Here is a 72,089-nt window from a genome sequence, read left to right as displayed (position 1 = left end):
GCATATTTTGTGTGGATATGATGAGAACAATAAATAGTAAGGAAGCCTGTTGTATCAGTCGAGCGTCAAATAGCAAACACCTCCATAAAATCCGTCTTGAGTTGAAACGCTTTTTCGTGTTTGTAGCCTTGATTATGTAACGATACTATTTAGTATACTAGTAATATATGTAATAACTATGATAGCGAATTGCGCACACCGCTGACACTAACGTTTGTGCCCCTTTCTCTGCTGTACACACTACACACGCACGCGCGCGCACACACACACACACACACACACACACACAATTTAGACACTCACCTTGACCCTCTCCTCTCTTCTTCATCATCCTCACACACCTGTTCCTATAAGTCTTACAGTGGTTCCGGTATCTATTGCCCACATTTCACTTGAAAGGAAACTGCGATAGACAAGCTGAACAATGACACACAATGATTGCCACAAAGCTGTTGATCAGTTGTGATTTTGTTTTTGTTTTTGTTTTGTCTTTTAATCTATGTCAGCACTGTTGAAAGTTGGTCTGTACAAAATTATTGATTGCGTTACAGGCTGTTGATAAAATATGTATAGACATGACCTAGTTCAAAAAAACAACAACAATACTTGATGAGCAAGAGTTTTCTATTAGAAAGGTATGGAATATCATTTTCTATACTATACGTCTTTAGAAATGAATTTGAAGAAATGACAATAGGTTGCATGTGTCCGGAATTTAACAGAAACCATACCGTACAAAATGTATCTAATACTTTGAGCATACAGGTAACGGATTGAAACAACGAAGAAAGAGAACCGGCCTAATTTAAAGATATTTTTAATGAGACCTATCAACCATCCTATGGTACGTCCCAATTTGAGGGAGATCAATACATATTGCTGTATTGGGCTTTAATTGATTCCTGTGAATATTGTCATGTTATAACTTCGGCCATCAGTATTTTAACACTGATACAGTATTGTATCATATCACAGTCATGCAATAATCTAAAAGAACGACTTTCAATGGTCTTGTTTGATACCTACATTATGTTTTCACTACAGTGAAATACTGAACACCCAAATAAAATATAACAACAAAACCGAGTGAAAACTGGCGTATAATAATAATGATCTAAAATTTGTGATGGTAGTTTGGTGTCCATTTTTGAGAATTTTTAGACCATATATTAAATCAAGTAATGCTACAGAAGGAATTTAAATACCCTACATGTAAAATGTCATTAGCAATCTACAACAGAATAGCAATGAAAGCTTTGAAATGAAGTGAAAAGTCAGAGAATCTTGCATATTAACCACACTACACGAACTGAATTTGAAGCGAAATCATTTAAGACGAAACGACAAAATTCTCAGTCTAGAAAGATCATGATCAGCAAAAAGAAATCCCTCGTTAAACTTCGTTGCATGCATCACTATACGTGCATGATTTTTAAATGCAACCTTCTCACAGCTATCAACTATACAAAGCAAAGTGAGAAAAGTGATATCTAACTTAATGTAACAATAGGTATGGAAAATGAAAAAAGAAAACACCAGAATTGTGAAAAAAAAATATGTAAAAGCGCCTCAGGCAAGTAATAGTGCATGGTTGAATTCATGTTTTCAGTCAACACATGATATTCTAATGATGAGTCGTGGCAAGTTTGGAGATTCAGTATACTGTATCGCAAACTCACGGTAATCATGATTTGTGTGTTTGTATGTGTGTGTGTGTGTGTGTGTGTGTATGTGTATGTGTGTGTGTGTGTGTGTGTGTGTGTGTTTTCGTGTGTGTTTACTGAAGCTGCTTCTCCTGGATTCCCACGATTGTTACTCTTCTTCTCACTTCGTTTATTTACCTTGTATATAAAGTACCCCCTCTTTCCCGATAATTGCGTGCTTTGTAGAATGTTTCAATATTTCAAACTGAAATGATGGTAAATTGAGAAGAAAAAAAAAAGATGAATACAACAGAAAAGAAGAAATGTAATATGAAACTTTGGTCATGTAAAATAATACCTATTACGGGGCGATGATAAATGATCAATCATAACCATGAAAGTACAGAGAAGAGGGCAGTATCGTGTATTGGAAAATGGACGCACAACGAACATAATACTTTCAGAGACTATTATGATATCTAATTCCTACTAGCATGACAGATTGAGCACCAGAGGAGACTCAAGGTCCGTCATATTTCGACGTCTCCTCGTGTCGTCTCCTCGATAACACGTATTCTAAATAGGTAAGATAGCCATCTTGATTGTAGTCGTCATCTGACATGACTTGGTCGATGATTCCTGAGGAAAATTAAGCACACATAAATACATAAACGAGTTGATCTTCCTAATTTGTTCATATTGAATAACTAAAAAAATTAGACATGTAACTGTATTATGTAATAAATTGTCATTTAACTCCATCCTTTGCGTCTTTACCCGTGTTTTTGACAAATGACAAATTAAAAAACATGACTTGAGCATACATGCATGCAGGCGAATATTTCCATGTACTGTAGCCCATGGTTTCAGAGTACGCTTTACCACTAAAAAATAATAATTAAAAAACAAACAAACAACGAAATTGTGTATTATTAGTATAATAGCACGAGCAATATACTAGTGACGCACAAGGAAACATAATAAAACACTCCGAAAAGACAGTTTTAATGCAGCGATTCTGAGTGGTATTTGTTTTGATCGAGCGATGTTATGGCCTCCATGTGCAACCCAAGAAATGTGGTGTATTGTCATGTTCTTATCGTGCTCTTTGCATGCATTCCACATTAAATGTGAGTTCTCATTACACTTGCTGGAACGCATCGATGGAGGCTGAAATATTAATAAAACAGTTACTTCGAGACGGAGACATAACCTCGCTTTTTTTTAAAGCAAACAAAATGGTACAAAATTCGAGTATTATTATGACGTTTTCTGATCTCGTCAGAACTATTTTCCTATACGACTGACTCCTGCTGACACAATATCATGCTCACCTGCAAAATAACTAGTCCTCGCATCAGCAATTTCCATGATGGTCATCTTTTCTTTGTTTGGAGGGTCGTATGGAACCACGTGACTTATAGCGGCCATGATCTCCAAACCATCCAGCTTTGTGTTGTTATCGAAATCGTGCAGTCTGTATCATGAGGGAGTTTGTATAATGAACATGATATCACAGGAAGATGGCAACGGCTGAAAATCTTATAACGAAATTTATAATTTTATCTTTGGCCCTTTTCGGTCAAGGTAGTGTTCCTTCACTTCCCACAACGATATCTTTCACCCACAAAAGGAGTGTGTTTGTCCAGGGAATGTTTGCGACTAGTCTTGATGATGATGATGATGGTTATTATTATTATCATTATTTTTTTTTGTTCATCTTTTTTTTTTCTTTATTTCATTTCTTTTTACGCAGACAGTCATCAAAAAAATACCACCTCCTCAGGAAATCATGAACACACCCCACATAACCGAATTATAAATTTGAAGTCCATGCAATAACTCCACAAAAGCGGGCTAAACTTTATACCTCGCGCAACACATCTTACTCGATTAGATTGTATGGGTGATGAAGGTCATTGAAGTCAGTAGTTTTTAAATGTCATACACCCATTCAATTAAACAGATATTTTCTTCTTTCTTCAATTCATATGATGAGTACCGGAAAGTGTTCTTTTTACATTTCATCTACCCATTATTTTTTGAATTATAATTCATTCTATATGAATTTATTTCATCAGAGTGACTTCCGTTATGTGAGCAGTTGCATAAAGCGGCATACTTACTTGAAATAATGAAACTCGAGTTCCTCGTCCGTCATTTCTTTTTCATCTGTGTCAACCTGTCCTTCTAGATGCTCTTTTACATGTCTGTTAGGCGAAGTTAACAACAAACTTCTTATTAACGGGATATACTATTCACCAGTATTATACTATTCATCAGTATTATCAGAAGACGTATAAGAAATACCCAAGTATAACATATTTATGACATATTATAGCACAACACAACAATTATTCGTTATGGTATAAGACATTGACGCATGTCTGAGACATTCTCCTTAAGTGATAAGCATAAAATGCATAACACGTGACAGCAATTATAACAAAATGTACGTAATAATTTATATGCAGATATATAGAGAGATTATAAGATACAATTGCAGATTAAGTAGGTATATATAGATGCATTTCAATGCCTTGAGAGTACACCATCACATCAATTATTATTGAATCATGCTTCTTTTAAAATTTCCTTTCCAGTATTCATATAAATGAAAGGCATAGGATACCAGTGGACAGTGACATTGGTGAAACTTGATTTAGATTCCATCCTCATCTCTCGATAACTTATTGGATAAGATTCATTTTTTTTTTTTTAATAAGATCGAAACTTAACGAAATGAAAAGAACACTCATTTAGTGCAGTGACTCACTCTTTATTTCTGACAAATTCTGGATCGCGAAATTTGTTTGACTTGTCTACTGGGTCATGGGGATTGATGTTCTTGCTCTCGGCATGTGCTGTTGTCATGGCAACTGCTTGGAGAAGAACGAAGACGGACAGGACGACCAACCAGAAGACGTTTTCCAGGTTGTGATGCTCCATGACAATTTGACGAGTGGTCCTAGGGAGTGTTGTTTGTCAAGGGTAGGTTAGTTTGTGGCCTCTTATAGTTTTTAAACTTCCAAATGATATTGGTTATTTTGACGCAGTTTAGAAATAAAAAGAAATCATGATAAAATTAAGTTAAAACAAACACATAAGTCATTATACAGAATATAAGGTGATTATGTCTAAACTATGATTATATATCATATGCCTTGTATGCTTTGGAAATTCGCAAACCTGTTATAACTGCACTCTTTGAAAGTTGTTAATTTCTTTTATAATAATGCCTTTTTTTCAATTCAAACTCACATTGTTTGTCTTCGAACTTTTGGATGGGTAAATAGGAATAATAAAAACCAAATTGAATGAGAGAATAAATGAATAAATGAAATATTGAGTGTTTACTATATGAAACGAGAATGACAAGGACACGAAAGGATAATCACGTTTTTCCTCTTGAGTGCCTTTTTATTTGTACGATTAGTGTTAATAAAAGCTCGCTCTGTTTAGGCCCTATTGCATTATGTATATAATAGTAAATATTGCTAAATAAACCAATTTAATCGGTTTATCATAGTAATAAATCTTGTCTGAGCCTTTCCTAACAATTGTCATTTTCATCCTCTGTTTTCTCTCTGTCTGTTTCGCCAATGAAAAGTTGATGCCCATATCATGAAGATGCTAGACGCGATAATAATTACCGCGTGCAAGGCAAGGAACAAAAGGAAAATGCACATTAAGTTGGCTCATGGTTGGAAAATGAACAGAGTGCGTGAGCTAATTGAAAGATAATAATCAAACAGGCAGTGTGTGCAGATATATTATAATAAGGTCCGGTTGTATTGACACCAGCCGCGAAGTAATCTAATCTCATGTGGAAACACCGAAGTGAAGCCATATGGAAGCATTCCCGTGGCGTCCATCAATGTCAAGATGAATAATAGCACACGTCTGCTATTCACAAGACGCTGGTAGCACGGGTATCGTGTTGACTCTTTAGTGTCGCATAAAATGTATATTTAGAAACTGAATGAAGATATTCACACAGAGATCAATTCTGCGTATTTCTTGCAATTGTCATACAGTTTGCATAAAATAACGTGTTATAATTCCACCTAATGCCCAAAAGGAATTTGATATAATATGCTTATTAGAATTTCGCTGTGTATAGCATTGCAAACACAGTGTTTCCTGAAATTCACAATGCTGGAAAGCTTTATCATGTTTATATCATATATAGACCTTATACTATGGACAGTATGAATTCTTGCCCAGTGTGGAAGTACACATGAACATTAGTATGTTCTACGCTTCTCTTCCTCTCTGTAGATGTCCATACAAAAATGATGAGCCCACCTCCAAAGTATAAGCTGTCATTTTCTAACGATTAAATGTGATAGGAACGGCGAACATACTAGTGTTGATCACATCTCGGTATAAATACTGGTGCTTCGATCACCCCCTATACTACAACAATGCTTTCATTCAAAGACTTTAGCTTTTAGCGTAAGCCATTGTTTCATGAGAAGAAAGGTTGTGAAGGGGAGTGGGAGATGCTGCAATATGTCATTTATCTCTTATACAGTGATGTGGACATCAGGATATTTTTGTAATGATTTAGAATTACAGCTCGTGAAATAAATTACTAAAATTATAAAGATTGCTATGGTTCCTTACCTTAATCAGATAATCGTTGTGGTCGTGTGGAGAGAGACTCGCTGCTCTCCCAGATGTTTCGCCTGTGCGTATGATGCTACTGTCTCTTGAAGGAAGGATGATACACGGTGGAAACAGCAACGTGAAATTCAGCCGCAACCGTGGATGAACCACCGTCAAGAGGACTGACTTTAATGAGGCATAGATTATGTGCAATGAACGCAGTACACCGTCTGCTAGATCTTGCATCGAAGAAGTGCACACGCGCGGTATGCATCATCGACAAAGGGTGACGGAACAAAAGCCTTCGTCGCGGAGAAAAAATGTATCGTCACGCTGTCTGGCCGTAGTATTTAGATTGAAAACACTTATTATGCATGGGCGTCACCAGGGGGGGTGCGTTGGGTGCGAACGCACCCCCCTTCAGATCCTTAAAAAAAAAAAAAAAAAAAAAAAATCAGTCTGCGAGCGACCTCAACGCCGGACGCTAAATAATTATTCTTTTCTATTTTTTTTTAAATATTTTGCACCAGGGGAAAAAAAAAATCGTCGGCAAAAACAATTCGCACCCCTGGTTCTGGCAGCACTGATTTTATACATATCTGCTAGTATTCTACAGTGTTTACTGTTTATTGACCGTACTGTACATCCGTACGATACGGAGCACTTATACACGTTTGCATGTACGTGTGCTACTTACAAGTATAGGGTCTATGAACGTTACTTCTGACCAATCCATATTGCCAGCCCAAGAGCGAGCCTTAGCCTCATTAAAAAAAAAGATGAAAAAAAAAAAAAGAAATGGAGGGGCAAGCATATCATTTTGCCCACCCCCCTCCATAATTCCAGAGAAGATTTTCTTATCTTTTTTTTTGACTGAAAACAAAAAGTTACCCCAATAAAAATATTGGAGGGGCAAGCATATTTTAATTTTGCCCCCCCCCCCATAATTAAATGAGAAGATTTTCTTGCTTTTTGTTAGAATTCAAGAAATCTGTCGATTATTTCACCCAAAAGCAGTGGCGTACTACGGAGAGGGGGGGGGGGTGCGCCACCTCCCAATCCGCTGGTAAAAAAAAAAAAAGACTTACCGAAATAGTAATTCAAGTCCTTATAGTAAACTGCTTTTGAATGAAAGGATGATCAAGAAATAAGATATTTTTCTATGATTTCTTTTAACCATAATTACATAGGTATATATATGTGTGAAACATTGTTCAAAAAGCCCGGACCCGACAAAAGATTGTGATTCAGCGTGATTCCTGGTTGGCATTCTGCATATTACTAAGCAGGATGTGCGCAGTGTACTCAGTATATATCCGAACGAAGAGTCGCTACAATGTTGCGCAATGTGATGCAGAATGTACACCACATTCCTTTGTACCTTACGCTTCGTTATAATACATCAAAGCTAGACCATTGATTTTGCAGTGTTGCTTTACATACTAGTCTATATAAAAATGTCTTGCATTGCCAATAAAAAGACTTGACTTGGGCTAATTCCTAACTTTTCCATGTATATAATACACACACACAAACAAACATGCACAATTAGTTTAGGGGATGCTCTAAAGTGCAGATTTTGGACATCCTTCCCCCGCTTGGTCACTTCGACGCCACCTAGCTGGTCATACCTCCCCCAGTCATGAACATAAACCCACACCCTTGACTACCAGTGGCGGATCCAGGGGGAGGGGCGCACCGGGCGTCCCCTCCCCCCCTTCAATGTCCAAAGCGAAAAAAAAATAATGTAGCTTCAAACGGCAGTTTTTGGACAGTAAAATGTCAAAATTTTCAAGCTCGCTCGCTCCGCTCGCTCGCATTTAGTCGTAATGCCATTTTCCTGAAGTTGCTGCCAGTAATATTGCCGGCAGTTGCGCCTGGTGCGCCCCCCTTGATTTCAAAAGCGAAAAAATAAGCTACAAACGGCAGTTTGGGGACTGTAAAATGTCAAATTTTTCAAGTTCGCTCGCATTCAAATTCTCCTGATAATGCTGCCAGTGTATTGCCAGCAGTTGCGCCCGGTGCGCCCCCTTAATTTCGAAAGCGAAAAAGCTATAGCTTTAAATGGCAGTTCTTGAACTGTAAAATGTCAAAATTTTCAAGCTCGCTCGCATTTAATATTTATGCCATTCTTCTGATGTTACTGCCAGTAATTGTCAGCAGTTGCGCTCGGTGCGCCCCCCCCCCCCTCCCCCTTAATTTCCAAACCGAAAAAATATAGCTACAAACGGTAGGGTTTTTTTTTACTGTAAGATGTCAACATTTTCAAGCTCGCTCTCTTCGCTCTCTCGCTTTTAATCGTTATCCAATTCACCTGATGTTGCTGCCAGTAATTGCCTGCAGTTGCGCCCGGTGCGCCCCCTTAATTTCCAAAGCGAAAAAATATGGCTAAGAACGGCAGTTTTTGGACTGTAAAATGTAAAATTTTCAAGCTCGCTCGTTCCGCTCGCTCGATATATGCTCTCCTGATATTGCTGCCAGTATTTGCCAGCAGTTGCGCCCGATGCACCCCTTAAATTCTACAGCGAAGAAATATAGCTACAAACGGCAGTTTGTTTGTTTTTTACTGTAAAATGTCAAAATTTTCAAGCTCGCTCGTTCGCTCGCTCGCATTTAATTGTTATGCAATTCTCCTGATGTTGCTGCCAGTAATTGCCGGCAGTTGCGTCCGGTGCGCACCCCTCCCTCCCCCTCACCCCCCCCCCCTCCTTTATTTCCAAAGCGAAAAAATATGGCTCCAAATGGCAGTTTTTTGACTGTAAAATGTCAAAATTTTCAAGCTCGCTCTCTTCGCTCGCTCGCCTTTCATTGTTATGCAATTCTCCTGATGTTGCTGCCAGTAATTGCCAGCAGTTGCGCCCGGTGCGCCGCCCCCCTTAATTTCCAAAGCAAAAAAAAAATATGGCTACAAACGGTAGTTTTTGGACTGTAAAAATAAAATGTCCAAATTTGCAAGCTCGCTCGTTCGCTCGCTCGCATTTAATTGTTATGTAGTTCTCCTGATGTTGCTGCCAGTAATTGCCAGCAGTTGCGCCCGGTGCGCCCCCCTTAATTTCCAAAGCAAAAAAAATATAGCTACAAACGGCAGTTTTGGGACTGTAAAAATAGAATGTCCAAATTTTCAAGCTCGCTCGCTCGCTCGCATTTAATTGCTATGCAATTCTCCTGATGTTGCTGCCAGTAATCACCGGCAGTTGTGCCCGTTGCGCCCCACCCCTCCTTTATTTCCAAAGCGAAAAATATATGGCTCCAAATGGCAGTTTTGGGACTGTAAAATGTCAAAATTTTCAAGCTCGCTCCCTTTGCTCGCTCGCATTTAATTACATGTATTATGCCATTCTCCTGATGTTGCTGCCAGTAATTGCCAGCAGTTGCGCCCGATGCGTCCCCCCTTAATTAAGAAAGCGAAAAAATATGGCTACAAACGGCAGTTTTTTGACTGTAAAATGTCAAAATTTTCAAGCTCGCTCGTTCCGCTCGCTCGAATGTAATCATTATGCTCTCCTGATATTGCTGCCAGTATTTGCCAGCAGTTGCGCCCGATGCACCCCCTTAAATTCTAAAGCGAAGAAATATACCCATAGCTACAAATGGCAGTTTGTTTGTTTTTGGCTGTAAAATGTGAAAATTTTCAAGCTCGCTCGTTCGCTCGCTCGCATTTAATTGTTATGCAATTTTCCTGATGTTGCTGCCAGTAATTACCGGCAGTTGCTCCCGTTGCGCCCCCACCCCTCCTTTATTTCCAAAGCGAAAAAATATGGCTCCAAATGGCAGTTTTGGGACTGTAAAATGTCAAAATTTTCAAGCTCGCTCTCTTTGCTCGCTCGCATTTAATTATTATGCCATTCTCCTGATGTTGCTGCCAGTAATTGCTAGCAGTTGCGCCCGGTGCGTCCCCCCCCCCCCCCCCTTAATTAACAAGGCAAAAAAATATGGCTACAAACGGCAGTTTTTGGACTGTAAAATATCAAAATTTTCAAGCTCGCTCGCATTTAATTGTTATGCAATTCTCCTGATGTTGCTGCCAGTAATTGCCAGCACTTGCGCCCGGTGCGTCCCCCCCCCCCCCCTTAATTAACAAAGCAAAAACATATGGCTACAAACGGCAGTTTTTGGGACTGTAAAATGTAAAATTTTCAAGCTCGCCCGCTTCGCTCGCTCGCCCGCTCCGTTCGCTCGCATGTAGTCGTTGTGCCATTCTCCTGATATCGCTGCCAGTAATTTGTCGTTTCACACCGTCATCCCATAATCCATTCATAGGGGTGATAACCCCCTCCGGCACTTCCACACCCTCCCCCCACCCTTGCTCGCTCCCTCGCATACTAACACCCCCCCCCCCCCCCCCCCCCCCAAGATGAAATCCAGCTACGCCGGTGCCCTTTCCCCGCTTGGTTTCCTCATAAAACAGTAAAAGTCTAGGGATTGAGAGCTTCCTATATTCCAAATGTCTGTCAAAAAAATCTCGTAAACATTTAGTGTCAAAACGCACCCCCCTTGAAAAAAAGCTGGTGACGCCCCTGTTATGTGAATATTCAAAACCATGACGGAAGAGGAACCCGTAATGTCAAGAAAAGGTTTCAATGTGATGCACAAAAGAAGCGCTTTTAGTGAACAAGTATCACTCAGCCTATATTATGTGAGCCATTTCTTGAACAAAGATTCCTGTGATTTATAGTGTCAGACCTAAAAATGTAGTGATTTTCTTCTTTGATTATCTTAAACTTCTTCTTCTTCTCCATCTCTTTCTCTCTCTCTCTCTTCTTCCTATATCCTGTGATCAATTATTCTTAATTGCTCAAACTTGCATTCTCATTCTAGATATTAGATCAAAATGTGGAACATGACTTTCGTTATAACGATTCATGAATCTATATTCTTATAGAGATACCAGTATCAGCCACTCTGTAAATTTCACGTAGACATTCGTGTGTGTGAGTATGTGTGTGTGTGTCTATGTGTCTCATATACATTATAATGTATTAGAGATATAGATGTATAGGCATACACATTTATATATACACATACAGATTCATGTTTATATTGTGTGTGTGTGCATGTGTATGTGTGTGTGTGTTAAATCCATCGTTTCATTTAAAAATCCTTATTTTGTAAGATTGGCAAGACTCAATGGCTCGAATTCACGAAGGTGGTACAAATGAAACTATGGTTTAAACCATGGACAAAACCATGGAGCGCCAAGTGTCGCATGGAATATTTCGTTACGAAGTCAGTCATTTCGTCTATGAAATGATTATTTTGCAACGAAATGACAACATTTTGTAACTAAATGAACATTTCGTCCACGAAATGATAATTTTGTTAACGAAACGGTCAATTTGTCGACGAAATGACCAATTTCGTAATGAAATATTCCGTGCGACACTTGGCGCTCCATAATTTTTGTCATGGTTTAAACCATGGTTTCATTTGTACCACCTTCGTGAATTCGGACCATAGAGCTGTCGAAAGTGATAATGTATATCTAAAGTGCCATGCTAATCCACGCCCAGGTGAATGTGACTTTGATGAGTCGTTTAAATCATCTTGGTAAGAGAATTGTCGCGATAATTTTCCATTAATAAAGAATATAGATTTTTTTTTTCAATATTTCACATATTTGAATCATGTAAAGGGCGTATTGAGCAGGCTACATAATTGTTATTTAAATGAGCCGCTGATCTTATCTCCTCAAAAGTGACTTTCACATTAGTTTACAGAGTAAGATTTTTAAAGAAATTAATCCATCACGTAAAACCATTATGTGCACGTGTCGGTATTTCTGGGAGCGATCGAGCGTGTAACGATATATAGTGCGTTAATGAGTGAGGCAAGACTAGCACTGTATAATATTGATTAGATTTTGTGGTACATACTGTTTTCATAACTCTTTCAGAGAAGATCGGGATCTCTTTATATTTAAAAAAAATGATTACGGTATATAAGTTACTCTAGGCCAGTTAGGCCTATTTATTATGACATGTGCATATTCATTAAAAAAATTGCCTTTCCCTTTCTCGTTCTCTCTCTCTATAATAATGTGTATTAAGCAATCTAAGATCAGCACAGAAATAAATCGTCCAAGCTTGTGATATCTATCATAAGATACCAGCAAATCAGAAGTTATAGCACATGCATTTGACATTCGTGTTTTGTCCTTGTCTTTTTGTGCCCAGGTATCTTGATGTGCAGATTGTTAGGGGAATAAATTCCTGTCAACAGTATCATTTGTACTCACGTGAAACATGCGCATGCGTGTCTGAATGTTTGTCTGTTGGTGTGTTCATGTTCGTGTACGTTTTGTGATCAAGATTTTGCCATTCTTCTGTGTCGTTATGACGTCTAGAAATTATCCGTGTATAGACCAATTACTACACCAATTGTAAAATACAGCCGACCTAGGTATTGATTACATAATAATATCCAGGAAAGAACAAAATATTAATTTTACCAAATCACATAACTGTAATCCTCATAGTGAAAAAAAACACATGATTATTTGCATCCTTCTATACTGACCCCTTGTTGCAATAAGCAATCTTCTAACAGTCAATCTTAAATTATATATAATGGACTGGAATATGTTTCAAATGAAACTTTGGGAATGGAACAGTCTTTCCCCCATTGTCATTGTAATGGAAAGACAAGAACCAATAATTTGAAAAGCGCCCATGTGGTTTCCTGATGTCGGTTGTCATGTGTGATTATGATATATTGCTATTCTGTTTATTTACGTTAACGCGTATACAGTCATGATTGTGATACCGATGTGTTGGCTCAGTGAGTAGAGCGGCTGCCCTCACAATCGGGAGGTCGTGGGGTCAAACCCCGGCCGCGTCATACAAAAAGACGTTAAAAGATGGGAGTTGCTGCTACCTTGTTTGCCGTTCAACAGTTGAAAAGGTTAGAGCAACGTCGATCTGGCGCTGCTCAGTGGCTGCCGGGCCCACGATCAATTGGGCAAAAAGAATTTCCATTCTTGGACAATAACATTTGGAGTTTATATCCAAAACAATTATTATTATTATTATGTGCTTTATGTTGTACGATAGGCTCTTTATATAGTTATTTTCAACTTAATTTTTGTAATTCATATCTTACATGTTTCATGTGTAGTTTTAGTTAGAATCATAATTGTTGATCCTGTTATGTACCGGTAAAACCCGCGCTATTTTGACTCATTCTATCGAATGGCAGGCTGGGGGGGGGGGGGGGGGGGGCTATAACTTCTTTATTATTTGAGGTATCAGGGTCATATTTGGCACATGAGTAGAGCAACTCATACTCTACAGGACCCAATATTTGAACTTCCTCAAGGTCACTCATTGAGGGCGCTATTCACAAAATGATTATAAAGAAATACATATAGAAAGTAATGCTAAATTCATGGTTTTTCTATATAATTTCTTTACTCTCAGTATATATATTTGTCTTTATTCTGGACCAATCATTTTCATATTTGCCACAAAAGAAAAGCAAGGCACACTACACATTTTGTAATGGTTGAAATTTCTCAAGGTCACCACATGGGGCACTATTTGTTGCAATTATAAAGAAATATTATTATGAGAAATATTGTATGTTGTGTTCTTTGGGATAGGTGCATATATGAGTATCACATTTCGTATTTCCATAATATTGACATTTCTAGTTTGCAGATTGATAATGATTGATAATGATTATAACTTGTAGTCAGTCTAAAGTAGATGCATTGATAAAGTTGCAGAAGAAGGCAGTTCGTATTTGCACTGGTAGTGATTATTTTGCTCATTCAGCCCCTTTATTTAAAAAGTTGAAGATTTTGAATTTCCATGATTTGTTTTTATATTATACAGCAATAATTGGATTTCTGCTTTTTCAGAATATATTACCTCTTAATATTTCTGAAATGTTCTTCGTAAATAACAGCATCCATCATTATGATACTGGTAACAGTAATTTATTTCATATTTTTAAGGTTAATACAACTTTTGTTAAAAAATCTGTCCGGTTTAATTTACCCGTTGTTTGGAATTCTTTGTCAAATGATATACGCTGTCAAAAATATTCAAAGATGTTCAAAAAATCTCTCAAAAAGTACTTTCTTGACAGATATTGAACCATTTTTTTTTCTGCACACTTTCATATGACTGTTACATCTATATGTTTTTGTTGTTTTTGTTCTGTTCTTGTCTCGAAACTGTAAAACACTCAATGTGCCTCCATAATCTAGTACTCGTACATACCTGAGGGAACTTATTTCATACAAGGCCGCAAGGCCTTTCTCTAGTTCTCTTTTTCATTTCCATGAATTGTTTGATTTTTGGCAAATATGTAAACTTGAACTTTGTTTGTCTGTATTATGTCATTTTTCGATTGATTATTGTTTTGTGTGTTTTGTAACCACGGATTTTTTTTATTTGGAATGAATAAACGAAATTGAATAATATGATAAACAAATGATCAATACAGACAAAACTTGTGTTAAAGATTCATATTGACACAAAATAGAAGGGTAGTCTTTGGAAAATACTGTATTTTCAATTTTCTCTACCATATCTATTGTTTATTGATTATGTGGCGTGAAAAAAAAAAGGAAATAAGACGACCATTTCAGGATCACTCACAACCATTATAACTTCATATTTTGACCAAGAAAACCCCGTTTCATCCACTGTTATATTGTTAACTGAGATTGGAACGGGAAAAAAAAAATCAAAATCTGACGGACGTGGTTGTTAGTTTATGGTAGCCATGGCAATCATGCAGCAGTATCAAACATAGCTAGATTATATATCAAAATATTTGCAATAAAATATTAGGAAAAGTGACCAAATTTGGTTGAAATTGAGTAAAGGGCGTAGGAGTAGCAAATGAAAATATGGTAGGGCATATTGTGCCCCCTCCCTTGGACTTTATAGGGTTAAAGTACAGGGGAAAACCTTGGAAAGCAGTTTCCTACACCTGACTAAACCAACCGTGCAGGGTGAAATGAAAGAAGAAAACAATCAAACAATCAAATAGATAACTAAATAGATAGATAGATAGATAGATAGATAGATAGATAGATAGATAGATAGATAGATAGATAAATGAATAGAAAGATATTAAGTAAACAAATAAAAAATGAATAAACAAATAAATAAATACATATATATAATGAACACATAAATACACTACAAATGAACTCTTTGGAAACGGTAGGAAACATCATCCACCTGGGGCTACATGGTGAAACATTTGACTTAGTTTCTCTGGACCACCACCTCATATTGTCATTAACAGTCTACTGTAAACATATACATTGGTACTGAGAGTTAAGCAGATGTAAGCCCTCTTTGTTGACTCATGTGCCTTGTAAATATGTTATTCAATGCACATGCATTAACCTGTTAGCAGTGTATTGGCCTTTAGAATTTCAAGAAAGAACGTTCATCAGTTCACACATTTTCACCTGTATTAACCGTTTTTCGTGATAATATCGGATCATATGCATTTATTGCATTATAAGGGTTCTGTATCACGGTTTTCACTACGACAGGCAGCGATATTCTTCATGGAAGAGGGGGTTGCCTTTAATTTAAGGTTGCTTAGTAACAGGACGCTGCCATTGCCAACTACCGTACGTGCCGAAGAGATTATTAAAGCCCCCAATCTGAGTGCAATAGTTTTTGTAGTTTGTAACGGCAGTTGAGACACTGATATAAACACGTAATAATTATGTTTTTTGTCATGTTGAATAATAACAATATGAAGTAATTGATTCTTTGTTAGTACTTTCACATTTTTGTAAAATTACATAAGATGACACCCCCTTTTATGGAGTGGATTCCTCTCTACCAGTACCAACCATGAAAGAAAATATCGATTGGCTTCACCTGCGTTGATCCGTTCTTCCTGCACGGCGCATGGGCCATCGGTTTCGTGCGATGGCCGCTACTTCTCCATCGCCAGTTCGTGTATGTACGTTCCCGCGGCCCCCGCCCGGCGCGTCTCGATCCGAGAAGGAATGCGTTGTGTGTGGTATCTAGATCAGTGTTGCCAGATGGTGATTTCGGGAACCAAAAAGGGTGAAATTTGGTGATTTTTGAAGTTGTTTGGTGACAAAATTTTAGCCTGGTAACCAAATCAAAATTTGGTGATTTTTGGTAACTTTTTGGTGATTTTTAGACCCATAAAAAATAATCACTCTAATTGAAAACGAAAATGCATTTTGCCCAAAGTTTTCCCCTTATTTCCTGCACAAACATAACATGTGCCCCCCCCCCTTTTTCTTTTTTTTTTTGGTCACAACGACACACACAAACACTCATAGTCATATATCCATACACATCGTACACATTTTGCACTTAGTGTGTGTGACTACGGTGCGCCGAAAATTGCACCGAGACTCGCGCAGTGTTTGATAAAGGTTTATTGATATAATTTTGTCTTGAAATTGAAGCTTTACCTACGCTTTTCCAAATTTGGTGATTTTTGATGGCTTTTGGTGATTTTTTACAAGCCTTTTGGTGATTTTGCTCTGTTGGGACCTGGCAACGCTGATCTAGATATCCTCCAACGACGGCAACCAACACTTCGCACAAAGTTTTGGAGAAAAGTTTGCGTCATGTAAACTAACTTTCTGGGTGCGTATTCATGCATATGTACCTCATCTTGCTGGTGCTTGGTCATCGTTAGAAGTTTCCACATCCAGGTGAGTTCGTCAACAGGACGAATTAAATAAATGTGTAAATTAAAACTTGTAAAACTTCATGAGGGAAAAACTCGAATGAATCTCTGGATTGAGCCGGCCTCCATGCGCATGCACACAATCTCCCCTAACCGGCCGGGTGTTCATCACAGTAGTTACTACCCGCCTGCTCTTTTCAGCTGCGTTGAAAATGTTCCTCATCTCATAGTACTCAGTCAAACGATTCAGGAGCAGCCCGATCAAATTTTTAAATTATGCTCTTTGCTCTATCACGCAGTTTCGCCATATTTGATATTCTGTGCAGCTTGTGATAGTATCTAGATCGCATATTTATTGAAAGGCACCAACACTAACAGTAACTGTAACAGACTATACTGACTACCTTTATTTATACTATAGTATAGAGCCTAGCTCCTGTTAGGCCTAACGTTAGACAGCCTACCCCTATCATGGCATTATGCCCTAATAATTTCTATGTGGGAAGTCAGTAAGACAGTAGTGTGCATGTGATAATCTACATACTGATAGATCTAGACCCTAATTTACCCGGGCCTATTAAATCCCACCAAAGTTCCCACTTATAGTGTTAGTGTTATACCTAGACTAAATATGTGAAACATTTGCTGTTATTGAAACTGGGACTAAATCAATACATATACCAACGTACGTCTTTAACCCTGAAACAAGAGGTGTACATTTCTAATGCGATCTTACGAGATCATATTATACTCTTGACTTATTTTCTGCAATAACTACTTTACAATGTACCATACTATCTCTCTCTCCCTCGAGTGAATCAAAGAAATTTCAATGTGTTGGTCAACATTTTCATTGCAGGAAATGGATGCAGAACAGGCATGCCAAGGAGCCTCACCGATTTTATAAAGTCCATTTAGAAGACATTGCAAGTGTGTCAACTGAACCAGTACCAACTTTCCTGTGGCACATTGACATCATCCAAAATGTCATCAAGTTAGCTTTTTCTCTGAGAATGGCCATGGGACACTGATTCCAGCGCATTCACTCCGTATAAATGCGGAAAGGATTTTGATAGAGTGTGTGGCAGTTGGTGTAGTCTGACACGATGGGCTGTGGAAACTCGGCACCAAACAGTGTTGTGGCTGAGTCGCAGGCTACTCTCAGCAGCAGTTCCTCACGGCCAGGGAGCAAAACCAACCAGACGAACAAGAGCCTCGAGTCTGTCGGCAGACAAAATGCAGAACGATCCGACAGCAGGACATCATACAGAGACAGTGGCATTGATAGTGCCAAGACATCAGACGGTCAAAGAAGGAGACCTCACCAGACTGCTGGGAATGTGGCTCTGAACAATGATTCAACACTTCCATCGTCATCAGGGAATGATGGCACAAGTCCACACAAAAAGGGACTTGCATTTGAAGTGATGATGGATAATGACACTGACCGAGGAGAAAGTATAATTGCCAAACATCCTCCGAAAAGATTACAGGTAGGTCTCTATCAATCCTCCAACCCATGGAGATTATTTTTAATGAACTTTTGCTCAATGAATTTTGCTCAGTTTTCACTGCCAACTTGCCAGCATTGTATGACTTTCATTTCATCTTCTATTTTGTTCCTGAAACTTTGTCTGTGAGATAATTTGCTCTTTAATTCAGGAATGAAAAGATAACACCAAAAGTCAGATTACAAAGTTTAATGAATTTAGCAAGATGCAGGGGCTGTGGAATGTCATTTTCCCATAGTGTGTGTGTGTGTGTGTGTGTGTATGTGTGTGTGTGTGATGTGTGATTGATGTGTGTATGGTGATGGTGGGAGGTCAAGGTTATAGTGCTTGTTGTTGGTCAAAGGTCAGTAGTACAAAAATGCTTAGTATAGAATCAGGTTTTTTTTATCAATGCTTCTTGGATGTAAAACAGATTTTCATACATGATATAATTGCACCATTGTAACATGTCAAAATAGATTTGAGAGATTGGTGGTAAGACTCTTCACACTACAAGTCATATGTCTCACTTGCTCAAGACCAACTGTTGCATAAAAACGTAGAAACATCTTTTTTCTGTCTTTGATATCTGTAATCCTAAGCGTGGTCAAACTATGACACTGAAAGGATTTGATAGCTTAAGATATGAAAAAGGTATAGCAGAAATTAATATGGTAAAATAATTTTTTTTCTTTTGTCATACTGTGAAATTGGGTGCAAAAGAAGAAAGAGGGAAGGTGTCCAGCACTTAGAATGTCAATGGACAAAAGCCTTTGAAAATTGGAAGATGATTGACTGTATCACTATTTCATCAATCTCTTTCCCCCCGTATTGATTCCAAATTAAAATTGTTTGAGGCCTGCTGAGATCACTGTAGTAGTATGAGGGTTTATGATTTCATGAGAGCTCTTTAATTTGTACAGCTCTAGAATGCTCTTGACCAACCAAGGAGGTACTAGGCAAGCTTGCCTAGTACTTCCTTAGACCAACATTCAGACTTCCTGAAACCCTACCTTGTCCAGTGCCCCCCCCCCCCCAAAAAAAAAAAAAGTGTCCCAAGTGAACGTGTGTGTATTTGGTTGAAACTTATACTTAGTAGTCCACTCATGGTTGAGTATATTTACAGAGCTGGACACAGTGAAATCATTTGACCATCTTCTCAGATCAGAATGGACAGAGCAAACATAGAGTGTGTTTGACATGCTGCCATTAACAATAGCGAAGAATGCAGCTCAGTCTGCATTGGAACGTGATATGTGTGTCTTTCCATACTGTGGTAACCAGTGGCATTGGCTTTTGCTAGTTCCCCTTTGTGTTCTCTATTTGTCTTTGGAAGCAGCTCAAAGAAATGCAATTAGGAGAATGTGTGGAGACTGAATTTTTTCCCCTCTATTTTTTTTTTAGCCTCATATTCCATGGTAATGCTGGTCCAGAGTATTCTCTTTGATACCATTTGCTTCTGCTTTTGCAAGTTTTACTCCACCCCCCCCCCCCCAAAAAAAAAAAAAAAAATGAAGGTAATTATGATGAAACATTATGTAAGTACCCAGACCTTCCCCTTTTGCAAGTTTACAGAACTACTCTGATGTGTGTTTGGAAGAGAAACACATGCAGCCAGATTTCCTGTAGTATTATTGTTTCCTCAAATTTCTTGACTTATGGTTAAAACTAAATTTATGCAAAGTTTTTACCAATTCAGATGAAAACAAAATATCCATGCAAGTTTATTTTCATGAATAAATTCACTAATTTTATTATTTGGCTATGCCACAACCATAATCTATACTGTTTGCCAAGTACTGCTTTCAATGTTTAAACTGATTGAGACTCCTGTGTGATAATGCATCAGAAATGAAATATGACTCAAATGATATTTGTTTTGTCATTCAGAAACTGGAGCTCAGGAGAGAACCCACATTGACAGCTGAGATGATAGAAGAAAAACAAAGAATATCAGAAGAGAGGAGAAGACAGGTATAATTGTTATTTCATTGTACAAATATACATATATTTCCTTAAATTTTTATTTTATAGTTCTTGCAGAGCTCAGGTATAGTTTGTTTTTAGATAGATTGAACAAAAGTTCATTAATTTCAGTGACAAATACACTGGCAGATTTTCTGTTGTCCCATGTGTGTCAAATGTACCCAATTTTTACCGTTCTCTAATCACCTTCTTTCCCTTAATGCTTTCTTTTTACTTGCTGGAACTTTGTGACAGAGCTTAAGTGATAAACTACATATTTGTGTCAGTTTCACATTGCCATCATATTACAACATGGTAAAAATTAGTACTCTTACAATTTCATTGTCGTTCGTTCATTCACACTGTTGGGACAACAAAACCTTGTATCTCAAAAATGTCAAATATTTAGGAAAATGAAGGTACATGGCAGCCAAAACACTATAACAAATGGGATTGCCTTTCCTTTGACATGCTGTAATGGCTTCCTTTTTGGGGGGTAAGACAACTAGGCTTAGGACAGGATATCACTTAATTGATTATCTGAAAACCAATTCAGACAGACGATTTTTACCAAAATTTGAGATACAAGGTGTTGTCTCCCCAGCGACGATAAACCTGTAGATTTTGATTTGTACCAAATAAATGAATGTACATGTATATCAACACTACTTGCTATGAGAGTTTTCAACACTTCTGTATTCTAGGTAATGGAGGAAAGAGGCAAGAGCTCCAAGAAATCATCAAGACGGAGGAAAGAGCTGCTAGCTGCTCAGCAGTTTGGCAACATTCAGCAGAGCTCAGAACAAACTAGAAAGGTATGTTTTCGGGCATTAGCATTCATTCACCTTCTCTATTTTTAGCAATTATCTGCAATGTATCGCCATGTGTCATGATGATGAACTTTAGAAAAACATGGTATATGTGATTGTTAAGGATTCTGATGAAGACTGTCAGTCATTACATGTAACTGATCATTTAATTTCTTAAAAGCTGCATTCTTTACAGCATCCATGACTGTGACACATTATTGTGAGGCGCAAGCAACTTTGCTTGCCAAAAATATTTTTACAAAAGTACTGACATTTTTAGACTGTAGATGGTATTAAAATTGATGCTATGCCATTGTCTACAGGTAGCAATTTCCAAAAGATTAATGACACCCTCATATGATGTATAAAGTTTCCATGCTGCTGCAATAGATAGGATGAAACTATCATGAGACCTTGTGGTTGCATGTTTGACAACAGCTGGAGGAAAAGATCGACTCGGCAAGCAAGAACCGAGCCAAGGCTCAGGCTGATGTGATTGCCAAGCAGAAAAAGAGGGAGCTGCGTGCCAAGCAGGCCAAGGAGAGATTGCGGAGGATGAAAGAGGAGGAAGAGGAGGACTGTAACTTTGACATGGAGAAGGATGAGAACTTTAATGCAGATGATGGTATATACTTTTCTCTACCTTTCTCTTTTTTTCTTTTTTTCTTTTTAAATGCCAGTAAGACTTTCCTCTTGATGTGCAAAATCTACTCTGAGGGAAATCCTTTTTTTTTTAAACCTTGACTGGGATGACTTGTTATTTCATCAAAATTGATATCTATGTGTTACTTAGTCTGATGAAAAGGAAAGTATATTGGTTTTCATTTTTGCAACGTGTCAGAATTGAGAGACAGAAAATGTTGCTATCATCCTTAGGCAAGAAGTATGTTATGAAATCAGCCTTTCTCTTGGTATGATGGAGAATAGTCAAGTTTGACCTTAATAAACAGACATGATGTCTACTTTGAAAACAGTGTCATCAACAGGTTTTTGCATTTGCGCTTTAGTTTGTAATGTTATGCATTTGACATTTGCAGTTGAATGGGAGTTTTTCTAGCAATGTGTGGTCAAATGTGATTATTTTTTTTTTTCATGTAGAACTGGACTCTTGGCTTGATGGAGAGAACAACATGGTCATTGGTTCAGCATCCACCACTTCAGAGAGGATCTACAATGGCCGGAGTAGTCCAGTCAAGAGGATTAGCACAGGTGGAAAGGTCAGGGGCAGGAGCATCGATGTTGACTCTGATGGAGATGAGGACCAAGGCTGGGCAGGAAAGCCTGTGGAGACCGGACCAGGGACTCAGCCAAAGGATGACTTCTTTGATACGTAGCAGTCCTCTCCGCCTTATCCCTGCACACTCATGAGCAAATCATCAGCATCAGATGAGTAATCACGTCAGATGTGGAGTTGATTTGCCAGCTATTAATTGATTATTAAGTCGTGCGTGACATGGATGGACTATCAAATTTTAATGTTTTCTGTCTGATATCATTGCTATCATTTTTGCTCCGTCATAGCAGTGGCTTTCTATGCATTTTGTATCAAATGTGTATGTTCATGGATGTCCATACAGTGAAAGTAAAAGGTTTCTTATCGCGTAGTGTTCTGTCATGAATAATACTAATGTAAAAGTGGAGCAAGTTTTGGATGTTGAGAAAAAAAGAATGCTTGTTTGTTTGTGTTTCCCACAATTTTGCTAGCTCTTGAGACAGATCCACAAGATAGTACTAAAGGGGTATCAGAGTCTGTTGGATGTTTCATTTCCCTAGTGTGGAGGCTGCCATGTCTGTGGTATCCAGTTGGTATCAAGCAGATTTTCCAATGTCTTTATTCATCAGTGCCTTTTTCCAGATCATATGTGGTCTGCCCTGTATAGTCTTGAATCAGACACTGAGGTTCATAGTCTTATGTAGTGGATGGCTTTCATTGCTCCTCACCATATTTCCATACCACCCCAGTTTATATGCTCTTTTCTCCTCTGCAACCCTAACAAACTCCTTCTTCATTCCTCTTGTCATCTTGGGAAGTTGTATTACACATGCACATGACTTTCTTCAATCTAATATGCTTCAAGTCTGTAGAGTAGGAAGTGAATGTGAAATTCACCACAGTTACGGTTAGAAATAGAATGCTTGATAGCCAAGATAGTGACTAGTCGGAAGAGTATTTGCACATTGGGCACAAAAGTCTTTTGAATCATAACTACAACCTATAAAGCTGTATGGAGCTTCACACTCCAACATATTATTAATTTCACTTAATAAATATGTGTTAGATGACAGATAGGTCTACTGCAGCTGTTATTGCTCATGATTCTGTGAATATTAGTCTCAATTTTTATGAACACCTTGCAGCTTCTACATCTATATACCAAGGTATGCAGTTAACCAATGCCTAACTTCACTCAATGCAGTGCCTGAAAACAACCAACACAATGTGTGAGACTCACACTCATGGAATGAGCAATTGCCATGCTAGTGTATGCATTCAACAAAGTCCCTCCATTCCTTAGATTTCAGCAAGAAAGAATGACCTTTGTTGTCCATATACAACCATACCTATCTCAGTGTCTTGTTTCATGACTAAAACAATGCCAGCCTCAACAGCTTCCCTAGCATGTTTTAATAGCTTGTTTGCAAGGTACATACCTTTAGATACGCACCCATTAACTTAGGGATTTCTCCCATGTATTTATATACCATGCTAATCTGTGGTCTTAGCAAAATATTCATATGTATGGAAACTTAAGTTTATAGATTTTAGCAAATGTTTTTATCATTAATTTCTAAGCATGCATTGTATGCAAAAATGCAATATCATGAAATACCAACAGAGTGTACAATGTACATGTATTTAATTCTAAAGAAGAAGTCTGCTGCATTACTGTAAACGCGGACATTTTCGTAGTACACTAATTTTTTGCATATTTCACACTACTTTTTGAATATGTTTTTGAGTCACTCAGCGCAAAAAATTAATTGCGTGAAAATATCAATGTTTTATAGTAGTACACAGACATTTTCAAGGCAGTAACCCTCCTTGGGCAACCTGTTTCACCTTCACCCAAACTGTAGCTCAATATGAAATTTCATCAGTCATAATAGTATCTGTCAATATACAAATCGAGCCACACAATGGGATTTAGCGATGGGAAATTTTAGCATTCATTGAATTTTTCTGGTGTGCTGTAATGATGAAGGTGGCTGTCAGATGTATTGAGGTTTCAATATCATGCTGCCTGTTCGCTGTTTGAATGGGGACTTCAAAATAGTGCTTTGTGCCAGGCAATATACCAGGAATAGTTGCTAATTCAACAGATACAACTCTTGAAAGTGGGTATGATATAAGAATGCAATGAGATAATGGGTTCTGTATGATCCTGACCTGACAGAAATGATGTTCAATACAGTAGCTCACTGTGTGTGGGATTACCAAGTAGCTGATAAGTGGTAAAGGTGCTGCAGTATTTTATAGCATTCTGAGTGGGCTTAATGCATGTTGATGATATAGTTTCCATCTCTGGCAAAAATACAAGGGACACACTGAACACTTTCAATCAAATGAATATCATGGTCTTTGGGAATTAATGTCTCGTATTTTACTTTTTCAGGAAAGAAAATAGCACTAGTCTTAATTTTTTGAAAAAGCTCTACTTTGCATGGGCTATTAAACATGCATTTTACAAAGTGTCTACGGGTATTATTATCCTCACCTATTCTCTTGCATTCCAGTTATGCACACCATAAAGGGGGAGATATTTATTTTCATTTTTTCCCATCCTTCCATCTGTACAAGATGGCTATGTAGCCGATATTCACTTGCAGCGGTTGTCCTTCCAAGACATCCTGTTTCATAATATCACATGATATGTGATATAATTATACAATACTGTTTAGAAATTTGATTTCAAAAGAAAGCTGCCATGATGCTGTCTCATAACATTTGTTTATCCCCAGTATGAGCAATGTGTTTCAATCACCCGTAACTGTGAGTCATGGGATTCAGATATGGACTGTACTGTGCCACAAAAGAATATATGATATAGCCCAGGCAATTCATCATCATTAATCCCCCAGTTGTAGTCGTGACTTTCCTATAGCCAGACATTAATGAGTTGGAGAGCCAGTCAGATAGTGTGCCCTCATTGTCTGCTCAAAATTTGTTAGCAGGTGCCTAACATCATAAGCCATGGTATGTTAATTTTGTTTGTTATTGGTTTATTATTCCTTGTACAGTGTGTCCCTCAGCAGCATCACACTCCATAACCCTGCAGCTATATCACATTCTGTAATGTTGTAAACACCACAATGAATGAAATTACATACTACATTCTTTCATATTTCTTTTTCTTTCATGCTTCTTTTTGAGTATTTTGTGTGCACTGAAATAATGCAGTGTTGCAGTCTTATTTCGAGCAAGTGAGGTTGATGTGGTGTTTGCTTTATCAATTGCACAGGAATGAAAAAATGGTTGTTATTGGAAGAGCTGAATAACAGCTGTTGTATTCATCACTCTTTCATTGCTCATTTACATTATGGTTTGTGACCATATATTGTCCTGTATCCAGCTTGAATTTATTATCTTTTATGCTGTGCTTGTTCAAATGCCTATAGCAATATTCCTATATGCTTGAATACAGGACCTCACTGCATACATACATTTATGTGTAGGATGGTCATAGTGCTTCCAAAACTTTATGCAACGGCTAGTTACCACCTTGAACACCTTTCATACATATGCCGTCCATGTCTTGTGCCAGTCAAGTAATTTCTTTGTCAATATCCTGTTGAAATCTGAAGGTTTGAAAGTGAAGTTTGCTATTAGTTCAGTACTTTTAGGGGGGAAAATGTTGGAGTGGTGAAGGCATTGATATTTTCAGGAGAAATTTTTGGGAAAAAATGGAACTGAAAAGATTGGTTATTTTTCTAAGAGGTAGAGAAGATATTCAGGGATATTAGCTGAAAATTTGTGGTACATAACTAGATTGACTCATATTTCCCTTTCGAGCCTTGAACGTCATGTAAAGCCTCTATTTTTCCATTCTGAGTTTGGAAAGTCACGTACAGCCTTTTATTTCAATTTGAAGCTTGGAAGATCATGCATAGCCTTTAATGAAATATGGTACTTTTATACAGCCAATACCTGTCAAGGCAAGCAAACGTATCAATAATTTAGAATAGAGGTGGAAATAATTTTTGTCTTTGTCATGATACATGTTGTCATGCACATATTTATATGTGTACATATCATTGAGTTTGATAACAAGAGCAAATTGTTACAAGAAGGCATCTTGCACTGATACTGTAATCAGTTTTGCTGGCCAGTGGTATGTTTTGTTTAGTTAACCGTATGTCGATTTCAGTGAGAATTTCCCTTCATGTATCAACTCTTCCATTTATGCCAGTATTTATGTGCCTAAAACTTCATTTCAAATTGCTGCAAACTCTTCTTTGTTCAGATGATATTATACGTCTTGCTTGGAATACATCTGTACTGGTATGTATGCCAGTATTTATCCGGGGAGTTGAGAGGTCACCTCCCTGATTTATCATTCAAATCTGATTTTGTATTTGTCCAGACTGATTGACAAAAGAGGTAATCAAGAGTGAAATAGGCCGAAATTTTAAGGGGAGTACAATATTTATTGATCCAAAGATCCAGTGTTAAAGAGCACTATGAAATAACTTCTGTAGTGATGCAGTGATACATGAAAGTGATAGCATGCAAAGTTCCTAGTTTGCAAAGTTCCTAGTTTGAATGGCAATTGTATGTAGTAATAAAAACGTTGGCATCTTCATCAGGTGAGAACGATGGAATATCTAACAGCACATGCTAATGAAATGAAAATGCTTCATGAAACTACAGTTTAAATGGTAAAGAAATACATGAAATGTTTTGTGCAGTGATGCATCAATGAAATGTTTACCATAACATGAGGCTATCTTATTTAACTGACATTTTGTGAAACCTTTGCCTTGATAGATTATGGTCTTGAAAGTTTCCAGTGGAAAGCTATGTTTAGGTATTGTTTATAGGTCCAGGAAAATCACAAAGGACCAGTGGCATGACATTTACTATACAATATTTTGCAGAATACCAAAAGGCTACTAAATTTATTTTCATTGGAAAAGGATTTCACCTGTCAAAATCAAAGACAGATCATTTTCTCCCTCAATTGATTTTATATATCCACTAATATTTCTTATCCTATGTTTGATGAAGTGTGTATTGAAATTCTAACGATAGCTTTATGTGACAAGTGAATTAGTTTTGCTTTGTTTTGTTTATGAACATCTCTTTATGTCCATTGCTTTTGCACCTGCTGGGGCATGCATCATCATTGTCAAACTTTTCACCTAAGTAGGGCCTACTTTTTCAACTGTTTGTCTTATCAAAATTACCATAAGATGCTACCTCTGGATTGATATACAATGTAATTGTTAAAAGATATAAGGAAGATGATGAACTGCAGAATTGCAAAGTAATAGAATGATGATGTTGTGTGATCTTGACCTGATGTATGAGAGAATTCATGACCTCGTAGTTGAGACAGTGCACATCATACAGATTTGATTTGATTTGATTTGATTTAACTTGATGTGACAGTATGAACTGCAGTAGCATCTAATAGCCTGAAGCTCCATTTATCCCCTAAAGGGACCCATCCTTATAGTGAGATTCAGCATAGAAACATTGATAATTGGTTAGAATACTATTATGTGCATGCCATTTGCTTTCTTGATTTGAGTGGTTTGAATTAAAATGTTTCATCCAGTGGTGTGATTTCTTACATTGACAACAAGCAGCAGTATCCTATGGACATATCAAACTCAGAAATGATTCAGCCAATTACCATTCCAATATGTATTATATAACAACTTTTATTGATTGATGATGTGTGTCAGTAATTGATGTGGCTTTTTTTTTTGGACACATTTGTATTTACCATGAATGTATTCAGGGTGTGATAAAAGATATAATTGTACATAAAAAGAAATTATATTTAACTTTGTGCTGTTTGTCAGAAATGAAAATCATCTGCATAATTATTATGCTTTGTATATCTAAGCTGTTTGATTTGTCAAAAAGATAAGTAAATGCTGACTCATGCAATGCATTGCTACTACAAAATTCATGTGAAAGTGTGTCTTGTTTCTTGTCAAATTTCAACATGCGAACATGTGTATGTATGTATGTGTATACATATACATAATATACATATGTTATTGTTATTATCATTATTATTATTATTATTATTATTATTATTATTATTATTATTATTATTATTATTATTATTATTATCATTAGTAGTAGTAGTAGTAGTAGTAGTAATAGTAGTAGTATTACCTACTTTATGCTTTCAAACATAGCATCATCTACACACAAAACAGGTGTATGTATATCAATTGTCATACATTGACTGAATGATTGGCTGGAGTCATTATTTTCCCCGTCTGGAATTCCAAATATATTATACAAGTATACGCCTGAGATTTGTGTGTGTGTGTGTGTGTGTGTTGCAGTTTATGGAAAAACAACAACAAACAACTCTTCGAATGATTTTGATGATATTCATCCCAGGTATAAATACTATACATAACCGCTTACGTGTTGAATAGCTTTGGGCAAAGTCCCTCAAGCCTGAAGAGCCTTTACAAAAAACAAAAAAAAGCAAAAAAAAAAAATCATTTTCTCGTCATTATTTCTGCAAGGAAAGTAAAGTTGTAATGAACATCGGAAGGATGGAAGGAAAAATGAATGCACTGATAATCTTAAAGAAATATCATGAGTCATAAGTCAACCTAAAATGAAAAGACATTTAATTTTGGCATCGTCATGTTAGCCATGCACACTTGATAAGGAAAGCAAGTGGAAGTTTTATCTCTTCAAAATGACAATAAATGAAAAAATTAATCTTGAAGTCAAAAGGTCAAGATCAATGCGCTTTGTCTTCTTGTATAATAAGGTATCAAAAGCCTATCAGGTGTGAAGGTAAAGTCAACACTGCCGTAGGACGAGTAACAATTGAATTGTATTCGTTTATTGCGAATGGGCTCTTGGAACCGTCGGAACAACAGGAACTGGCGATCGTATAAAATAGTTCGCAGGGACCAATTCAAATCTGAACTTATCTGTTGTAGCTTTGCAGGTGTATCAATAGTCAAACACGCAACTAGTGATATGAATAGGTTCTGTTAATTATGATAAAAGGCTAGGCCCCTATGATATAAATAGCGAACTAGGAGATAAACACACGCAGTTAGGGTTTCAAAACTAAATGTTACAATTTTTTTCTTGGAAACTCCAATTATTATTTTATTATTATTATCATTATTATTATCATTATCATTGTTATTGATATTATCATTATCATTATTATTATTATTTTTATCACTATCATTATTATCATCATTATTATCATTATTATTGTCATCATTATCATCATCATCATCATCATCATCATATCATCATCATTATTCATTCGGCATTTCAGACATGTAAGTGTACATGGGTAAACACAAAACACATTTGATTCAGCATAAAAAGATAAAATGAATTATATTATGACACAGAGACAAAGCACAAATGAGAAAAGACTTAGATTATGACAGTGATTAAAATTGATCTCGTACAATTGTAAATGACTAAATTAAAACGGGCAGTGCAGTGACAGTTTCATTACTATTGGAGGAACAGAAAAGGAAAGAATTTAAGATACCTCATGTTTTCACGAAACAGCACCAGTACTGTCGGTCTCACTCTCACTCCTCCCATTAGTTCATTTATACAGTGTACATTGTACATGTAGTGCGTTTCCAAAAGAAGAAGAAGAAGAAGATAATCCCAATTTAGAGGGATACTGTTTAGAAATGTCAATCACAGAGAGTACAATAGTAGTATATCTATGTACCCGTTCGACCCACGGTGGAGCCGGTGGAGCCGGTGGAGCTCCACCTTGACGTCATAATTGAATATGCATAAGATGGCGTCATACATGAATATGTATGATGTTATTACTTGCTGGTAGGATAAGATAGCGTTAATAAGGGGGGAAATGAGCCCATCCTTTAGATAAGATTATGAATGGTTGATGGTGTTGTGGAGCTGTCAGGGCCTGTCTTTGTGAATATGTACGAGGTTAATGATGTCGTGATAATTATGAAAGCTTGACGGTGTTGTGGAGCTGTCAGAATTTTTTCTTTTTTGTGTGTGAATATGTACGAGGTCGATGATGTCGTATGTTGATTAATTCTCGACTATGTAAATCAGCTTGCCACGAATGTGAATCTAAGCGTGGAGCCTTGCGTATGGCGAACGATGTGACATTTTTTTTTTCTAAAGGAAAGTGAGTGTGGAGCCTTCAGGGCTGTGACTATAATATGTGGGTGGCTACATTTGCTTTTTTTGTTTTGTTTGTTTGCTTGTTTTAGGAAGGTAAGTGTGGAGCCTTCAGGGCTGTGACGTGGAGCGCTACATTTGCTTTTGTTTTGTTTAAAGTTTGTTTTAGGAAGGTAAGTGCGGAGCCTTGAGTGCTGTGACTATAATGTGGAACGTTACATTTATTTCGTTTCTTAGAGGAAAGGATGGGAGTTCAAGCTGTGGAGCCTGATGCATATGCATGAGGCCATGATATTGCCGATGATTTACCAGTGAATATGTAAATTAACTTATCATGAATGCAAACCCATCGTTCGTGGAACTTTTACAAGCAGTGCGACTAGTGTGACGTGGAGCGCTACATTTGCTTTTTGTTTGTTTGCTTACTTGTTTATTTAGGAATTTAAGTGTGGAGCCTTATGAGTGCTGTGACCATGACGTGTGGAGCGTTACATTTATTTCGTTTCTTAGAGGAAGGATGGGAGTTCAAGCTGTGGAGCCTGATGCGTATGCATTAGGCCATAATATTGCCGATGATTTACCAGTGAATATGTAAATTAACTTATCATGAATGCAAACCCATCGTTCGTGGAGCCTTTACAAGCAGTGAGACTCGTGTGATGTGGAGCTCTACACTGCTTTCTGTTTGCTTGCTTGCTTGCTTGCTTGCTTGTTTAGGAAGGTGAGCGTGGAGCCTTGAGAGCTGTGATTGCGACATGTGGAGCGTTACATTTATGTCGTTTCTTAGAGGGAGGGTGGGAGTTCTAGTTGTGGGGCCTGATATATTGTATTTAATGTATCGAAGCAATAGTTTTGTCGATGATTTATCGTTGAATATGCAAATTAACCTACGATGAATGCAAATCCATCGTTCGTGGAGCCCTTACAAGAGCTCTATCACATGTGGAGCGCTACCTTTGTGGTTGTTGTCTTTGTTTTGTAAAGGTGAGCACTATGTGGAGCCTTATGAGAATGCATGAAGCCGTATTATCACCGATGACGTATTCGTAAAAAATATGCAAATCAGCGTGCCACGAACCTGAATATTTGTTGCGTGGAGCCTTTGCAAGCGCCGTGACCATAAGATGTGGAGTGCTCCGTTGTAGTTGTGTTTATCTTGGAATGTGAGTGTGTATGAATTTTGACAAGGTGTCGGAGATGTGGAGGGCTGTTTGTTGTTGTCTTTCTTTTTAGGAAGGTGAGGGTGGAATCTTTTACAATCGCCATGACAGGATGCGGAGCGCGACATTTGTTGTTGTTTTTGTTGTGTGTGTACTTAGTTTTTTTTTTTTGTTTTTTTTTGTTTTTTTTTGTTTTTTTTTGTTTTTTTTAGAAAGGGTAAGCGCTCTGCGGAGCTAAACGAATGAGCTGTAGTGACGATTTTATTCGTGAACGTGTCACTCAGTTTTCAACGAAATTGTAGCGTGGAGCCTCGTATATGAGGTATCGTGCAGCAAAATGATCTTCATTATTGCCCGTTCATATTGTAGAATGGATAGGATACGTCGCATATATACATTTTTGAAGTTTATGAGGGGATAACGGGTCATGATGTAGCCTAAATGAATAACAATATACTCGGAAGTTTTAAATGCCTCGAATCTTTTGCGTTAGAATTAGGCAGGCTACATACACGAAGAAAGATAGAAAAAAAAAAATGATAATCGTGTCAACCGATTCATAGACGTACGCGGTATACATGTATAGCTATTCAAAGTAGAAACCACGTGTTTACAAACGAACCTAGTTGTTGTTTTATAATGATATAAACTACTTTGGTAAGCAAAAATTATATACAGTTTACTCTATGAACAACAGGAATGAAACTCCTCAACGCATGCGATTTACATAATATTCAAATTACAAACCAATTATCTATACAAACGGATCCATTTGTTGTTGTTATTGTTGTTAAAATAATATGACTCGCTTTGGTAAGCAAAAATTATAAACACATTACTCTATTTGCAACACAAACAAAATCTTAGCTCATGAGCGCATCACTTAAATCGAAGAATATATTCAGTATGTTTACATAGTTCACATGTTGTTGGATGTGAATCCATGACTTTATCCAGTATTTCACTCGATTATGCGTGACAATGACATAACAATTGAACGCGAACACCACGCGTGAAGTAGACTACCAGTAATTTTTGATAGTGATGCGTGTTTTGATCAACCTTTGATTGTGCAAGCTTGTGCAATCAATAAAGGCGAAGGTTTGAAAGTGCCCTGTGCGCATTAAACGCAGTAGTACATGTATCTTTGGTACAGTGGCCAGTTAAGTCGATGGTATTACGTAACCCGTAGGAAATGACTGGTCTCTATGGAGTGGGGCGGGAAATTTAAAACTTCCTTTACTCGACTTCAGGTTCATTCGGCCTTTACATGGGTGTTGAGTGTATCGCTCACATTTCCCATAGATATTCACAGTAAGCAAGCAAGCTGGTGCCAGAAACCATCTCCATGAAGTGGGGCGGGAGATTTGAATTTCCTTTACTCGAGTTCACGTTCACTCGGCTTTTGGTGGCTGTGGAGCATATCACTTGCAATATCGACATATTCAGAGCGAGCAATTTTTACTGCGACGTTGTAATTGAATTTTCCTCTGAACTTCAATACAATAAAAACAAAAACAAAACAAAACAAAACAAAACAAAATAGAGCAAAACAGAACAAAACGCTAGAGCTTGAGGGAATTCATCATTGTATCGTACCAAGCTGAATAAACAGTAGAGATGATTATACATGTCTGTTATTATCGAGTTATGATATCAGATAGATAACTCTCGTTGTATTCCCCGACAAAAGCATGGGATTGACGCATTTATTCGTAGTCGAGATTTTTGTTAAGAGGTGGTTATTTTCGTTTCATGGTTTGTTTTTTGTAGTTTGGTCGGTTTGATATACTACACCGAAAACGAAGAAGTTTTTTTTTTTTCTTGAAACATTAGCCCGTTTTCTTCATTTAATTTTGCGGACGTTTACATCGTGCACGATAATATGAAGAATGATTTTGTTCGCGAATGAGAATGTATTTGCATTTCTCGCATTCATTTGTGTGTTATGTGTAAGCAATTTTAGTTGCTACCTGTGCGTTGCGATACATGTTCTGCGAGGTTTCCTTTTTCACTTTTTTTTTTCTGCTAAGTTGTGTTTTTCCTGCGATAGATCTTTGGTTTATGATAGGTTTGTTTACCGACCAACATAAAACTTGTCCTAACTTGTGCTTGTGAAAGTAGATGTTATGTGTCGCCACATGTCCCGTGAAGTTCCCCCATTTCATTGTACATTCTTGATGAATGTACATTTTCTTTGTATCTGTTGCTTGCGTTTTTATTGCTTAGAAGAATATTGTGTATAGATATTGATTGTTTTTTCGTAATAAAATTCCTGTACTCATGTCATTGAACAATGTCATTCACCAACACTCACACACATGCCGGATGTATCGAACATAATCACTGGTTCCAGGAAGGATTAGGGAAAAGACTGCAACATTTGGCATTTAGATAGATACAATTCTTTTCTTTTTTTTATTAGGGTACATCACTTTGAAAAATACATGCGCTTCTTGTTCTTGTAATGCAGAAACATCGATTCAAATTTCATACACAGATTAACCTTCTTTTTTTCGGCACAGATCACATATATTCACAAGTAATATGCTTTCAGACTTTATACACGAAATTATGTTTATGTACAGCTAATATGAACAAAGTTACTGTAAACCTGTACGAACAATCGATACAACAAACGATATAAAATCATGCTTCTGTTATATTATCCGTATGGAATACTTTGCGGTTGTGTTTTGGTTGACATTTTCATGCATTTGTGCACTATAGGAGATTACTCGTTTTCAAAACATTTTGTCTGACAACTGCAAAAAAAAAAAATATTTAAAATAGAAACGAAGACGTTATCATTTCTTAGCATAGAAAAAATATTGAGCCAAAAACAATGCAGTACATTGTCACGATGACAATTAACAACTGAATTAAAAGTCAGCCGTCTTGAGAATGAATACAATCAAAAACACTTTTGTACAAAATACAAATGATCTGTTTCCTCATGAAATATTGAATGTATTTACATCTATTCGTCTGATGAGATACTTTGCCATTTGCATTTCCTGTGCTTTGCCCGAAGGAACGCTTCCAAGCTTGATGCGTCTCAAGTATATAAGAATATAAACATTTTTGCAAATATATAGACGATGAATGTTGTAAAACCCTTCTCTGCTAATTCACGGCAATAAAAATAAGTGACTGTAAATTCGTATTAACAGTCGACGAACCACCTATATATGCAAAACCAAACTTAAGCCGTTGTTATGCAAACATTACTTCGGCGTTGTGTTTATTTACGTTACTATGCATGATCGTTGATTATTGACTTACGGTTACAAAAGTTATGAATATACAAACGCAACAATAATAGGTTTGTTTCTGACAAGAACAAAAAGACAGTTTATATTCCTGTAGTGATAACAATACAGTTCATAAAATCAAAAGACTAATGACAAATTGACAATTGTAGGACAAATTAGAGTTAACACTCCACACTTTTTGAGAATGGAGTATGATCGAAAAAAGCGTTGGCATGAAATACGAGCTAAAGTTATAAATATATCATACAAATAACAAAAAAAAAATGTGGCTGAAACATAGAAAAAGACTACAAACAAGTTTTTTCTTGACATAGATTAATTGTGTTAGCTTGCATACTTGTATATTACGATGATTAAACTAAAGAATACATGCGTGCAAGTGTCCATTGACTCTTGCGTGCACCAGATATACATCTATTAATCATTATTTACAACAATTCTGTCCAGTATCTTGTATAGCCTGCATTTCGAAGAAAAACTAATACATGTACAGCACACCTCACTCTATCAAAGACATAAATGAGACTTATACAACAGTACATCAGCACCTGTGATAATAATCACACGAATGAACACAAAACATATCTTTACACTGCAGAATTACTAGTAAAAGACGGGCCATGTTTTAATCAGTTTTATGTCGTAGAACAGTTCTATGCAATGTACCACTTGGGAAGTCAGAAGAATAGGTATTGGTATATAGATAGAGTGGCGTATAGATAGAGTTGGGGGCTTAATCCCTTGCTCTGGGGGGAAGTCGTAAAAAGAGATGAGGGTATGAATGGGGTGCGATATGAAAATATAAGGGTAATGGAGTTACGTGTCAGGTGTATGAGAAAGAGTTGATGGTAGTGAATGTTGGTAAATGGTGAAATTATGGTGGTATTTTATGGGTCAAGTTGAAGTTTGACAGACTTGTTCACATGATTTATAACGTGTTGTGTGAAAGGTTGGAGAGCATCGACTGGTGTGATTTTTTTTGGAGCAAGGAAATATGTGAAGAATGATGGTAGTTACGTTCAAAGATTGGGATTAATTATGATGGTGGGGTAAAGCTGTGGTAGAAAGTCCTATACTATAATACTCGAAGTTGTTGTTGTTGTCGCGGCCTTATGTATTTCCTGTTTTATTTCGGCGTTGCTGGTTTCTCTATCTCCTCCCGAGCCGTCGGCTCCGGGCAGTTGCGACCGGTGACGTCGGCCGCAGGAGAGTATCCTACATCGAATGGCGCGGGTTTCGTCCCCTCTCCGCCTCCGTGTCGACGTCGAGGACGAAAAAGAAAAATTAATTAGCTATATGCATAATGCATTTTTGTGCGTGACGAAAGAGCCGAGCGTTTCAATATTCACGGAACCTACGCTGGCCTCCTGCTTTCTCGATCTTCCATCTTTTAGCTTGCAGAGACACTGGGGGATACTAAAGATGATGGTGCAGCGAAATCTCTGACATCTTCCGGCGGACGCGCACGCACACACACAATGTACCTCGCAGAACTCTATACACACTCTACACTGTGTGTATATAGTTCTGTGATGTACCTTTGCCTCCGCCTGTTACGTGTACTGAATGTATTGACGATGGTTACACGAATCTGTGTGTGCGTGATAGGACTACAAGGGCATTTACGTACAGTTCGCCATTATTGGCGTCCCCAAATGAAAACAACGAACGTTGGTTATGTAATTGTATTTTGCACAACTGCAGAATACTATATGCAGCTCAGGTACGTCATTTAGTTTTCTCGCCGTTTGCTCTCAAGTCCGGTGTCATTGTACGCAGACTGTTTAGGACGCGGCTAAATATATTTGCCGATCGTATACCCTTACATATCAGATTACACGCGCAGCTGTGTCCATTCGTTTACTGCAGAGCTGCTGTAATCATACATATTCATAAGATGAGCGGACGTAGAGGAAAACCTCGCTTTGCCGACCGCCTATTTTTAAAATTGCAAGTGGAAATAGAATGTGTGGTTCTATGGTCTATCAGACCAAGTTTTGGTGACAAAAAAAAGAGGGAGCAAATGAAGACGAATGCAGTGATGTATATATTCTTCTTTCTTCCATAACATGGGAAAAATATTAAAGAAAAAAAATACGAGGTCGTGAGAACCTACTCCCACGGGTGCCTATTAAACCTGATGACTATGATCTCCCCCTCCCCAAATAATAACAATGATGATAATAATAATAATAATAATAATAATAATAATAATGATAAGGATAATGATAATAATGATATAATAATAACAATAATAGGAGCAATAATTGTAGGCCTAATATTAATTATGATAATGTACAATCTGAAGCAGATGTAGTTCTATATTAATATGATATATCAAGCCAAGTTTTGGTGATTAAAAACAAAAAGGAGGGAGCAAAATTATGAAGACGAAAATATCTTATTTTTCTCTCATAACGTGGGGAAAAGAAACATGAAAAACTAGAAATGTCGCTATGGCGACTGGTATGCCTCCGCCACAATGCATGATTCTCCTAATAGGTCTATAGTACATGTGGACAATGTGTGATTACATTTTCACAAAATTGGCAAAATATTAAAATGACATGTTTGTCACAAATGTATTGAATGTTTACCTTCCTTGACCTATGTTTAATTGGATGAATAGGAGAGCATGTATTTGGGGATTTAAGAACTTTCAAATAACTTGACTTTGACCATTTCATAAGTTTATGCACTGAGTAATTTTCAAGGTATGGAGAAAAAGCGCAATTTCTGTATTGAACAGTAAATTGTTATCATTTTCATCTGGCCTTTGATTTATAAGAGAATCACTGTCAGGCAGAACATACATAAATTCAGCATATGTACTAAGTTTCAAGATAACTTGAGCCACTTCCGAGATATGGAGAAAGAAGTAAGTTCAGCACTTTCACTTGATCTTTGACCTTTTGACCTTTGACGTTCTTGGCAACAAAAAAAAAATCCCAGAGAATCTCTCTTGGGTTATACATGCATACATCAAGTTTTAAAAAAAATCCTGCTGGCATTGCATAAATATAAGGAAAAAAGTAAAATTTTGAAGTATTGCCCTTGACCTTTGACCCCTGACCTTTGACCCCATGAACCCTAAATTCCCTAGATAACCACTGCCAGTCAGTAGATGCATATATACTATGTTCCATGAAGATACCTTGAACAATTTCCAAGATACAGAGAAAAAAGTGAAATTTGAACATTTTGCTTGACCTTTTGACCTTTGACCTTTTGACCTCATGACCCCAAACTTTCACCAGAGAATCTTAATTGGGTAGTACATGTATACACTAAGTTTCAAGAAAATATCTTCAGGCATTGCATAGATATGGGGGAAATAGTAAAATTTTAAGCATTTGACCTTGACCTTTTGACCTTTGACCTTGAGCATGTGCACCCAAAAGTTGATAGGCACAACTTCACCCCCTAATACACATACATGCCAAGTTTCATTAGGATACCTCAAAAGGTTTTGGTAGTTACCCTGTCCACAAAATTCATTACGGACGGACGGAAGGACGGACGGACGGACGGACGGAAAGACGGACGGACGGACGGACGGACAACCCGAAAACATAATGCCTCCGGCACCACTTCGTGGCGGAGGCATAAAAACACACAAAACAAACCGAGGCCTTGAGACCAGCCGTGGGTTCCCACGGGTGCCCGCGTGGATGCAAGAGCAGGGGGTAATCAAAGTCATAGTGTTAATATCTTCCCGTTTCGACGGGAACAACCTGTGGGCAGAACTTTCGGGGAATCTCATTTGCGTTTTTGGTAATTTTTCCCTGAATGTTTTTGTTTCTTGCCCTGCGGAGGTGGAAATGTGTGTGTGCGTGAGGGGGAGGGAGGGGTACGAGGGGCAACAAGACAACTGTTGGACTTCAACGGGTGCAAATAACCCCTCGAAACTCAAGTTCTATAATAAAAGCAAGTAGTGGCGGGAATGATCCCTACCAATGGACCGGATCGCCTGGCATATACTACAAAAATGTATTATAAAATTTCTGGGAAGGGTGGTCATTTAGAAGACAGCACAATTAACGAAAGAATGAGAAGACTTTTCTTTTTATTTCTTCAATAAAAATGTGCAAAATCGTATTATGAGAAAAAAAATAAAACCCCTCAGACCCGTGGATTTCCACGGGTGCTGCTAGTGTATAAATAACTTGACAGCGAGGAGGGAGAAAGTATCGGAGCTACATGCGTTGATGCTGGATAGACGCAATAATTTTGACAGCGAGAATTGGAGTTTTCATTGGTGCTAGCAGACAGCTGCGATCAGATATTTAGCAGATCATGGTGTTTGGAGGCTTTGTTTTGACATCATGATATCAACGGCTGAATTAGTGAAAGCGCTTAACGCTTGTACTACATTGGAAGGATTGAGTGTACTTCGAGAAGTGTTGAACGATTATTTAACAACCGAACAGCATGTATTGTTGTTTGAGAGAATGACGACAATATTGTTGTCAGTTCCTGAGAATGAGGAGAATGCTGGTGATGATACAGAGGACAACATTGCAGATTTTGAAGTGGAGGGTGAGTTTATCGTAGTTTTATGAATATATTTTTTCAATTATTATTACATGTGATATTGAGAAGATTATTAGGTTATGTTGATGAATGGTGTAGTATGTAATGAAAACAGTTCTATTATAGTTGTTGTTGTTGTTGTTTTTTTTGTGTGTGTGTGTGTGTGTGTGTGTGTGTGTGTGTGTAAATGATGAGGTCCTGAATGTGGTGCTATACTACGTTAAAACTGAAAGTATGTTATATAGGGGATAAACTAATATGATTATTTATCAATTTATTCATTTATAATTGTAGATCTTTTTGGCGCATCTCTGTATGATGGAGCGGGAGCAGATGTAGAAAGAGCTCAGCAGCAGCAGCAGCAGCAGCGGGTGGAGGATATTTCCGGTACATCTCGGGGATCCGGCGCAGCAACATCGCGGGACATTCCTAGCACATCGCGAGGTTTCAGCGCAGCAACATCATTAGATATGCCGAGTACATCGCAAGATATACCTAGTACATCGAGAGGTCATCTACATAATATGATGGGAGGAGGAGGTGAGAGGTGGGTCCCTGTCACCGACAAGGAAGATTTATCAGTGAGAGCGAGAACTCATACACCTAATCAGCAAGATATCGGTAATGTGTCGGAAGAAAGTCAAAATTTTTATCATGTGAGTAAGGTCAGTCATCGGAGGGTGAAAAAGTATAATGCAAATTTAACCGATTACACCGTATCATTTAATTCCGTGAATCAATTCGGTCCCATGATTGAAATGATTCCGAGGGTTAGGGATATGTTTGGTAATATAGTGGACGAGTTGTTAGTTGGGGTGAGGGAAAGGGATATGGTACGCATTGTATTTAATGCGCCGCAATTAGAAAGGCCAGTTCAGTTACCTTTTGTCAGGCGGGACCAGCTTGATCACGATATGTTGGCAGCTCGCATAGAAGCAGTGTTACAGTCGAATGAAGAAATTTCACTCGATGAAAACGTGGCCCTAAATGTATTACATATGGAAATGCCCGAAGGAGGTGGTCGTGCCAAGAGATACTTGGAAACAGCGCAGAGGTTGATTAAAAAGAGGTGTATTATTCAAATCATAGACCGGAGTAATGAAAAGATATGCTGCGCACGCGCTATAGTGACGGGGATAGCACGCATAGAGAGAGATCCAAACTGGAACTCTATCAGAATGAGTTACGGTAAACAAGAGGATTATGCTCATAAGCTGCATGCGGCAGCTGGCGTTCCGATTGGGCCTTGCGGTATAGAGGAAATCAAACAATTTGAAAGTACACCGCAAATGCACAATTATCGGGTAGTAGTTGTGTCGAAAGAACACCTCAACCATATAATTTACGCGGGCCCAGAAGATCGTGAACATACGATATTTTTGTATAGTCATGACGAGCATTATGATTTAATCACCAAAATGAACGCATTTATGAATAAGGCTTATTTTTGTACAATATGCATGGTCGGGTATAACAGGAAGCTATCGCACAAGTGTGAATTTACGTGCAGTTTATTGTAAGAGTCATGAATGTCCGTCGAACGGTCGAAATGATTGTTACGTACATTGCGAGAGATGTAACCGAAATTTCAAAAATGACACATGTTTGAAAAATCATTTCGAAAACGACGTTTGTGGAAACACGTATAAATGTAGGGAATGCGATACCGTATGCAGCGCAGCGTTACTAGAAAAGCAGAAAAGGAGACATGTCTGTGGTGAGATTTTTTGTTGGCGTTGTAACGAATTCGACTGGCTCGATCATCAATGCTACATGAAAAAGTCCACCATTGCTGCCGTTTACGATAAGAATGGTAAACTGAAAGATGCAGCCGGTCCGAGCAAGTTTATATTTTTTGACTTTGAATGTACTCAAAACACTGGCGAACACGTACCAAATTATTGCATCGCGCAAAAGTCATGCAGCGAGTGTTGCGACTATACTTTTGAGAAGAAGTGTAAAATTTGCGGGGATGAAAAGCAAAAGGTGTTCAAAGGGGACAACGTGAGTGACGAGTTTTGCAAGTGGGTATTTGGGGATAAATCGAACGAGAATTCTACGGTCATAGCGCACAATTTCAAAAGCTACGACGGGATATTTATTCAGAAGTATCTGTATGAAAACTGCATAGTGCCCAATCTCATTCTCACCGGCGGAAAGATCATGTCGCTCTATGTATGTTTTAATAAGATTCGTTTTATCGACTCTCTCAATTTTTTGCCGATGCCTTTGGCAGCTATGCCAAACACATTCGGTCTGTCAGAACTGAAGAAGGGGTATTTTCCGCATTTCTTTAACACGAAAGAAAACGAGAAATACGTAGGTCCACTACCCCCGAAAGAAATGTATAATCCAAAAGGCATGAGTAGCAAAGCCCGGTCAGATTTTTTGGCTTGGTACGATAGTGAGGTTGCTTCCGGCAAGCAGTTTGTCATGGAAGATGAGATCTACTCTTATTGTCTCAGTGATGTAGATATCTTGCGTCGCTGTTGCATGCAATTTAGATCGTTATTTATTGACATTACTAGGAGAGATTTGGACGATATTGGAGTAGACCCCTTTACCAAATGTTTTACGATAGCTGCTGCTTGTCATTTGGTGTATAGACGCAATTTCATGCCTAAAAACACCATAGGTTTGCTCCCGCCCGAGGGTTATCGGCCACGAGATATTCAGTCGCGAAGCGCCATGGAGTGGCTTCAGTATGTCGAGAAAACGGAAAACATACATATTAGGCATGCGCGAAACCAAGGTGAGATGAGAATTGGGAAGTATAAAGTCGATGGGTATTGCAAGGAAAAAAAGATTATTTTTGAATACAACGGATGTTTTTATCACGGTTGCCCCGTTTGCTACGATCCCAAGACGTTGAACACAAGGAGAGAAAACAGATTAATGATAGAGTTGTATTTGGAAACGTTGGCCAAGAAAAAATACATAGAGTCTCTGCTGCCTGATTTTACGTACATTACGATGTGGGAACACGAGTGGAAAACTATGAAAACAACCTTGCCACCGTCATTATCGATAGGAACGCCAACCCACGATTTAGATCCGAGGGAGGCCTTTTACGGCGGTCGCACGAATGCCACTCGCCTTTTTCACGAATGTGAAGAAGGTGAACGAATCAAATACGTAGACTTCACGTCGTTGTATCCGTTCATTAATAAATATGGGTCTTACCCAGTTGGGCATCCCAAAGTGATAACAGAAAACTTTTCGGATAATATATCCGATTACTACGGCTTGGTCAAATGCAAGATACTACCTCCGCAAAATCTTTTTCACCCCGTTTTACCCCTGAAAGTGAACAAGAAACTGATGTTTCCGCTCTGCAGCGCGTGCGCCAAATTACAGCAAACGGAACGATGTCATCATACTGAACAAGAGAGAGCGCTACACAGCACATGGGTCACTTTAGAAGTCGAAAAAGCCATCGAAAAGGGCTATAAAATTCAGACAATTGAAGCCGTCTGGCATTTTAACGTAGAAAGTAAATTTGACCCATCCCTGAATTGCGACGAATTGGGCGATTTAGGCACCAACGGCTTATTTAGCGCATACATCGACACTTTCTTAAAACTTAAGCAAGAAGCATCCGGTTGGCCTGAGTGGTGTGTCAATTTGCGCGACAAACGTAGGTACATAGAAGAGTATAAGAAACACGAGGGAATTCAGTTGGAATTTGATAAAGTTGAAAAAAACAAGGGGCTAAGATCGTTGAGTAAACTGCTACTTAACTCTCTGTGGGGGAGGTTTGGAATGAGAGCAAATTTACCCCAAATTAAAGTGATCACAGATGCTGGGGATTTGTACAAGATGATTACCAACGACGAATTTGAAATCAAAGACATCAATTTCATTAACGAACACATCGTAGAAGTGCGTTTTGTCAAGAGAAAAGATTTTGTTGAGTACAGCACCACCTCAAACTTGGTCATAGCGGCCTTTACATCGGCGCAAGCGCGTCTGAAACTCTTTGATGAGTTGGATAAGTTGGGCGAGAGGGTATTGTATTATGATACTGATAGTGTTGTGTACGTCGAGAAAATGGATGCCTTTGATGAATACACCCCCGTACTAGGTGATTACTTGGGAGAGTTAACCGACGAGTTGGATGGCCGGTACATCCAATCGTTTGTGTCGGGAGGGCCCAAAAACTACGCCTACAAACTGTGCGATGGAACCACCTCTTGCAAAGTAAAAGGGATTACTCTCAATTACAGTAATTCTCAAACGCTTATTATGACGTCATGAAACGTATGGTGATTAGCATGAATAGCGGGGATGCCGCAGGACTATCTTGCGTTACGACGAAGAATCCCTACCAAATTACGCGCGATACAAAGCGTCAGAAGATAATGACCACAGCCTCTGAAAAGAGATACAAAATTTTGTATGACAAGAGAATCATCACGCACGATTTAAAAACCGTGCCTTACGGATATTGCTTAAACTAAAATATAAGAGCGGTTCTTTCTCGCGAGGCGTTCATTTTGTATGACCATTTCGTTGCAACAACAGGTTTATACTATGCAGTCGGGTCAATCAGATACTGAGTCTAACGCAGATAGGGGTGATCGCTTCCCGATACCCACTAGCCTGACAGGATTTTTTATTTCGATATTTATGATTATCGTTTTGGTAGGTTTAGGGTATGCGGCGGAAAAGCACTTAGTTCAACGCTTCAACAGCTCGGATCTAAATGACTACCTCAACGCCAGTTTGAATTATCGGATACATCCGCGCAATATTTCCGCGCACTATAAATTTGCCGAGTGCTCCTGTAACGAAACCATGTTTATCAATTATTGTAGTCGTATCATCGCGGAAAATGGACCGGACCTCTACGTTTGTCAATTCTCTCCTCGCGCGACCATTCCTCCGTGGGCATTTCTGGTTGCTAAAACGAGCAGTATTTCTTTGCATGAGTGGAATCGTTCACAAAATGCAACGCTCTTCAACAACCACTTCATTCGTTGTTAAGTGTTTGATCTGGATGTTATACGTGATAGATTCCTAAGAGTGGTAGGCTTACTCTCGGTCTCTCTACATATTTATTTGTACCTTGTATTATAGAGAGAGAGACAAAAAAAAAATGAATCACGAATTTATGCATCCAATGACGTGTATGATTGCGGGCCCTACAGGTTGTGGAAAGACTATGTTTGTGCGTAAACTGTTACGTCATAATCAACAAATGTTTAATCACCCACCTCAAAAAATTATTTGGTGTTACGGGGTGTATCAAAATGGTTATGCGGACATCTTAAGAGAAAATGAAAATCTTGAATCTATGATTGATCCTAATGTTCGTAATCTCGTTGTAGTAGATGATCTTATGACTGAGTGTAGTCACGACAGCAAAATGAGTACTTTATTTACGCGTGGCTCGCACCACAGGAATCTGTCGGTAATTTTTATCGTGCAAAATCTTTTTCATCGGGGAAAAGAAGCGCGAAGTATTAGTTTAAACACCCAATATTTAGTCTTTTTTAAGAGTCCTCGCGACAAGCTACAAATTACGCACTTGGGCAGACAACTTTATCCTGGTTGTGCGAAATTTGTGCAAGAAGCTTACAATGACGCTACAAAAAACCCGTATGGTTATTTATTATTCGATTTAAGACCAGATACTAAAGAAGAATATCGCTTGAGGACAAACATTTTTCCGGACGAATTTACAATCGTTTACGTAAAGAAATAATTTCCCCGAAAATGCAAGTGTAAAAAACTTAGTGGTGAAAGAGCTGTAAATAATTCATGATATTTGTATGTAATACCGATACGTAACTACGTGTCATTGATTGCTCGTACATTTTTTTTTTAATTCTCCAGTCAAGATCGATAGACTATAAATGCTTGTGTAAAATGTATCACGATCTCACTCGTTCATCATGTCTCAAAAGCTGAAGAAGTATTTGCCAGAACTTCAAGTGTTGGCTAGGTGTCGTCCACGTCAGAGGCGTGAATTTTTACAACACGCTCATAAAGATTTGATTAATTGTGTGTCGGAAGTTTGTAACAATACTTTAAAAGGTAACGTGCCCTTGAAGCCCGCTCAAAAGAAAGCGCTGTCGCAACATAAGCATCATTTGAGACGACTCGCTGATAAACGCAACAGTAACAGAAAACGCAGAGAAATACTTGTCCAGAAAGGTGGATTTTTGTCGGCGCTGCTGGCTCCTCTTCTCTCCGCAGTCTTCTCTTAATGATTCCTTTTATTAACCATCATGGAATTTACTCGGAAGATGGTACTCGTGCCTTCTGAATTAGCCGAAACGATTCAAACTTCGTCGGGGAGTGCTAATCCCACTCGTAAAGTCTTATCGGAGCTGGATGCTGGTATGCAAGACGTACTGAAGAGAAAAGACTTGTCAGACGTGCAAAAAATAAGTTTGTACAATCAGACGTTGCAAAAATATTTGCAACTGCAACATCACGATCCTTCTTCAAAACCTATGACTGTAAATATTTTGGAACGAGTTTCTAAGGAAGGAGATGTTGTTCAAACTCCAAGTTCCATTAACGATGATAAAACGAGAAAAGCTGACGAGTCAAAACCGAAGAAAAACGAAGAAAGTAGTAGTAGTAGTGGACTAAACTTACATTACAAAGAAAATGCTTTGAAGTTGTTACCTGTGACATTACGAACCAAGGCTTCGTTGCTTATGGATCATCTATCTAAACATGATCAAGATGCATTGTATAACGAGCGGGGTGAACTGATTTTTAATGGTCGTGCCATACCCGGTTCTAACGTCATAGATTTAATGTACGATGTCATGAAAGGGCGAAAAGCTGTCAATCCCGTAGGTTGGCAACAATTTATGCGTATTTTAGTCGATGTAAATGTACCAGAATTTCTTATAGCGAATGTTAATCGTCGTGAAATCTATCAACGCATGAAAACCAAAGATCCGTCTTCGGCAATCGATGGGGCTGTACCAAAAATCTTACCCCTCGTGCCCCCGATGCAGGCTCATATAGAATCAAAACGTAAACGATCTCAACGTCAATATCTGACCAAGAGACTCAAACGCTGGGAAAGTTTTTGATCTCTAAATCATTTCTGGCGAATAATGTCGCTGTTTATCATCATCATTACCATTATCATTATTTGCAGCTAGGATGTATCGCCTTTTGTTTGTTTTAATATTTGTCATTACTGAGACCCAATACCGATGATCATTATCACTTTGTACTTTGTGTTAAGAGACATCCACACAGTGACTAGCAACAAGAACAAAAATGATGCGTGTATAAACGTTTGTATTATCTAATGCCGAAGAGTTTGTTCATTTAAACCGCGTTTATCTCATACGATATATTGTATATCGGAAGTGTATTATGTTTAAGAAACGCTAAGTCGCGTTATGTCTGTAAAATAGTGTTTTATCAAAATGTCTGTAAATACGCCTTTATTAAAATGTTATCAAACATGTTTTGCGTCTTACAATGATAATTGTATCGTATTTATGCATTGTGATTATTGTCCGTCGTGAAGCTTAATTAATTACTAGTAGCGTATTAACTTTTGTGTAAGACGTATCATCGTTTTATGAGTCGATGTATTATGACAACAGTATGTTTTTTTTTTTTTTTTCACGCAAGCAATTCAGATCCACTCTAAAACTCATTACATGAGTGTACTGCTTTTACCAGTTTGTAATGTAGTCGACAAGACACGCACTCAAAAAAAAAAAATGTAACCCACCAACAAACAAACGCATGTAATGTACACAACGCGAGAACGAACGAACGATTCTTTTGTACGTACAAACTGATCATTTATTCATGATGTGAATAAAAACACGAGAGCTTTGTTACATACACTGAAAAGATACATCTTGTCACAATCTTCCTTGTTTGTTTTGGTAGCCTAACGTTTAATCGGTTGTGTGTAGCGATTTGGCAATTTGTCTTAGTATCAGCTCTTTATCACGGATTGGTGCGTAAATAGGGAAGTGGTGATTGATGTATGCATGAACTTGGCGATCATTGTGTAAGCGATTGTGATTAAAGCGTGCGAGAATGCTACCCGTACTTTCCCCCCTAACTCTACGTAAAAGATAAAACAAACAATATTGTCCACACACTGTGGACCAATTAGACTGTAACGCTGTTTCATTGTATCGCCACGACCGACAATTCTTATCTAAGAAATTAACAAAATATTTGGAATATAAGGAGGGATGTCTGGCGAATGAATCGAAAAATTCCCCATGTCCGTTATCATCTATATAAATGGCTAACCAGTGACTTCCCGGTTGAGCGTGATTATCGGCATTAACGATCAAAGCCGCTGGAAAAGCTTTTACACCCCTTGGTAATTGATCGGAAGGAAACACTCCCAAAAATATGTTATTCAATTCGTAACAATTTTCTACAACGTTTAATATATCTCTAGTGTCCATCCTGAATCGAAGCACCACGTATACGCTTCAGACTCCAAAATCCAAGACGATATTTCGGCTTCGGTCAATCTCCACGATGCTCTCGTACTCGGCGTATACAAGGACATTGATGGTTATAGGCAGAGCTCTGGCAAATTGCATTTCTAGCCGTAGGTTTCCTTGCCTTCTCAGATTAAAGGTGTCTCCCGAGGATAGGTCCGGAGTCAGATCAAATGCGTACAAGCTATAGCCGTCCGCGTAGTCTTGACGGCTGATGCCATTGCCTTTGTCGTGAAAGAGAGTGTTTGTTCCCGAAAAGAGTGTCTGGTAAGCGAGAATATAGTTCGGGTTTGGTTCGGAGAACTTCGGTCTCAGCGGTTTCCAGGGGACTTGCTCCGTGTCGGCGTAGAGGGCGAGGAAGTTCAGGTCAAAGTGCTGGAAATTGTATGGGTTGAGCGCGTAGTCTCCGTTAAAGGCTGCGTTGCTTACGCAGCCTATGACTAGTCGTTTGGGCAGCTGACCTAAAATGAGACTTTCCCTGGTAAATGACAGATTACCGCGAGGGATGGAAAATGTCTTCACTTCGACTCTGCGAATCGGATACTTGGCCGTTTGACTCTCTAGCGTTTTGGCGTGAAGCAAGGCTGTTTCAGGGTTGAGTTTGATGCGTCTCACGTATAGAGAGGCTTCGCTGATGACAACTTTATAGTTGCTGTCAGGAGTAGATGACATTAAACTGAATTCATCTTTGCTGCGGTTCAGTTTAAGTTTGATGTCTAGGCCTCCGAGAAGAAGGCGATCCTGAAAGACCATATCCAGATGAAGCGTGCCTATCATGTCCACTGTGTTACCATTCTTGATAAACGAATGGCGAGTTTTCAGTCCTTGATTCGTGGAGCTTTCCGATAAGGGATTGTTGTCTTCCATGCCTCCAGCGGTGTCTTTGTAAAACAAAGCGGATGTCAATTGACTCTGTTTTGCTTCAGGCCCGTATGTCAGAAGCGATTCCAGCATAGCGCGATAATTGTAGGTATTGTTAGACGGAGTGATCAAGCGATCATTCAGCATTAGATCAACGTCGCTGAATAAGGTGTGCAAAAACATGTTCGTGGGTGCAACCTTGGCTTCCTCCTGTATGGGAGATCCATCGGGGTTAGTCACTTTTGCTCGAACGTGAAGTAAGGTTTGCGACAAGTCGGTGTATTCTTCCGGTGAGCCTTGGATGTGAAACTGAATGGGCGTGGCGTCCGTGATGTTTGTCAATGGAAAATATTGCACCCATTTCCCCTTTTCTACAGTAACTTGGGTTGGGGGTAACGAAAACAGATCCGTTTCGGACTTGTCGCATGGACAGGATGACTTGTGAGGTTTATCCATGGTAGTTGTTTATAGGGCAAGTGTAGGCACGAAAAAGTTATAATGCGTCGAATATATCGGGACTTCTTTTCCGTCTCTTGTTCTTGCTGGAAGTGAGGACCGGTCGAGCTCTGTCCTTCTTTTTATGCATGTTCGATTTGTGTTTTTTTGCGCGGGTTGTTAATTTCATTTCTTTGACAATTCTGTTCAATTCGGCGCTGGAAGCATCTTTGAGACGGTTTCCTTTCACGACATTTTGCGCGACGTTTATCCCGCTTTGTAGAGCTCTCTTTCCAAGCAGCTTACCACCTTGTGTTATAAGCGGTAAAGCCGTTTTAAATAAACCTTTTAACATTCCACCTAATCCGTATCCACGTTGTATTCTCGCCCCACGAAAGACTGGCACCGATCCACCAATCTGAACTGAGCTCGGTATAATTCCATTTCTCACGTTTAGATACTGTTTCAGAGACATTATTGGTATTGATTATTTATATTGCCGATTAAATTATTGCTCGTGCTATCATAGATATTAATAAAATAGGGCTGGCTTCCTGACAGAACGGAAATGAAGTATCGCTATGACTTTCCCACTTTCAAATGGCACCTTTTCTCCCAAATCATTCCTTATATCAATAGACACTATGTCAATGTATTTTGATTTTACGGGATAGTAATGAGGCCGTTGAAACGAGTGCGAAACAACTTCTCCAACCTTCTTTCGATTTACAGATACAATTTTCAGCAAGGGAGCGCTAATATCTCCTACTCTCTGATTTTCTATAATATCGGTATAAACGTATATAGCATGTAAAGCGCCATCAACGTCAGGCAGAAAGGGCGCCTCCGTGTTCGTCTCCGTGATTGTCCCGTCGGGAAACCCGATCAATTGTCCTAATCCCGCACTCACGCGCAAGCCACTACGTGGTGCCAACGTGACGGCTACTCTACCTGTATTGTCATTGGTGCGAAAATTTACGTGACTTTGGAGGTTTTCGGGCAAAGACTTTTTGATGGCGTTACATACGTTAGCCGTTTCGCGGTAATAACCATTCGGTATGCATCCACTATGCACTTCGCGATTTTCAACGTGAAAACTAAATTTGTTATTGCTAGCGTTCACGTTAAACCACGAAAAGGGATAAATAAATTCGACCAAAGCGACTTCCCAACCACCTTGTAAAGAAAGAGGCGTCGCTAATTTGGTTTTATAACTGGTGAGAACATTGTTCGGAAAATAATTCATGGAACTATTCGACGGAAGCGTGACGTAAAATTGTTCTTCGCTCTCCATCGTGACCCAATCATAAATGACAATCTAGTCAGTTATGATACTCTTTATCTATCTCATCTACCCACTGATTAAAAGAGGAAGGATAACCAACAAATTTGACAAAATACTGCCTTTTCTTTCCTCTCTTTCTCGTCTTAAGCACTTGTTCAACTCCGTAATAGCCCTCTTTCGGTTTGTTTACTTTCTGCAATTCTGGTTCGTAAAAGGTGCCCGTAAGCGATTCTCCCTTATCGTCTTCTAATTCGTAAATAGGTAAGCCTCTGTATTTGCGACGTTTGACATTAAACAGTTCCTCTGTCCAATTTGGTAAATACCCCTTTTCAAATTTTTGCTTGGCCTTGCTAATACGCACTCGGTCACCTTTCTCAAACTTTCCACTATACCCACTATCAGACTTGATCGAGATAGAGTCTTTATACAATGTTTTCCAAACGTCTCCTTCGTTCCTTTTGCTGACGAGATTGGGCTTAGTTTTGATAGATCTGTGGTAGCTATTATTGTAGGCCGTCACTAGCTTTTGGAGAATCGTTGTGTACTTCAAAGTATTTCTATGGGTAAAATATTTCCACATTTTTTCTTTGAGAGTTCTATTAAACCTTTCAACCACGCTCGCCTTCGTGTCATTTTCCGTAGTAAAAAACTCTATGTCTCTCTCCTTTAAAAATGTCTGTACTCGGCGATTCGTAAATTCCGTCCCTTTATCTGTTTGTATCTTTAACGGTACGCGCCCTGATTTAAAAATACCCTTGATAGCCCTTGTTAATGCAATGCCAGTTTTGTCTTTCAACGCTACCACCCAAGCATATTTTGAGAGGACATCTATGACAGTAAGCAAATATCTGTTACCACCGTTATGTCTAGAAAGTGAAGACACATCTACCAGATCCATTTGCCATTGTTCATCCATACCAGTCACTAACACCTTACTCTTAGGAAATGTTCGCCTTACGGGTTTGTGAAGTGTGTAAGTATCAACGCTCGCTAACCACTCCTTAATTTGTTTGCGTGACAGCTTATGTACACCGTCCTCCTTAACAAACTTATGCAAGCGATCTACACCGCCAAAACTCGCCTCATGCTCAGGATTAAAGTATATTTGTCTCAGATATCCATCCATTGCATCCGCATTAACAACCTCACGCATTTAATAATAGCTATTCAAATGCACTCGCACCGTTCTTCAGCTCGCTTATAACTCAAATCTGTCTATCTGTCTGTCTGTCTGTCTCCTTCTCTCTACCCATTTTGTCTATCTGTTTGTTTGTTCGTTTGTTTATTTTCTAATACCCCCCTTAATCTATTTCAAGATCAAACACACACACACACACACACACACACACATGCAATTGTATATTTAAAAGAAATGTATATGTAAATATTGTTACGTACATGTATATGAATATATCCATATCAAGGACATGTCGGTGCGCGAAACATACGGGTATACGCATATTCACTCAAGCAATCGATCATACTAAATCTAGAGTGCACGAACGAGTAAGCCCAGAATTCACCAAACAACATCAACAAATCCACAATTTTGTTTGTAAACACTATCAATAAAATCAACAAAATACAAACGAGTTTCAAATTTTCACGGAATCATCCATACAGTATTAAAAAAAAGGCTTTTATTCGCAAATTTACTGAGTAGCATCATGTTATACACGTATTACATCCATATAAAAATAATCCATAGGGAGCTAGCTATCTAGCAAACTAGTATATTTGCTTATTTGTTATTGGGGGAGGGGGGTTGGGGTTGGGAGCGGCTGTGGTAGAGAGTAACAAAAAAAAAAAAAAAAAAAGGAAAAAAAGAGCTCGGATGACAAAAAAAAAAAAGGAGGGAGGAGCTGTACAAAACTGGTTACAAGCTTAACACCTGTTTTTTAAGTGTTTTCTGTATTGCTTCTCTACCTAACTGAAAGTGGAAAAACTCCACCATTTCCACCACCAACAGCTCTCTATCCTCTTCAAAGAGTTCCTCCCAATGATAAATCTGGCGCAGTTGTCCAATCAGGTCAGTCTCACTGACTGACCTGATTGCTTCATCAAAATAATCATCGACTATTTCACTCCAACTCCTCCACAAACACTCTACATGGTCCATCTGTCCTGGCCGGTCGTGTTGGCAACCGTAGCAGCGAGAACGTACCACCTCATTAATCCTTCTCGTCACCACCGCTCCAACTACAACCATCAGCGACGCCGAGAGACTCGCCGTCTCCTCCTCCTCCTCCTCCTTCCCAGTTTTGGTCCGGTCTCCGTCCTCCTTCTCATCCCTCTTTTCCTCCTCCTCCTCTCCGTCTTGGTCCTGCCAACCGGCGTGTCCTCCCTCCTCCTTCTTCCCCTCATCCTCCTTCTCAGACCCAGGCACAGCACCAAACTGGATAGTTGTCCTTACTTCGTCCAGCAAGGCTTGGGGTATCTCAGCTAGCTGCCCCGACCGTTCCGGAGCCCAGCAAAAACGAGGACTTTTAAAGGGAGATAACACCACACAGGGAGGTGTATCGCCTCCGCTGACAATCTCCCCAGGCTCAAGTTCGGCGCGAGCATCCTGTTGTAGAGCAGGGTAGATAATGCACAGCGAAGAAAGCAACCGTAAATATACTAGTCCGACACAACCTTCGACTATTCTATTTCTTCTTTTTTTTCTTTGTAAAAAAAAAAAATAAATAAATAAATAATCTCCACGCCTATCCATCATCCCCCTGTTGGTTAACTTTTTTTTTCTTCTATTTTGTATAATGTTCTCACTCCTTGTATCAATTTGACTTTCACATTAATAAAAAATGTATTTCAAAAACACAAACAAACAAACAAACAAGATATAAAGTTCACTTCGTTGACTTCAACTTTCTCTGCTTTGACAAAAACCTATCCGCTTCGGTGACATGAGCATTTACCGACCTCATCACTTTCATGAACTCTTTCCAGTTTTCTAAAGTGAGATTGATGCCTCTTTTTCCAGCAAACATTTTTGGTCCACTATCTTTTTTCTGATAATATTCCCTGATATTCACGTAGGGTTTCCCATAAAACGTTTTGACTACTACAAAACGAGATTTCCCAATTTCAAACGCAGCTTTGACACCCTCCTCGAATTTGTACGGTTTTTCTAAAGGCTGATTTTCACTAGTTGTCGGTTGCATCTTGCTTACATTTTCACACGACGAATCCTATCAAATAAAATTTTAAAAAAACAAATCAACAAATACTACGAACGTTTAAACCTACTACCATCATCCCATCAGCGATCATCATTATCACGCAACGCCATATTTCAACTTTCAGTAGCACATTCAACGAAACAGACATCATCAAAAAAATACTGTACGCCAACACTCGATCATTACGACATGATATCCACAATACAAACGACACTATACATTGTATCAAAACTACGTTTCGAATCTTACCTGGAAAGCGTTGTTAAGCAAGTTCTCTGCCAACTGATGCGGAGATAGTAGTGCACGGTTTTCCTCTGATGCCGCTACAGCAGCGTACGATGATGAAGCAGAAGCCATGATAAAGTCGGAATGTTGTAGACTCACAGTCAATTTGCTCACAGCTAAAAAAAATCGCAACAGCAAATGCATGTCGTTCTCCTCGCTGTCAAGTTATTTATACACTTTCTACCACAGCTTTACCCCACCATCATAATTAATCCCAATCTTTGAACGTAACTACCATCATTCTTCACATATTTCCTTGCTCCAAAAAAAATCACACCAGTCGATGCTCTCCAACCTTTCACACAACACGTTATAAATCATGTGAACAAGTCTGTCAAACTTCAACTTGACCCATAAAATACCACCATAATTTCACCATTTACCAACATTCACTACCATCAACTCTTTCTCATACACCTGACACGTAACTCCATTACCCTTATATTTTCATATCGCACCCCATTCATACCCCTCATCTTTTTTTACGACTTCCCCCAGAGCAAGGGATTAAGCCCCCCCCCCCCAACTCTATCTATACGCCACTCTATCTATATACCAATACCTATTCTTCTGACATGATTGAAAGTTTATGGTACAGCCTCAAATGTGTTGAGTGCTTACATTCTTTGAACCACTTTTCATTTTGTAATTTTCGCTTGGCCTTTGACTCTTGCCCTTTGATCCCATGGCCCACATCTTTCTTCAAATAATCACTACCTGGTAATATCCAATTTTCACAACAATATTTTGAGCTATTTTCAATATAAGAGAAAAATATTGACATTCTAGCATCACTTAACCCTTGGCCCCATGGCCTAAATGTTTCCTGACAGAATCATGGTGCAGTAGTGCACCTTTAATCAAAGGTGTATGCATTGAGTAATTTTCAAGGTATGGAGCAAATAGTGTCATTTCAGCATTAAACAAAAGAATGTTAGTATTTTTACCAAATCTCTGTCCCTTGACCTCTGGCCCAATGACCCAAAACTTCTCAAGAAATCAATGTTAAGCATTACATGCATATATCCTAAGTTTTATGAAGATAACTTGAGTCATTTCAAAGATAAGAAGAAAAAAGTGAAATTTTAGCATTTTCTCTCGTTCTCCCTATGTGACCCAAAACTTTCCCTAGTGAATCGCTGCCTAATTATACCGCACACTAAAGTTTCATTCAAATACCTCCAGGCATTGCAGAGAATGAAGAAAAAGTAAAATCTTATCAATATAATCTTGATCTTTGATCTTTGACCAAATTTCATTTGGTTACCTCCAACAGTTCTTCAGTTACGCTGTCCACAAAATCTATTGCAGACAGAAGGATGGATGGACAGAAAGACAGATGGAAGGACGGACGGAAGGACGAACAAACGGACAACCTGAAAATGTAATGCCTCTGGTTGATACTTTGTGGCGGAGGCATAAAAAAGATTGTGTGCATGTTTAAATACACTGCTATACATGACCAATGTAGACAATCATGCAAATCTTGACACAGAAACCCACATTCACATTTCTAATTTTCAATGTAATGAGGACTAAGTGATTTCAATGAGTTGATCCACAAAATCAAAATATTGAGATCAAATTTTTAGACAGTTTCTCCTTGAAATATATCATGACTAAAATTTTACATGAGTGCCTATTCCTGAAGAAAGTACTATGCTGCGATTATTGGTTACTCTCTATCTTACTTCAATGGATTTTTCCTTCAATCTTGTCTGTCTCTTTTCACTATCACCAGTTTGGTTTTGCCATTAAATTTAATCTCTGTCTCATGAAATTGATCAGCACTTCCACTAAATCAATACCACGACTCCAACAGATAATTATCCAGTTTCCTATCAACTTGCTTCCTCTGACATTGTAATCATTTTAAAATTCCAAGTTTAATAATGCACACTGAGCTGATATTGATGACTTCAATTTGAGGTTGAGTCACATACTCTGCTTACATCTAATCAATCTGAATATTTGCAAGTCAAACAGGCTTTTGCTGAAAGTCATGGGTGATATTCTTTACAGTATAAGACATACTTTCAAGATCATCATTTTCTGATGTCTTCTGTGAGATTCAATTTGTAGTAATGAGCACTGGAAGACACTGCACTGAATTCCCTTAAGATTGAATTGCTAGTTGATTGATGAAACTAGAATAATGATAATGCTAACAGCAATGATCACTATTATCATGATCATTATTACTACTTCTTACTGCTTTCCATGTTATCATTATTGCTATCAGTATTTATTATGCATATTATCATTATCATCATCATTATGATTACAATATCAATTGCTCAAATATGTGACTCTGTGACCATGAAAACTGGATAGAGTCCCTGAGTGTTCATTTTCTGTTCTTGTTATCATCAATTTCAAATGAAGCATAATTTGCTCCACTCTTGTTGCTAAACAATCGTTGTTGCCTTTTTCTCCTAATTGAAAGGCACAATTAAATGCCCAAAAAATCTAAGCAAAGCAGTTTCTGTTGATTATAAAGTCTTACAACATGATTGGGCATTGCAGAACGATTTATGCTCTCACTCACACTATAAACAATAGAAAGCCCAACGTACCCACCTACTTAATTTCTGATTAGCTTGGTTTCAAAGGCGGGCAGAAAATATGATTTTACGATGCAAGACAAAGCATGGACAACAAAGAATGATGCATGGGCTTTTCTAAAACTAATAAAAAAATACAGTGATAAATTGATTTCCCACCACGATGGACCCATTAGAGAGGGGTAAAATCCCAGCCGTGGAGATTCTGTCCCCTGGTGTATGAAGAGTAATGATAGGGAGAGAAGAAAGAGAGACAGAAAGATAGAGATGAAGAGGAAGACAGGAAGAGATGAAAAAACAAAGAAAGGGAGAGAAAAGAGAAGAGAAGAAAGGAGAGAGAGAGAGAGAGAGAGAGCAGAAGATGGATAAACAGAAAGTCAGCCAGATGAGAGAAGAAGAATAATAATAGAGAGGGAGAGAAGGATCAAATTACAGCAATAGAGAAGAAAGGAGAAGAGAAAGAGATGGAAAGAGAGAGGAAGGGAGAGATGGGCAGATGCTGCATCCATCCCGCCCCCTCTTTTTACAGTCCGCTGCACAGCCTTTGTGTATGACCAACTCACAATACTCCATTCGGGGCCTCTTTACGACAAATTTGTTTCAATTACCTGCCGCATATATGATAGAAATCATGCAGCAAATTTTCCCATTCGTTTCCATCAGTGACTCAGAGCCCTTAACAAGCATCCCTCCCCAACGACAAGGCTCGGCGAAAATAGGTGATACCGGACAGTCTCACTCGCATCCACTTGGGCTGCCCCCTTGCGGGTATTTTGCTGGTAATACCATGGACACCAGACGCAAACGGCAGGTCAGTCAAAACTGGCAAGCATTGACTTGAATGGAAAACTCCATGTAAACTTGAGCAAAGAGTTACATGTACTTCAACTGTAGTGTACATAAATGTCATAAAAATACCTACTGTATAGTGGTAGTTCTTTCATCTTTTGTCCATCTAAATTTAGCCCCTACAGTAGTGTGACTGAAGTGGTTACTTGAACAACATTGGACTTTTTTCTTTGATAGCTGTAAAAATCAATGATGTTATTTGTGATGGAAAGCAGGAGCTGCACTGATTGAGCTTTTGTTTCTTTTTATTTTTTGTCTTGGAAAATGCCCAAAGGAGCTTTTGACCTTTTCTTAGAAAGTCATTTAAAGAATTGAAGCCATTCAAACGCAGTATACCAGAGAACAAATACATTTTAAAAAAAGAACCATGGTCAACAAATGGTAAGCAAAACATGGCATCTATGCAAGAAATTTCTCCTAATTGGCTTTGTGAACAAAAACAACATCAAAATCATCATCAAAAATGCAACAAATTCCACAATGAATATCTATCAAGCATTACAAATTCTTTTGTGCCACTGCAGTCACTAGCATAGAAATGCTCCATTTACAAAAACCACTTTTTATATTCATGGAATGTGAATATGATGACCTTGCAATAGGTTTTGTGGGCTTCTAAACAGGCATTCACACATTCAAATAGCTGTGCTTTGAGATACATTGAATTTCTTTGATTCTGCTGAGATTGCCATATGTCTTAGGCTTTGTTTCATTACTTATATTTGACCTCACTTTCTTCTGGGGCACACTCTTGTATGGAGAATATGTTATTATATCTCCACTAGTTATGGAGTAATAGATATGAGGTTGGCTTTTTTTTGGTGAAAAATATGAAAAAAGAGAGTACTTTCTCGATAAGTGATGTCACAATTTTGTGACTGATTGACAGTTATTTTGAGAAGCACAGAGAATGCCAATCAAACAAGATTATTGTTTGACATATTATTATTCCTATCCTTTCAATCTCTTTCCTGCTGCCACATGATCAGTGTACTTCATTAATCCTATGTATTTTCCTTGACCTGGGTACACAGCTTTCTTATTCTCCCAACTTCCATACCCCTTCCCCACCACCACCATCCCACAACAACAATTTCATCATCTTGCTTTCCATCTAGTAATCATCCACTTTTTTCACCAAAGAAGACATCCTTCCTTTCAACGGCTCATTTACTTTCTTCAATATTTTATTAACTCCCTCTTCCTAAAACCAATCCTGTAAATGTCAATTGCTCTCATCCTTTTCCCTGCCTTCATCTCACCTCAAACTATCTCTCTATTTTCATCTCTGTCTGTCCCTTTATTCAGGATTAGTGATGAACCTATCTTTCTTGTTATTAATCTATCTCCTTCTCAAAGTCTTTTTCTCATCTGGCTTTTATTAGTAGCACCTTTCTTTTGAGCCTCTCCTCCTGTAATAGCATGGCCCTATGTCAATGATTATTGCAAGTCAAGTGCAAAATTACCTCCCGAGTCTGGGCCTGTTTATGGCATCGTGTTATCCTGACAGATGTTTCAGTTCCACTCCTAACTATCACATCGGTCACAACACATTTACTGATAGCATAGACAAGCAAATTTTCCTAGGTAAGAGAAATTTAGGTGAAAAAAAAAAAAATCTGATGGCAGTTTAAAGACAATCTTAAAGATTTCTTCTCCACCTGATTATCATTCTATCGTAATGAACAAACATACTTGCTCCCAGAATTATACTTTAAGATGAGCAACTAGAGAGTACTCACCTACTAGCCTTTATCTATTTTGTTCACCAGCCACCAATATAGAGGTTGATACATTCTGTAGGATGTGTAATTTTCTTGACCCATCACTCACAGGGTCTGTTATCCCCTCAGGCTTTATGTATAATAAAAAGACAGACCCTACTTCTCGTGGCAATGGGCTGAATTGAACACACAGAAGGACTGTGGTGACAAAATATACATTAAAGGGATCGTACAGTTTTGGTTGAGACCTAATTTCAAGTTTCTAACTTTTTTGGTGAGATAATGAGAAACCTCTTATGAAATATGAAAGAGCATGTAATTCTACGAGGAATTCAACGTTTATTTGATAAAAATTGGTTTTACAATGGCTGAGATATCCAAAAAAGAGTGATTCTTATAAAGTGTGGGACCCACACTTTATTACGATCGCTTTGTTTTACTTTGTTTTTGGATGTTTCAGTCATTCCAAACCCAATTTTCATCAAATAAACTTTGAATTCCTTTTGAAATGGTATGCTCTGTACTTTATCATAAGTGTTTTCTTGGTATCTTGCAAAAAGTTAAAAGCCCAATTTTCATTTCCGCCAATACTGTACCATCCCTTTAACCCGTAGAAGACAAGCCCTGAGTATACTCGGGCAGGTGTCTATAGGAAAGCGTGTTATTACAAAATCAGTCTGTCCTCAATGGGTTAATAGTCTCCAGCACACAAACAAGATACTATGCACGTACCTACCAAAGTTATAACACAGTAGAGTGTCTTGTCTCAAGAAAGCAAGCAATAAATCAAATGAATTTAGTAGCTAGTTGCTATACCAGGTACCTGTATAATTTTGTCCTAATTTGCATAATTTTTTCCTCCTTTTCCCTCAAGTTAAGTAACAGCTGTGAACACTTCTCATGTTCATAATCCTTGGCTAATACATCACCCCTACCCCTTCTTCAATATTTCCCTCCCCCACTTCCTCAGAAAATTACATGTCAAGCTCTCTCCCATCTGACCTTGGAGTCATCATTACGCACGTGGTCAGTCAAGCATGCCAGATCGCCCTTGCTGTTGAATAAGCAGAGGCCTGGTTTAAGAGGAATGGTGCCATTTGGGTTAGAGGATGCTTACGAAATTCTAAAGGGAACTAGAGGAAAATTAGTTTTAAAGGTCCATTTACCTTTGGGAGTAGTGATTCTAAAAATGTTCAAGACATCACATTTGATGCATATGTGTAGGTCTGTAGTATCACAAAACATATCCCACCATATACAATTTTCACAATAAAGCCTAAAATATAAGGACATATCAGCATTTTTCTCAATAAATCATAACTGTAGACGGTTTAGTCTGGAAGCATTCTTATCATAATTATTGTTTACATTCTGTGTATTTATCAATACTTAGCATCAGTTATACAGATTTAAATTTGTACAGTGGTTGTTTCTATCCCTACCTCACAATTTTGAAACTATTTTAAAGCACTAATGCTGGGTTTTTGTTTCATCTGCAAATGGTATATTATGCCTTTAAAGGGATAGTACAGTATTGGTGGAGATGAGAATTTGGATTTTAACTTTTTGTGAGATACCAAGAAAACACTAATGATATAGTACAGAGCATACCATTTTAAGAGGAATTTAAAGTTTAGTTGATGAAAATCGGGCTTGGAATGACTGAAACATCCAAAAACAAAGTAAAACAAAGCGATAGTAATAAAGTGTGGGTCCCACACTTTATTAAATCGCTCTTTTTTTGATATCTCAGCCATTTCAAAACCAATTTATCAAATAAATGTTGAATTCCTCATAGAATTACATGCTCTTTCATATTTCATAAGAGGTTTCTCATTATCTCACCAAAAAATGTTAGAAACCTGAAATTAGGCCTTAACCAAAACTGTACGATCCCTTTAACAGTGGACTTACATTCTAATTCCTAATGATGAAACAGAATTTTCTAGGAAAATAAATATGACTGAAGTAAAAATCTAATTCAACTGAGACTGCTAAATATTCAGAATAATGAACAGCCATCATCACAGCTCCATTATCAATAGAAAAGTGAAGACATTTTGCACAGTACATAATACTTTTGCAAAACATGAAATAATTTCCAAGAATACCTTGATAGTATTGTTCATCAAGACTCAAAGTCAAAGACATTTCATATTGTAGTCACACATGTATCTTGGCATATTGTGCAAGGCATGTTCCCAGCTTATGCACTAATATGTAAGATGTTTTTGCTTCATAATTGTCTGGACGTGAAAAGCAGACATAAAACAAGCTTGTGATTTCATTCAAAGGAGAGGACAAACAAAATGAAAATGTTATCAAGGCATTAGGGAGCTCCCTCACAACTCTGAAAAAATGAGATAAATGTATTTATAAAAATCACTATTGAGAAGATTAAAAAAACACTCCATTATGCAGAAATGGCAAACATGTTTGACATTTTAAGTACCTTTAATCTTCTCCCATCAAAGCAGATGGGGTGCCCTGTACACCGCTTATTCTCACACGAATTGTTCAACGTCATCAATTCTTTTCACTTTGGACTGCAATCAGGTTTCCTGTGTCATGAAATATGCATGTTGCCCATTTCACTTTGCATGTGTGCTTCAATTCCACATTATCGGCACAAAAAAAAAAAAAATATTTTGAAACTTGCAAGGCACACTGCTAATCGAGAGATTGCATGTATCAACTGAAGTATACTGTGGATGGGGAATAAGTGTGATTACAAGCAAAGATGTGTGCTCCATAATAGCAGGCAAAGTTGTCGGCTAGAAAATTGTTCATTTACTTTCATGCCACACTCACAAAGTCAACATGGAATGTAGAATTAAGCTGACTTCAGCTATCACAGTAACTGCACTAGTGGTACCACCATAACGATGTGCCACTACATAAATATAGTAGTTGGTTCCAGCACCAGGAGTGGGGCACTGTAGCATAGTGGATAAGACTCTTGATTTTCAATCAAAGAAGCCTAGCGTTTAAAAGTAGGCCCGCATAAAGAATCGCCCTCTCTCGGACAACTCGAGGCAGGCACCAGACCTGGAGCGAGTCGATCTGGAAAAGGCTGTGAATGTGACGTCACCGTATCGAGCCTGCACGCGCACGCTGCAGCTAGCTAGCTGCATGCATGTGATATGCATTGCTAGACTGTAGATCTATGTTTTTCTGCTCGCGATCGCCTCATCGTCAGGAAACTCGGAAGTTTAGTAAAATCAAATCTGTCACTGTAAAGTTCTGATTTAAAACTACGGGATTATCAAAGTAATATAACATTTCCGTGGAAATTCAAGCTTTTTGATATCAGTAAGTCATTATTTTACCGGTGTACAATCGTCTGCGATATTTCGTTTGTGGGAACATTGTACCTATTCACCTGGATGATGTTTTCTGTTTATATGAAATGCAATCAATAAAGATCACAAGAAAATGAATCTTTGCTATTTCTTTTGTGTGATTTTATTTCATTTCTGTGTAAGCCTTTGCTTACACACGGCCATCTCTATTCCGCTATTCAAATATTGTTATCGGCCCTTTTCGCCAACAGAAAATATGTACTGACTTTAGCAAAACGAACTAGAAAGGTTCTACACATGTCAATTTACTGATGAAATCTCACACGAAGTACTGCAAAAACTGTTATTTAGTAAAATTGCAATATGGAGCTGAAATAAACATGTTAAACAATATTTATTAATTTTTAAAAGGAATCTCTTCAAAAGCTTTTTATTTAGATCAAATTTGTGGGGAATATTCCAGATATGCAAAATGAAATTGGCATCATTGTCCGAACATGCTGCCCATAGAAAACTGTGTGTAAAAAAAGTAACGTTGCACTAACTATGCATTGATGATGAGCGATAGTTAATGGTTCGACATCACAGTTCAAACTATCTAACGAAGATGAGGACTGAGTGATTCTTAAAATCTAAATCCAAAAAAAATAGTCAACGGCAATCACGGTTTACGCCTAGTTAGAAGAAAACGGCACTCAGTACATATAGACTCTAGACTAGAACTAGGACTAGGACTAGTGAGCAGTCAAGGACCGAGAAGATTCTACTCGCCGCTCCGTCGACAGCTGTACGTGCACAGCGCTAATAATAGGCACAGCGTAAATGTTTCGTATGCAATACATACCCCGAATGGCCCTAGCCCTGCTGCCAGAACTTGAAGAAAGTCCAGACGAAGTCCAGACTCCAAGGTCTAGCGTTGCCGCTAGAGGCCCTTGTGCTGCAGGCCCTGTTGTTTCTGTGCTGAATTTTGCAGGTAAGGTATCTGCTTTATGGATTTTCAATGTTTTTGTGGTCGAGATAAATCTCATGGTGGTCGTATGAACACCAAGGTCGTTTTAACATTCAAACAAATAGTTACAGGGAAAAAATCAGTATCATTAATATGTCTCATGCATTTTTGTGTGAATTTCTTACATATTTCCTTGTATATTTTGACCTTTTGTTTACCGTTACTATATTTTTTTGGGGGGGGGTGGGGTATTATGGGTTTAAATTTCTTACAATACTGTACTATTTCTTTTGGCTATGCAATTAAGGCCTGTATGCGTACGTTAAAAAATCAAGGGGTATTAATTAGTAAATCCAAATCAAAAATGCATTTTGAGGCCAGATATCTTGATTCAACAACAAAACTACCTTTGCTAATTTCCCCATTTTGGCATAGTCTAAAAAGTTAGGCCCTAGCTCAGACAAAGTCATGCTAATTGAATTGCTAACAGTTAGGCCCTTGCTCTCATTCCAAACTCAAAATCTCACAATCGAACTTCTTGAATCTTGTTCTAGTTCTATTGAACTGAAACTGAAAGGTCTCTATACTCTGATACTTTCCCAAATTCATGTTGATGGCCTGTGGCTGGGCTAATACATACTCACATTTCACATTATTCAATTTGATATGAAATCTGCTACAAATGGTGCTAAAACTTACCAATTTTGAACATTAGCTGGGTCAAGTCTACTGCGGAGATCGATTTCACCCGCGCCTTCGTCGCCATCTCTCTCCCGCTCCACTACCCGGCCAGCCACGGCGGGATTGCGAGGAAGAGGCTCGTTTTGATACGGTACAGGCTGGCGTTCAACTGCACCTTCACTGCCTGATGATCCTTCGACGTCACTTTCATCTTCGTCGTACTCGCCTATCTCCCCATGGTCGTTATCGTAATCATCAAACGAATCCTCCGAATCTGATCACATTCCAAAATGAGGTCCTCGATATCCAAGTCAGAGGTACCTTCTGCCATTTTCAACAAGAAAGTCTAGTCGGCTTCGCATCCTACACGTATTAGCTTGGCTTTGTATACAGCTAGCTATACGCTAGCTAGCGCTAGCTCGCGCTCGCTCTCTCGCATAAGATCGAGGCCTCATCACAGTGACGTCATCTCCCCGCTGAGAGTACAAATGAGCTGTTCTCTGGCTTTATTAAAACTAGTTATTCGTTTTATTAAGAAGGGCATATCATTGGTAAGCGTTTCTAGGTGAATTCGAAACATGGTTAGGTGGAATCTATGGTACTTCCTCGTTATAATGAGGTATATATGACCCTGGTTTATGCATAATTTAGATTTCTATGCGGGCCTACTTTAAATCCTGTCAAGTGCTTTAATATGTTCCTTGAACAAGATGTTTTTACCCACTAAGTCCCAGGCAAAACTAGTCTAATAATAATGGCAGGGCCCTCTGCTAGAGCAAGTAGAAATACTGAAGAGGCTATCCTGTTATAAAGACCATAATTATGACTCTTTATATGTGAAAGCATTTGGTATATATGCACTTGACTCGTTAAGGATAGACTGATTTTGCTACAACACGTATTTCCCATAGACACCTGCCTGAGTATACTCATGGCTTGTCCTCAATGGGTTATGCAGCTACACATGTAGTTTATCTCTGCACATTAAAACTCACACACACACACTGATGGACAGGGCTTGTTTTTGGTGTTGTTTTTTTATTTAGGCAAAATTACATTCATATACAATTTGCCTTTAAAAATAGGACAATTTTGATCAGTTTTAGAAGGAAAAAAAGCAGTGAAAGATTCACATTTGTTCATTTTTTATGCAGAAAGAACATACTTCATATCATCAGTAGTCAGCAACAATAAACTAAAGAGATCATCTGAATACACAAAAGTGCCTAATGCAGAGTAAAGTAAGAAGAAGACTATAGAATAATTACTCATACATAGCAGAGTATATGAGCATTTGCCCTATATCATGAGTTGCAAAAGATGGAAAAGGCCTATTCATTGCACAGTAAGTCATTGACTGACATGCAATTGAGATCAATCTTACAATTGCTTCATAATACTGACCGAGGTCGCGCCATGCAGTATTGACATTAGGCATAATTGAATTGTACCAAGTACAGGAAAAGACAGATGGAGAGGTATCTACAGAGGTTATTCTCAAGGACAGCATTAATTGCTTTTAAATCAATAACTCTATTCCCGTTCAGACCACTACCAGTGGTTTCCTCATATTCAATCATAACATTATTACACATTTGTTAACTTATTCCGGTAGCACACACACTGTATGAGTAAAATGAAAAGGGTATGAGTATGTGAATAACACCTTCACATATTTAGATTATCTATAAATCAAAATCTATAAAATATGGTAGCTCTTTTACTTAAGAAGGAAAAAAAAAACTCTCTTAAAGGATAATGATAACTTATATCACAGAAATGTGTGCACTACAATGAAAAGATTATGGACTTATTTGTCATGTAAACAATGAAAGGGGAATGAAACAATGATAATGAATTTGTTCATTTGAATTTATCATTAAAGTTGAATATTTCCTTAATGCTATTTCATTTAGCTAAGTTTGTCAAATTGACTTGAAGGTAAACTTACCCATTCACTGTTATTGACACATGACATTCATCCTAAGTGTGAATTGCTACGACTTATCGATTTGGTTACATAAAGCAACTTACAGCTTCAGATCAAATAGAAATGATCGAGTTCATCAAAGTTTTCATACAACTATTGCACAAAGCATTATCATGCCTTTAATTTAGACATTTGAGAACCAGGAGGGCATTACAGCTGCAACAAAATCCACGCAGCTGAAACCAGAAAGGTTTCAACTAATAATATCTAGGCCTGATATTTTGACAGGACCAATATATCAACTTTCTATCCACCAGAGCAACAGTGATTAATTTGATTAGTTTCTCAATCCACATGGGATCTGGGGAGGCAGGGACAGCTTCCCCAGGTGATGGGGAGGGGGGGGGGGGTAAAAACACGCTCAATAATTAATATCCCCCTCCTCCCACGACTGACACTTTCAGTCTAGACAAGGACTCCATTTGATTATAAATATCTCCTGTTAGAGGGGGATGGGAGGATGAAAATTTGAACATGGAGATCACACAATTCTCATCCTCACTGGACTCCTTTGCATGGTAAGTAGGTGAGATCACAAGTTACAGTATCATAACGGAACATCAGCAAGGAAAACATTCCAAAAATTCACCAGCAGAGCGTCGGAGCATAACCGCATACGAAGCATTGGATGTGGGATGCGGTGCGGAACTCCTTGGGGAACCCCTGATTGCACTTGTTTCACAGTCTCTCATGAATAATATTACACCACCAGAAGACTGCATCCCAAAGAGGAAGAGAGGGAGAGAGGTAGAGCCAGCTCTCCATCCTGTCTTCCAGATAATTGAACCAGCTCACGACATCGGCATCAGCATGACGATGGGACATTGCCCCTGACGACGGTTGAGAGGGCCCTTAACATCTTTCGAGAGGGGAAGATCAATAATGCATGTTCCAAAATACAGTTGCTAAAAACACAACATTTTATCATTAAACAGTTAGCACTTGAAAACTTCGTGGCATTTAGACTTTTTAGTTAACTAGAAAAATAAAACATTGTGTTACTGTTTTGATTAAGGTACCAGTAATTCAAATACTAATGTAACAGACCAGTTATGTTAATCTCTGCAACTAAGCAATGTACAATTTGAATTGGCAATAGTGCCTTACTTGAGTCTAGTTTTGAGACTAATCTTGTGAGTCTGAGAGGTGTAGACTACGCTCTCACTTCTTCTTCTTTTTGCTGAGGTACAAAACCCTATTGTGTGTGTGGCTCACACACCCTATTGTTTTAGTGAAAGCATGCAGCATTGACCATACTGTGTTCAGGGTTGTGTGCAGTCATCAAAATGTGGCTGGGGGACCAGTGAAACATTCTGGAGCAGGATGATGGATGAAAGCTAGCATGTCTTAGCTCAAAGGTTCCAGAAGTTTCAACAAAGTTGTGGAGAAACAAGAGGCCTGAACTTGGTGAGAAACCTGGGTTACAATGCCTGGACTATGAAAATGACAACTTTGTTATTATATAGTTGTACAATAAGTGACAAGTGTGAGTTTGAAGCATGATTTGTCAAGTTGTGTAAAGAAAGGTTGTAGTCAGTGCTGCTGAGGGCAGCTGCATTACGCAGAGTTACTGCATAAGCTAAGGTATGGTACCGATGGTGCAGATAAATGTGTGTGTTATACCTGGGGTGGTATTCTGAACACCGTTTTATCTCTGTTGTAACTTGTGTTGTAACTTGTGTTGTAAGTCCGTGACTTACAACACCGCTAAAACAGTTGTAAATCGGTATTCTGAGAACTGTTTTAGCGGTGTTGTAAGTCGTGAACGCCACGCCCACCCAAATAATCATATCCAATAGGAAATATTGTTAGAAGTAGCATCTAAGACATTTTAACCAATAAGATTGCTCCCTTGGGCAAATGCGCTTTGCTTAACTTTGCGCGTTTTAACAAGCGCTCATTCTCTGGCGTGCGCACAAATAGGACAATGGCATGCGCAGGTAAAGAGAGCCAGAGATAAATAAAGTTAGAACAGAAGCTTGATCATTAATATGCCTTCTTACAGGTTTTGACGTAGAGTTGGTGCTGTATTAAGAGGGAATCGAAAAGCTATCTTAAATGGAGTCTTTTTATTTTTTCTTTATCAAACTAGGGCATTGCAATGCCATTTATATGTTATCATTGTTATCATTATCATTATTTATATTACTATTTATACGGGATTGTCTATTAGAGGGATGAGAAATTATCATAAGTATTGTGTTTGTTAATTATTCATTGTTTGTTAACGGCACTCACGGTGTTCAGAAGATTAATTGACTTCTTGATATTTTGGAAAAAATAGTATTGAATGTCTGATTTTTGAAATTTCTCAGAAATGATTTTAGAAATATTTTTGAAACACCCAAAGGTCTGAAAATGAATGCTTATTGGTGAAGATAGTGAAATCATGTAAAAAAAAGTGTAATACTTTGTAAGATGAATAATATAGACATGCAGTACATAAATAGAGTTAAATGACTATTACTTTTATACATGTATAACAATTAAGTATAATTCAGAGGAAACTTTCTAAAAAAAGATCGTTGGCATGGTAGGGGGGTATAAGAAATTCTGTATTTATGAGTATGTGTTTTACTGCTTAACACAAACTGCCGGCGGTGCTGGTAACCTTTCTGTTCATGTGTTTGTGTTTTTACCCATGTGCATAATTGCTAAGCGTATACTTCCAAGGTTATTGTTAAATTTTGTATTGTGGAATGAGTATACATTTGGAAAACTGCTTTATCTTTTGCAATTCTGTATACATTGTTTTTATATTTGTATTTCTTTTTATTTTGAACTCGCATACCACAATATTTACTTGACAAATTATCTAACAGAAGTTAAAACGAAAGTTACAACAGAGTTAAAACACCTTCCACCCTGTTTTATCTCAGGAGCCTAAATTTGCGCATGGTGTGAGTTACAACAGAAGATAAAACAGTTTTCAGAATACCGTGTAATCTAATGGGTGCATAGGTTTGCGCCCAAAGTTACGCGCGTGAGCATACCCCACACCCTAAGACAATGGTATGCGCAGGCAAAGAGTGCGCAAGATAAAACACAAGTTACAACAGAAGTTACAACAGAAGTTACAACAGAGATAAAACGGTGTTCAGAATACCGATTTGTTACGACAGACTTACAACAGAGATAAAACAGTCTCAGAATACCACCCCTGGCAAACTAGAGAGTAACTTGTCACAATGCTATGTCATATATGAAGGATACTGGTTGGCTTCATGATATTAGAGGGAGCTTGTGTGATTACTTTTGGGTGACACAGTAATGTATGCTCCAATGCAGGCAAGCCGTTCATGTTTATGCATAGTGTTTCCATTGGAAGTTTGATGCTATGCAAGTATAAATAGTCACTGTGTAATCACTGAAACTTTGAAAGGTGACTGATTATAGGTGATAAGTGATCCGGAGTGATTGTGTAGTAAGAAATAAGGGAGATGAAGGAAGACAGGGTATGCTGTTTCATTCCTTTCCCTAGGAATAAGGTTGTAGTTTTATGGCATAGGTTGCAGTGTGAGTGAGAATGCCATATTTCAAGAGTCACTTCATGCTGTGTTCATAGTTTAATGAGAATGATGGAAATAGAAGGTATGACAAGTATCCTGTATGAGGTACACCGTACGATGGAAACGGTATTAGCTTTACCATTCAGGCATTGAATGATGGTACGTCATAGCACTCTACATGGGGTATAAGGTAGCCTTAGATACATGGTATCGATCCATCACCCAGAGAGATGATGAACTAGTTGTATCTAGGTGTAGTGGTGCAGTGTACTAAAATTCGAGAAGTATGCTGTATCGGCTATAACATACACCTACATTGTATGTTACTGTAGCATCAATGTGTTGTATATTCTTCTCTATGGAGAGTGTGCCAGATGGGATATGTTACCATACTCGCTGGAATGTATAATACGGATGACACTGGCTAGGTGTTTGATAGGAGTTATCTGTTATGACAAATAGAGTCTGTGACTCAAATTATAGTGCCGTTAGGTACAACAAGACACTAAGACATTCATGTTATTTTTATGTAATGTTGATACTACAGAGTTCAAGTTCACTGAGTGGCTTGGAAGTCACTGCACGGAGTCGAGTCTCGAGAGAGCTCAAGAGGGGTGAGTTGTAGTAGGGCAGTGATAAGCATATAGGCTAGCAAGCTCAACACTGCTTAATTTGTACATAGGTTGTTGTTAAAAGGAAACTTGTTTCAGGAAGTTTTTGGTCAGTTGAAATGTGCTTTGTTTAATACATTTCAGAGTTGATGTTGTACGATACAGTATATTGGTGTTGATAGTCCTACAAGCCTGTTTGCTGACAAGGTAATATCATTAAATTTGTGCTGTTTGTAGTACATATAGCAGGCTGTGAGTTATTTTGCATATTATGAAAGCAGATGTTGGGACATATACACTGAGTCCAAAACAATACAAAGCAAAATAAACAACAAAAAAAGGGGGGGGGGCAACTATATGCATGTGGTTGAAATAAATCAGAAGGGAGTACATTGTATATTGTGAACTTAAAGAATAAAGATGATTATCAGTGTAGATAATCTTCAGTGACAATGGTATAAAATCATATTTGTACAATGGTGTATGGTAATGAAAACGATATGGATGGAAAATCATAAAACGTGATATTGATGCTTCCATTACAGTTCACATGGATTGGAATGCTGAAAAGCATGAATGAACAAAACTTAAGCATCAGTTGTGAAGTATGTTACAACAATATGCAGTTTGTAGGTATGTTACATGGCCATTGTGTAAGTCATGGTTTGTTCTTTGTTGTTGTTGTTCTTTTCAGGGTTAAGCCACCCTCAATTAAAGTCTGCCACTATACTGAACAAATGATGGAGTCCAATGTCATTTGTCTCAAACCTGCTGTGTTACATTTGGCGTAGTCGGCAGGATAGTGGTTTTGAGGGTGGATACCTGGTTTGTGCATTAGAACCCCCTCTTGAGGATGTTCGGCAGGAGACTGGAGGAGACTACCAAGGAGTGGAGCGTGGTGCCTGAACTGGACTAAGGGGAGTGTCAACTGCTGCCTGGGTTCTACTACTGGACCACGGGGATGAGCAGACTGTAGAGAACAGGACAACGGAGACAAAGCCTCTAACTTTGTGTTGATGTATCAGAACTGTCTCATTTTGCTAGGTTGTTGTTGTTTGAAGAAATAAAGCAATTACATGTGATTGTTGTTTCATTGCTATCAATAATTATCTTGGTAGGGGTCAGTATTGCTTTGTTTGTGTACCCTTAGCTATTGGTAGGCCATGTCTACAGAAAAGAAAGATGCAGGGAATGGAGAAGGAGATGGTGTGGATTCAGTGGAGACACTGAAAGAAGAACTACAGAAGCTCCAAGCTGAGCTTCAAAAGATGAAATGTGAAGATGGGTTCTCGGGCGCGAAGGAAAAAGGGCCGCCAGTCGTGTATGTCGCAACAGACAGACAAATCCGACGCTTTAGTGGCGATGGTGGTCTAGAGGAGTGGATGTCAGATGTGCAAAGTCTTTTGGCAGATAGACCACACCAGAGTCCTAAGGAGAAACTGCAAACCGTTCTCAGGTACACAAATGGAGCGGCACGAATGGAGTTGACAAGTCGGGAGGATGTCACAACCGCAGCAGAAGCCTTCCAGGTCCTAAAAGCAGTGTTTGGTGATGTGGGGACGGAAGCGTCACAAAAGAGGAAATTCTTCAGCAGAGTGCAAAGGGGAGGAGAGAACCTCATTGAATACTCACATGAGTTAATCCGACTTCTGCAGACATGGAAAGGACTGGGTAGTCGAGATAAGGATGAGACTCTCATCTCCCAGTTCATTGAGGGAGTCAGTGATCCGGATCTGCGTAGAGAACTCCTCCGCCGATCAAATGAGCAGCCCTCCACCTTTGTCCAGCTGCGAGACTGGTCCGTGCAGTGGGAAAAGCAAGGAGGAAGTGTAAGGAGGAACGTCGCTGCCCAGAAAGCCGAAGTCAACGCCCAGGAAGCTGGAGCAGATAGCCTGACGAGGGTTTTGGAGGTTCTCCAGAAGCAAAGTCAGTT

The 72,089-nt window shown here is 38.4% G+C and overlaps 4 protein-coding genes across 4 annotated transcripts; 2 read left to right on the top strand and 2 right to left on the bottom strand.

The window, feature by feature from the left end:
• Positions 1-2,020: 2,020 nt before the first annotated feature.
• Positions 2,021-6,400, bottom strand: LOC139723514 (multiple coagulation factor deficiency protein 2 homolog). Its single transcript, XM_071634751.1, has 5 exons — positions 6,273-6,400; positions 4,420-4,611; positions 3,770-3,853; positions 2,978-3,120; positions 2,021-2,282 (listed from the first exon to the last, which is right to left on the bottom strand). Exons 2-5 carry the CDS (start codon positions 4,590-4,592, stop codon positions 2,164-2,166), a joined length of 519 nt encoding a protein of 172 aa, XP_071490852.1. The 5' UTR covers positions 4,593-4,611; positions 6,273-6,400; the 3' UTR covers positions 2,021-2,163.
• An 11,607-nt stretch (positions 6,401-18,007) lies between these two features.
• LOC139723512 (uncharacterized) lies at positions 18,008-22,553 on the top strand. Its single transcript, XM_071634750.1, has 5 exons — positions 18,008-18,394; positions 20,282-20,365; positions 21,061-21,171; positions 21,604-21,790; positions 22,264-22,553. The coding sequence occupies exons 1-5, from the start codon at positions 18,008-18,010 to the stop codon at positions 22,497-22,499; spliced, it is 1,005 nt and encodes a 334-aa protein (XP_071490851.1). The 3' UTR covers positions 22,500-22,553.
• Positions 22,554-39,394: 16,841 nt separating this feature from the next.
• On the top strand, positions 39,395-40,996 carry LOC139723466 (uncharacterized). The gene is made up of 2 exons (XM_071634712.1): positions 39,395-39,482; positions 39,771-40,996. The coding sequence occupies exons 1-2, from the start codon at positions 39,395-39,397 to the stop codon at positions 40,994-40,996; spliced, it is 1,314 nt and encodes a 437-aa protein (XP_071490813.1).
• Positions 40,997-47,920: 6,924 nt separating this feature from the next.
• LOC139723465 (uncharacterized protein F54H12.2-like) lies at positions 47,921-49,249 on the bottom strand. The gene has a single exon (XM_071634711.1). It carries the CDS (start codon positions 49,247-49,249, stop codon positions 47,921-47,923), a length of 1,329 nt encoding a protein of 442 aa, XP_071490812.1.
• Positions 49,250-72,089: the final 22,840 nt, after the last annotated feature.

The sequence above is a fragment of the Diadema antillarum genome, unplaced genomic scaffold (genome assembly GCF_040938485.1).
Source record: "Diadema antillarum isolate AM-2024a unplaced genomic scaffold, OU_Dant_1.0 scf00000192, whole genome shotgun sequence".
NCBI lineage: Eukaryota > Metazoa > Echinodermata > Echinoidea > Diadematoida > Diadematidae > Diadema > Diadema antillarum.
Note: the sequence above shows the minus strand (reverse complement) of the source record. Positions and strands in the feature narration are given on the sequence as shown.

What these genes read in the sequence shown, in the direction of transcription:
- LOC139723514 (XM_071634751.1), bottom strand. Translation starts at nt 4,592, where the DNA reads ATGGAGCATCACAACCTGGAAAACGTCTTCTGGTTGGTCGTCCTGTCC. An exon ending in GAATTTGTCAGAAATAAAGA is followed by an intron (nt 3,854 to 4,419) that starts GTGAGTCACTGC and finishes TTCGCCTAACAG; the next exon opens with ACATGTAAAAGAGCATCTAG. An exon ending in CTCGAGTTTCATTATTTCAA is followed by an intron (nt 3,121 to 3,769) that starts GTAAGTATGCCG and finishes CTCATGATACAG; the next exon opens with ACTGCACGATTTCGATAACA.
- LOC139723512 (XM_071634750.1), top strand. Translation starts at nt 18,008, where the DNA reads ATGGGCTGTGGAAACTCGGCACCAAACAGTGTTGTGGCTGAGTCGCAG. An exon ending in GCTCAGAACAAACTAGAAAG is followed by an intron (nt 21,172 to 21,603) that starts GTATGTTTTCGG and finishes GTTTGACAACAG; the next exon opens with CTGGAGGAAAAGATCGACTC. An exon ending in GAACTTTAATGCAGATGATG is followed by an intron (nt 21,791 to 22,263) that starts GTATATACTTTT and finishes TTTTTCATGTAG; the next exon opens with AACTGGACTCTTGGCTTGAT.
- LOC139723466 (XM_071634712.1), top strand. Translation starts at nt 39,395, where the DNA reads ATGACGACAATATTGTTGTCAGTTCCTGAGAATGAGGAGAATGCTGGT. An exon ending in TGCAGATTTTGAAGTGGAGG is followed by an intron (nt 39,483 to 39,770) that starts GTGAGTTTATCG and finishes TTATAATTGTAG; the next exon opens with ATCTTTTTGGCGCATCTCTG.
- LOC139723465 (XM_071634711.1), bottom strand. Translation starts at nt 49,249, where the DNA reads ATGGATAAACCTCACAAGTCATCCTGTCCATGCGACAAGTCCGAAACG.